Source organism: Myiozetetes cayanensis, unplaced genomic scaffold (genome assembly GCF_022539395.1).
Source record: "Myiozetetes cayanensis isolate MyiCay16 unplaced genomic scaffold, myiCay2020 scf4, whole genome shotgun sequence".
Lineage (NCBI taxonomy): Eukaryota > Metazoa > Chordata > Aves > Passeriformes > Tyrannidae > Myiozetetes > Myiozetetes cayanensis.
In genome coordinates, this window is record NW_026087631.1 from 14,418,839 (window position 1) to 14,490,927 (window position 72,089).

Consider the following 72,089-nt stretch of genomic DNA (forward strand, 5'->3'; position numbering starts at 1 on the left):
CTCCTCTTCGTCCCAAACTGCAGCTAAACGAATACAAACCTGGTGCTTTAAAGTTTTGGCACTTACAGCAGTATATTACTCAAACATTAAGATGGGCTAATATGGATATTTTACAACTTGCATAGTATTCAATAACATATAAAAAAAATAGATTTTGTTACTTGAATTTGCTCTGACAAGCAGTAGCATGGAATAAACAACATAAATATTTGAGTGTGTGTCATGGCATTTTTTTAAGTTTCCCTTGGAGATTTGGACTTGTAGTGAACAAAAGACATAGACAGCAGATGGTAGCCTGGTTGGCAATGAATCCATACATCCTCTCAAAGAAACTATGTACTTTACAATTTTTTCTCCTGCTTTCTAGTTCTCATTTGTAATGAGGGTGTGAAATAAAGAACTAGGGAAAGATATCTCAGTCTGTCAAATTATTGTTAGCAAAATAAACACACCATGGGTATACTGATTACTGAACACTAATTATTAAAATGCTTTAGTCACAGCAAAAGTACTTTAGGCTGTGGATTTTCTTCAGAGTTTTTGGATTATGTGTACAATACAAACATGTGGACCATTTCTGGCTTTTATACTTGGAAAAGAGATGGTTTGTGGAATAGATTTTTTCATATGAGTCCTTTTGCTCCTGGTTCTGTGAATTGTGGCAAATATCAGAGATCTGAAACAAGATTCTTCTGTCATAGCCTAGGAATGGCACAGCTAAGAAATATTTTATTTTGCTTTCTTTCGAGACTCTTTTCAGTGTCTTCCTGCTTATTCAGCCATCCATTATTTTAAATATTAATTTGGAGTTTTGTTCATATGGTGGTTTATTCTGGTTCTTTGTCTTGGAGGCTTCTGGCACATTCACTTGGTGGGGCACACACTTTTATCAGATAACAACAGTAAGTCAGTTTGTGACTGCAGAGCAGTAGTAGGGACACAACAAGGCTGGCAGATTACAGAATTATGCAGATTCACAGTCGATGAGTGCAGTGTGAAGCAGAGGTCCTACTCTCCTCTGAATTTAGTGCACACTACACTTTGCTGATTTTTAAATGCATGTTTGCCAAACTAACATGTTTGTCCTACTACTAGGTTGTTGTGGTTCACTTCAGGAAACCCAATAAGCTTAGAGAGTTACTTGAAGGGGACAAATCTTAAATAAAAAAAATTTGTAATCTCCTCTTTATATTGAGTAGTGCTTGAAACTCAGCCTTAAACATTTATATGCAGTGCTGTGGAGCTGAATGAAGGAAACTGTTCTGTTGAAGATTTGTGTTCTCATATCGCATGTTAGCATGCATGTATACCACAAAATTGTGTGCAACAATCTAAAAATAGATCAAGCTTATTGTTGTCTCTTATTATACAATGCTTTAGGAACTATTGCAAAATAAGTTGTTTGGCAAATTACTGGGGCTGTTTGGAACTTCATGCCAGATTTCTGATCTTCCTTCCTTGGTTGATGATTGATAAGAGTTAAAGGATTTAATTTTGGGAGAGTGAGCAGGGAAAGTGAAGGAAAAGTGTCAAAGTTTGAGACAATTTGGAATGGGTGGAGACCTTGGACAGAAGTCTCTTCCCTCGGGTTCCATACTCATGGTTTCTAATGCAGAGAGAGAGACCAAACGCATCCAGATGTAAGTGAAAAAATAACTCTTTAAGAAAGGAAATGCTAATAAAAATAGCAATAAAACTGGGTTAAACCAACCGATAAGTAGAAGCTTCCCAAGCCCTACCAGTTGGACCAAATCCAGGCGGTAGCCGACCTCCCCAACCTGGAGAAAACACGTGTCCACAGGACAAAGACCATATGGCTGCCCTTCCACATAGTTTGCCTCATACATGCCTGGGAAACCTAGCAGGAGTGTGGAGATTCAGCAGTGGCAGAAAATGGCAGATGGCTGAGGTTGGATACCACAGATACATGTGTGGCACTGGAGTGAGGCTGCAGTGCTGATACAGGCAGTCAGAGCAGGGCTGTGGACACCCCAGGAGACCAGAAGGACCCACAAGACATCTTGTGGATCCAGCAATGAGACTCGATTGTTGCAGTTTTGATGTTCATTGGTCAAGGTGGTGCTGGAAGCCTGAGTGGTGAGGGAAGCCCTGAAACTCGAGTTCAGCTGGTAATGCCTCTGGTACCTCTCCTGGGGCAGGGAGGCAGGGAGCTTTTCACTGGGTGATGTAATACTGTGAGTCATCTGATATTTTTGGAGTCTTGGACACCTTCTAAGATGTTGTATCTGTCTCCTATGTCTGTGCAGCTGAGTCCATTATGGACCATTATGGCTCATCAACAAGAGAGGAATACCTGCAGGCCAGATGTGAATGTTCTGGGGAGTTTTCACAGTGAGTGTGTGAGGAAAAAGAGACACTAGCCCAACTCACAAGGTTTGCTTCTTTCCTTATTTTGTCTAACACCCCGTTGTAGCCTGAGGTGCTGGATGTGCACAGTCTTCAGAACCTGGCCTGGGTGGCCACTCTGCACATTGTTTGCAAAGCACAGGACTGACTGAGGCATTAGCACCAATAGCCCAGTCTCTCATAGCACCTGGGTGGTCACTGCAGGTGGTTGAATGTTTCAGTCATTAACCACTAGCATTTCAGTCTCTTTAAAAGTGGCAAAAAGACAAACATGCATATTTGGAGAAAAGACAGATACCAGAATTTTTGTTTTACCCAGGACACCAAGGCAAAAAAAAGACAAAGGTGATCCAGTTGCACAGTTGGTAGCTTCTAATACTCAGCAGATTTATTCTGTAACCCCAGAGATTTCTTAGTAAAACTCATTTTCATAAGGAACCTTTATCTGCTGCGTGCTTTTCTGACATCCCCATGGCCTACAGGATTAATGGCAACTGCTAGCATTTCATATTGTTTTGCCAATAGCAGTCCAGAGGTAATATCTTTTCTAAAAATAATATCTTTTCTAAAATAATTAATAATAAATAAATAAATAATAAATAAATAAATATATAAATAAATAATAATATATAAATATATAAATATATATAAATATATATATAAATATATATATAAATATATATAAATATATATAAATATATAAATAAATATATAAATATATAAATAAATAATAATAAATAAATAATAATCTTTTCTAAAAATAATTAATAAAACTAAATAAAATACTGCAGTAAGTTTAATCAAAATGCTAATGCCAAAAGTGCGAGGAAGATCTACCTGCTGAGGGTACCTGCGTCTAATGGGATTGTGAATAGTGCATTGCTTAATCTGCAAAAAGACCAATGCAGGTGGCCTGGCAAAACTGACCAGATTATCTTTCTTTTTACCATAATGCCTAGACTTCAGAACCACTTTATCAAAGTCAGGAAAAGCTCCTTGCAGTCATGTTTATGAATTAGTCAAGAGAACTAGCTCTTTTTTCCTCAATTAAAAGAACTGGTTGACAAGATAAAAGACTTTAAGAGTTGATCTCTCTGAAAAAGGGACTTTGATAAGTTTTGACAAAGTTTGTGTTGCTTGATATCAAAATACTCTGTCATGCTGTGATTCTTATTCTTTTGTTATGTACTAAGTCATGCAAAATTTGGCATGTAAAAAACCTTATGTGCTGAGGTTTCTGTAGGTGAAACCATACGCTGTCAATGAGACTGTCTGTCCTAATTAGTCTGTCAAAAATCAGCACCGACCTGCCCCTGTGAATGTTCATTTTATTTGTTTGTTTGTTTGTTTTGTTTAGTTTTTTTAAATTTTTATTATTTTATTTTTGTTTTATTTTTAATAAAAAATAGTATTCAGGGTTTTTCTCTTTTTAAGTGTACTGTGTTCTGCTTTAAAATAAATCACTTAAGTGTAAACTTGTTCCTGTCTTTATCAGTTCTTAAATGTTACTCCTATGTGGAAACAGGTGCACATCCTGTGTCTGTAGTTGTAGCACAGAGATTGCCCAAGTATAACATACTCAGAAACACCAATCCCATCCTTGTCAGGGAATTGGTAGAAGTTCAATAAGGAGACACAATTTAGGAAGAGTCCTGGTGTCCTTGGATTAGCAGGTAGTGGCTATAAATTGAAGGTGATGAGCTTGGCCAAGAAGAAAGAGAGCAGATAACTTCTTGGAGGAGAGCCCAGACAGAACTTACCCATCTGGTTTATACATAGGATATCAGCAGGGACAAAGCAGTAGGACTTCATTATTTCATTATTACGTGAAAATATTACTGATATCAAAATAATTTTTAGTAAGCAGTTACACCAAAAGAATGACAGAGGATTTTGATCATGAAAAATTATGTAAGAATAAGTAAATAAACTGTATTTTTGTGAAGGATACATTTCTGTTAAAAAACAATCATAGGCTAGCTGTACTTAAAATGACAGAAAATGCTGAAGATCTCTATCCACCCGTGAAGAAAGTCAAACAACGAAGAAGAATGTAAAATAGCTATTTCTCTATGGAATTTTCAAGTTTTAAATACAGGCAGGTATATTTTTATATTGTTCTCTGTTCCTTCCAGAACCAAAGTTGGGTGCATTTCTGAGAAAATGCTGTAGTGGGGTTCAGGCTACTGCGTTTACTCAGGAGTTATTTTTTAAAATCTGGAGATGGTGATGTCAGATAACCTCACAACTCCATTGGGCCCAAAGCAAATTTTGGTGGCCTCTGTGCAAACTTTTGTTGACTGACAATAATCATAACTAGTAATGGAAAATTCATAATCAGAAATGCAAGAAAGAGCAAAGATTTGCCATAATCAGCATCTGGCCTTCTAAGATTTTTGTATCCTCCACAGGAGAAGGGCCACCTTGTGCAGCATGTAGAGCAGAGGTAATATGACTACAGCTCTTCTGGCTTGAAGGCAAGGGATCAGTGGAAGGAATTACAACATGGTATATTTTGTAACTACATTCACTATAGTGAATTTGCACTTGCAATTCCTAGATCTTGATGCTTAAATGCCAAATTATAATTGAATATACTCTATGTTGAAAAACCATAATTTAAAAGAAACAGAGAAAATATATAACTGGAGATCCTGAGGACACCCTTCCCAGCTACCCTAATTGCATAAACTTCTTCTATCATGTGTTTTTTAAAACAAAAGGACAGTTACTTTTCAGATCAGCAGATTAAAACATATTGACGAATGCTTAGGCTTGCCTCCAGAGCCTACATACTACCAGGGCTGAGTGGTTAATCACTTGCCTGATCAAGCATCTCATCACAGCCTGGTTACAGCCAAGCCTTTTGTGGGTTTTGATCTGAGAAGACTTCCTGGAGTGACAGTTTGCAGAACACACCATCAACAGCCAAAAGTGGGTTACCAGAGACAATGGTTCTTCCTTTCTGTAGTGTCTAACAGCCGACCAGTTGCGTTCTCAACAATGGGGAGGGCACAACCCTGTCCAAGGTATTTTTTGGGATCAGAACTCTTTTCTCCTATTCTAGGTGTGATTTATAGGTATTAGGCTACAGAGAATTTTTTCTTATCCTTCTTTTGCCCAGTCTTTTCCACAAGGCACATTTTTAAGAGCAAAAGTGAAGGGGGCAACCTCTGTGCTTCTGGTCGGGCAGCAGGTACTTGTAAACATGAAAAATGAAAATCTGTCTCTCTTAAATGTGGTACTTAGCACTGTGTGTCAAATGATGCAAATACCCACTATAGCAAGAATTTAGAAAAGTAAGACTTTTGCTAGACAGATTAAAGTACAGAAACATAAGTTAAAACAGCTGGATATTGCAATGATGTGGCTGGTGATTTACTATAACAAAGGAGACATCAGCTCTTATTTCATATACATTGATTTTTTTTACTGAGATGATTGACTTGCAAAAACAGGAGATTTATGTTTATTTCCTGATTCAGTTATCTGGATGGCACTAAGTATGTCCATTCATTCATTCATTCATTCATGCATTCATTCATTCAAAGAGACACTGTCAACATATTCCATGGGCACCAGGTCGTATAGTAGTGAATGTCAAATACAAATTTCTATCTACACACTCAGTTCCACTCATCTATATGTACATAACTAAGCTTGAACTTTCACTATGCACAGAGATGTGCACTATGCTTGTGATCAAGTGAGAGTAGCTCCTTGGATATACCCCAGGTACAAGAGTGAGCATTCTGTAGCATCCTTAGTGCTTCTGTAAGAGAGACTGCTCTCACAAGAAAACAAAATATCTTCTCAGGACCTGAATTTTAGAACTAATTCTTGATTAATTAATTAATTCTCAAAAATTTGAATGTAACTATAGGTCTGTGTGTTATACAAAGTGTTTCAATGTGAGTTGCTGTTTGATGGTATGAAGACAAACATAAAAAGAAGGGGTAGGGGCACTGGAAATGTTTACTAATGAGAATCCATTGCATACAACAATAGAAAATCTCCAAATCTAGAAACTTGATTACACTGGACATCATTGATTACTACACACACATTTTTTTCATGTTGTCAGTGGTGATGAGACTATTGTGTTTCGTGATGTTAACACTACGATACCTGTGCATTAGTCCTCATTACACAGACACTATTCACATATTTTGTAAGGCAATGAGGTCAATCTAGTTTCAGGTCACCTCCCTCCTTGTTTTGTAACAAAGCTTTTCATATCAACGGTGGTTTTGTTTCAACAGACAAAATCCTGTGTATCAGCTAAAAGATTCTCCACAGTTGCAATTCTCATCAACATGTGAGTTTTAGAGCTCAGGTGGGCAATGATAAGTGTATGTCAGACCGAGCAATGGCACAGAAACTATGTAAGCTTAAAAAGGACTAGTGGCAAGTGTTATGGTGGATTCCAGCAAGTGTTATGGTGTGGCATCTGACCCTTTTGTATGAGAGGTACCACACTGGTCTTCAGATATTCAAGGGGTAGCAAACAAGTTGAAATGACTCAACGGTTCATTAAATTCTTGTTGTTAAAAGAAGTGTGCTCTCTGTTATCCACTCCTACCAGAAGACAGGCTCATCCTTTGTTGTGGTTTACAAAGGGAAGACTTCATATTTAGGGTGGTTTGGTACACAACAGTTCACATTCTTATTAGCGGTAGGGTTTGCTTCACTACCAAGTAGCTTTTCATAATTATATGAGTTCAGTAAATAATTTTAGATGATAATTTGTTCCTTTTTGCTGATTATTCTGAAACTCCTGTCCTAGATCCTTGTCTGGAGAAGGATATATGTATTTTAACCATGCACAAGAGAGTGGTGAAACTGCTGGAAACTGATCTGCCACTGTGCTGAAACCAAGCTAAGAAATAAACCTGGAGTTGTATTCTCTCCTCAGACTTCCTTGAGGAAATGATCCAATGACTCATCCTGAAAGTGGGGGGAGGAGGGATTGGGGGGAATGGGAGGAATGGGGGTGTTGGGGTGTCAATGGGTGTGGAACTACAAACCATCTTGTCTTTCAGTTCTCATACCATTGTGCTTAGTTAAGTTCTCAGTGACTCATAGATGAGAAAATGATTCACCAGGTCTTTCACCAAAAGTAGCATGTACATCACAATAAAGTCTGAGTAACTACGAGATATTCTGACAACTGTGCAGAAGCTGACAACTACTTTTATTTGATCAATAAATTATAATTTTTGCATGCATTGCAAAAAACTTGAAAATTCTCATAAATGCTTTTTTGTTTAATATTTGGCAGCTCTTAATTCTATACTAATAGTTCAAAAACCTAATTCCAATTGTCATTGAATAGCTTACTGGTGTTTCTCCATTCCAGTACTGTGTAGAACTGCCTTTGTGAGCAAAATAGTTTTACATGATTATATTCAAAATTTGAAATAACTAGAAATTACTGAGTCAAAATCTCAATGTTGTTATTTTGGCTATTTTCTTTCTAAACAGACTTTCAGTGTGGTAAAATAATTGCTTCATTGGTTAGATCATAGGCAATAGACCAATATTTCATACAATTAGGTCCTGTCTCACCATAATTAAACTACTCAGTATTTCAAGTCCTTGTAAAGACTGTAGAAAAATATTGCTTATCCTGGAAAGGGCTCATCAACTTAAGCAATTTTGGAAACTATATAAAATTCTTTGCACAAAGTTTTCCTGCTCTTTGCTCTGAAATTGCCCACTATTTACACTGAAATTGGATTCAGAGAGGAGGTTGTTGCATTATCATACAAATTCTGAGATTCATACGTGTCACTGAACAGCTTTCAAGAAATTGACAGAAGGTCATCACCTTAAGTTATTTAATTAAATTGAGAAAATTACAGGAAAAATTGGGTAGATTTATGCTCAAAGTATATTATGAGTATTGTATTTTTAATTTTTTTTTCTCCTCCTATGATGCATTTGTTGCTTTTGAGAACGTTTGAAAAACAATATTTTGTCAACAAAGGACTTTTTCGCATTCTCTTGGAGAAGAGGTTTCCATTATGAAGATTTGGTAAGTATTACTTTAGATATTTTTAAAATAAAATTTTTCAGTAAAAGAACAAAGCACCATAGAGTCATGGCAGCAAAATATCTGCAGCAAAAAAAAATGGGAGCAAGCCTAGTTCCACCAGGACAAGTCTGGCTTTACCAGACAGAGTGGCCTTAACAACATGTTCACGATATCTGGCTGTATAAAATCACTGGAAGTAAATGCCAGAAAAATGGAATTTACTTGTGTCTAGTGTTACCTCTATACAGGTTAACTTATTGGGATATAAATCAAACAGGTCAGTTTATTTATTTTTTTTTTTTTAAATTTACTGCTACAGAATTGGCTCTAGCCTAGTATGATTTATACCAGATGCTTAATCGTGTGGGAGTATAAGCTGCTATTAAAATCATAGCATTAGCAAGTGTTGGTTGTTGCCTTTTCTATGAAATGCATTGCCTTCTGTATTTTACCTGCTGGTCCCATGCCACAATCCTGCAGAATTTCTAGTGGGTTTGCTGTAAGTCTACTCCATTTCCTTGAAGCAAAGTATCACTCTTGTGACTCTAGAATTTGTCCTAGATTTTTAAATATAAACATACTTAAAGTGAGGAGTTTGGAATTTTTTTTGTTATTCATGTTTTTTGTCATTTATATTTCCTAAAATGATAGTACCTTGAAATCCTGTGGGTGACAGCTGAACAGCTAAAATAGGCTGATGCATTTCTTGGTTTATTTTGCAATTCATCCACTGCATTGAATGGTAGTAAGTATCTGCTGTAAGTATCTGCTCAATTAGTGATAGGGATGCTGAAGTGGTACCGGTGCATTAATGACTGAACTTGCTTGAAGCACTAACATTAGTTATTTATTCTTATAACTTAGCTATGGAAAACTTACCTATAAAAAACAAATAAATTAATTTTTTAACGACACTACAACAAAACATTTGATCCTAAAATTTTCAACCTTTATGCAGTCCATTTTGGAGGACCCATGCCTTATCAGTGACCAAAAACAAAATTTCTTTTTCAGAAGGACCATTCATGTTGACATAACAGGTTTTAGTGTTTACCAGGGGGAATGAGCATCTTCTTGAAGAGCAATGAAGCAGGAAGCTGAGAAGATAGAAGCTGAGAAAAAGGCTGAAAACAATTTTATTTCCTGTGACTGAAAATACTGTACTGATTCTCTAGACAAATGAGCTGTGCTCATGACACAGCTCAGCAGATAATATCTATGGCAGTCCAGAAAACTGATGTCAGTAACCAGAACAAAAAGAATTTGATGAAAGGATAGGGTTCATAGTGCTGCATGCCCGAGACACTGTCAGGCATCTTCTCCAGGCACCAGGTCTCATTGCAGCAATATCAACTGGAATAGATTGACTTTACTTGGCTCATGGTGGAAGGAAGCTGTTCCCCTTCTCTAAAGGTAAAATTAAGTCAGATTAATTACCTTAAGTAAGGCAGCTTATGTTCAAAAAGTTCTTTGGAGATGTGGCCCAGATTTAGTGCAGATGCTCTAATGCAACTAATACTTTGTCAACTTCTTTTCTAGAAATAAGGAATATTGGATCAAGACCGCAGAAACGCATTTAAGTGCTTTTGGCAAGATCTTTGCCTGAGCGCGAGGGAGAGGGAGTGAGGTAAATGTATGACCTGTTTCTTCAGAAGTGATGGCTGAAGCCACTGAACAGGAAACCATTACTACTGGGCAGCTGATACCCATCTATCATGGGGCTGAGCATTATGAGTTGATTCATCATGTTAGCTGCTATACTAACAGCAGAGTTGTTCCTCAGTCTGGCCGACAATGGGAAATTCCAGAGGCAAAGGGTGAATACAGTAATAAATACAATGACGTTAATTTGACATCTCTAGTAAGAAATGATTATGACTATGCTAAATTAAAAAAGGGATAACCCCACTTGCCTACAAAATACCACCAAAGGAGGGATATATCTCTCTTCAGCATCCAAATTTTTGAGTGGAAATCATTGCACTTAGATTTTCCTGGTTTAGGATTGTTGACATAATCGTTCAGGAATAGATGAAGCTTTGCAGGAAATCTAATATGAAAGAGATCAAACCAATAAAATTCTCTCAAATAAACAAAGACTTTTGAGCACTTTGGAAAAGAATTGATGATCATAATATTTGCAACAATTGCACCTTATAAATCCAGTTATGGATTTTATACAGCATCATCAAATATTCCAAAGACTCTTTCAGTTTCTTGTGCAAAGGTATGTGAAAGATGGTAAGAGTGTAACCCAAGAAAATATCAGGGATGGTATTCAAAATACTAAGTTACACCTGCCACAACAGAAGGAAAGGAATCCATCCTGAGGGACCTGGACAAACTTGAGAAATGGGCCCATGGGAGCCTCATGAAATTCAACAAGTCCAAGTACAAGGTTCCGTACCTGGGTCAGGACAGTCCTAGACATAAGTGTAGACTGAGAGAAGTTGCTGAAAACAGCCCCGTGGAGAAAGTTCTAGTGGTTCTGGTGTATGACGAGTGGTCATGAGCCAACCGTGTGCATTGACAGCTCAAACTGCCAACCACATCCTGGGCTGCATCAAAAGGAGTGTGTCCAGGAGGTCCAGGAAGGTGATTCTGCCCCTATACTCCGCTCTGCAGGGACCCCACTTGGAGTACTACATTCACTGGGGTCCCCAATCTAAGAAGCATGTGAGCCTGTTAGAATGGGTCGAGGAGGCCACAAAGATGATCAGAAGGCTGGAAAACTGCTCCTATGACAGGCTAAGAGAGACAAAGTTGTTCAACCCGCAGAAGAGAAGGCTCCAGGGAGACTGTACAGCAGCCCTCCAGTACATAAACAAAGGAGATATAAAAAATAGGGAGATTTTTACATAAGTATATAGTGATAGGACAAGTTAGGAGGGTTTTAAACTAAAAGAGAAGTGATTTAGATTAAATGTCGGGAGGAAATTCTGTACCCAAGGGCAATAAGGTACTGGAGCAGGTTGCCCAGAGAAGCTGTGGATGCCTCATGCCTGGTAGTATTCCAGGCCAGGTTGGATGGGACTCTGAGTAACCTGGTCTAGTGGGTGGCATCCATGCCTATTGAGGGAGTATTGGAACTAGATGATCTTTAAGGTCCCTTCCAACCCAAACCATCCTTCTATGATTCCATGTTCAGGTGATGTTCCTTGTTTTCAAAAAAGATGCACAAAACCAACTTGAATGTGTTCTTTTGGAAGGTTTTTTAAATGACTGGTTGATTTAGTTATTGGGTGAACCTTAGTCAAGTGCAAAATATCTTCTGAATCTGAACTGTGCTGTTGACAGTAACTGCCAGAATTCATAAAGTTTTATTTGAACTTTTCTAAACTGTAACAAATTCATCACTGTGACCAGTGAGACAGCATAGAAAGCACTAAGACAATAATCACTTTTAGACAATTTCTTTCTTTACAAAGCATATCTGCTTATAAGTTACATAAGTGCCAGTGAGTAAATGCTCAAGAAAACATCTATGCCTCATTAACACCTACTCCCAAAATAAGCATGATCTCAGAGCACTAAAGGAGTCTGTACCATTATTTGGTCTGTTTTTGAAAGAGGTTGAGCAAGAAAGTGAGTGTGATATGTTAGAATTATATCTCTCTTACTCTGGGGAATAAAATGTGTCTGGGAGTTGTTTCTTCCATTTGATGGAAAGAAAATATTAATGACTAAGACAGAACCTCTGACAAATTGATTCCATTTAGCTGGCCTAACACAGATAGCACTTTAGCAGAGTGTTACATTAATAATCTATCCCTTTAGCCTTCCTGTTTTCTTGTGAAGGCAGGTGCCACTTGTTTTCCTATTACTTTAAACAAATGTAATTAAGCAACGGTTCAGTGTTTTGACTTCATGAGCCAGATTTGGATGTTTTTTTCCAAAACTGAACCTGCTAAATTGTTAAGCTTATCTTGCCTCTTTAAACAAGGTCAGGATCTTGGTTCATGTGTCTCAACCTTGATAAAACTGCTCAGCGATGAAAGCACAGAATTATTTGTTTCTAGACCACTCTTCACTAAAAAGCTGCCTGATAATTTGACACTTCTGGCTGTATAGGCATCTATATGAATAAATGAACATCACTGCAAGTCACAGGTTTGACTTGACGGAAAATATATGAAGACTTGTGACTTATGGCACTATTTGTGGATCCACAGTATTATTACAAATCACTCTACTGCCTCATTTATATTTTACTGCCTTTGTCTGCCCCACATATTTAAATAAGTACCCAGAAAAGCACAGCTATTTTGGCAGAAGAGAGTTCATTGAATCAGTCTTCACTGTGACCATTCCAGCTGCAACAAGAACAATATTAGGCAGCACAACTGAACTGCATTGTAATCCCAGTGGGTCAGTCCTGTGCAGGCACATTGACTTTGCCTGTCTCCTGAGAGAAGAGATTTTATTATGTTTCACCAGCTTCAGGGAGATGGTTTGTTCTGCATCCAGTTTATAGTATAAGCAAAACCCCAAAGATTCAGAACTAGATTGGGAACCTCCTTTGAAATTTCTTCTTAATCAGAAAGCAACACTTTTACTGGCCTTTGGGGACCACTAGAGTTGGTGTGAGGGGCAGGGTGTCAGAAGGAAGTATAAGGAAGTAATACAAAATTTCATAGCAGTCAGGATAGGCATAAGAAGGCTTGAGCTATGGAGAGGAACAGAATAGAGGGGCTTGCTAATGCTTGGTACAGAGCTTCAACACAGGGAAAAGTGTTGCTGCAGCTGACAGAGATGGCCTGTTGCTGTTATGCACTTGACTCTAGGGTTTTTATCTATTCTGGTGTTAGAAACAATTTCAAAACTCAGTGGTAGTCCTATCTGTCCCTCTTTTGCTAGTTGATTTAGCACTGAAAAAATCTCCCACTGCAGCCAGTTACGTCATTAGTTCAGGTATTGTCTGCTCATCTGGTGGAATTAACAGTTCGAGCATCCTGAAGCTCAGTGTGGGTTTACCTATTGAAAATTTGCTTTCAAATTTAGAAGAAAGGAAAGAGATTAGAAATGTTATTAGGGATGAAAAGGCAAATTCTTCAAAGCTAGGAATTACCAGTATTCGAGGCAATAGCAAGTAATCATGTAGGTAGGTAGTCATGAAGATTTTATCATAATACATGTGCACAGGGGAGTCAATTAAGGTTGCTTAAGCAACTTTGCACACTTTTTTTTTTTTTTAAGAGCAGATCACTGGGTTATGAAACCTTAAGGATCATTAAATGCAGGCAATCATAACTAATATTACACTAATACCTAATCTTGGCAACCTGCTACGATGTTAAATTCCTAGTGATATGTTATACTAGTGAGTTCTATAGGTGGAGTTTTATAAAAGGAGTGTTTCCTTTTATTAGTTTAAAATTTTCTGCCTCTCACCGTCTTCTCATACCTCTTTAGTCTTATGAAGAATGCCATGCAGGAGCAGCTTGATGGATGTTTCTCTGTTTCAAATATGCTTTTACACGCATCTATCTCATTTTGAATCTAAACAACTACAACTTTCTCAGTTTCTCACGGGGTTTTATGAGCTGACATCCCTAGCAGATAAGTAGTGTTTTCATACAGCCTCTGCACCCTTCAAGAAAACTCAAAATTATGTCCAAGACTGGAAATTGATGAACTGGTCAGGATGCCACAGGAAAAAACAAATTCATGATAGATCTAAGAAAGGGAAAAAGACAGATGGAAGAATAAACAGGACAATTTTTTCTGTTTCTGCAACAGGGTAAAAAAGGCATGGTTTACAATGGAAAAAAAATAACAGAACAGTAACAGTAAATATTAAATATTTAGTTACATAAATGCATCAGAGTTCTCAATACATGTTCACATGCTTCTGTTCTTCCACCTACCTTTCTCACTAGATCATATAGATAATTTATAACTAGACTGCAGTCATCCTTATGCAGAAGTCCATGCTGGCACAATCTTGAATGACTTTCAGACTCGTAAGTCCTGAATGACTTCAGCAATTGTGGGTTTTGGTGTGCACAAGAAGTATTAGCAAAAATGCAGCCAGCAGGTTGAGATGATTATCCCCCTAGGTTCAGTCCTTGTGAAACTAAATTTGGAGCGCTGTGTCCTTTTTGGCTTCTTACTATAAGAAAGATGTTGTCATGGTGGAAGGAGTCTAGTGGAAGTCCTCCAGAATGGCCAAGGACTGGAGCATGTGGTGTGTAGGGAAAGGCTGAGAGAACTAGGGTTTGGTCAGGCTCAGGTGAAGAGATTCAGGTAAGACCTTGTTGCAGCTTACACTTATCAAAAGGGAGGAAATAGGGAAGATGTAATCAGACCTGTCCTGAAGTTAGGGTTGTACTTGAAGGTGCAGAGTGGTAGGAAAAAGAGTCAGAACCTGGAAAGCAGGAAATTCTGACTATGTCAGAGGAGAGTATTCACCATGAGGATAATTAAATACTGGAACAGATTGGCACGGAATATCCCTTTGGTTAGTTTGGGTTAGCTGGCCTGGTTATGTCCCTTACCAGGATCTTGCCCTCAGTGGGGAGAGGAAGAAATATTGAGAGACAGTGCTGAAGCTGTGCCAGCACTGCTTAGCAGTAGTCAAAACACCAGTGTGTCATCGACACCTTTCTAGCTACCAACACAAAGCACAGCACCATGAGGGCTGCTAAAGGGACATGAACTCCATCTCAGCCAGACCCAATACAGTCTTAGTGTATTAGGTTTGTGTGGCCAGGTCTTCGTAGTGGGGGGGCTATAGGTGTGGCTCCTGTGAGAAGCTGCCAGAAGCTTTCCTCATGTCCAGTAGAGCCAATGCCAGCCAACTCCAGGGTAGATCTGCCACTGGCCGAGGCTGAGCCAGTCAGGAATGATACTAACTCCTCTGGGATAACATATTTAAGAAGGGAAAAAAGTCATTGGACAGATGAAAATTTCAGCTAGAGAAGAGCGAAATGAGAAAATGTATACAACTCTGCAGACACCAAAGTCAGTGGAGAAGAAGCAGCAGGAGGTATTCCAAGCACTGGAGCTGAGGTTCCCCTGTAGCCCGTGGTGCAGATCGTGGTGGGGCAGCTGTGCCCCTGCTGCTCATGGAGGACCATTGGGGTGCAGAGACCCCCTGCAGCCTGTTGAGAAGCCCACACCAGAGCAGGTGGATGCATGAAGGAGGCTGGGACCCTGTGGGAGGTCCAGATCAGAGAAGGGTCCTGACAGGCCACAAACATCTACAGGTTCATGAAGGACTGTCTTCCATGGGATGGACCCCATAGGGTGCAAGGGAAGGACTCCTCTACCTGACAGTGGTAGAAACAACAATTGACCATAACCGCCTTTCTCCATCTCCCCACATCGCTGGAGGAGAGGAGATAGAGCTGGGAAGGAGGGAGGAGTGGGGAGAATGTGTTTCAAAGATTTATTTTACTTCTCATTCTCCTGCTCTGATTCTGTTGGTAATAAATTAAATTAATATTCCCATTTTGAGTCTGTTTTACCTGTGACAGTGATCAGTAAGTGACCTCTTCCAGTTCTTATCTCAGCTCATGAATCCTTCCTTGTTTTCTCTCTCCTCTGTCCAGTTGCAGAGGGGAGTGAGAGACCAGCTTTGGTGGGTACCTGGTGTCCAGCCAGGGTCAACCCACTACACTGACTTAATTGACAGTACTTTAAGCAGGGCTTGAATTACCCATGTCCTTTTGAGATTCAACTATTTCACAGTTTTGTGTGGGGCCAAATAGATAGAATCCAGTGCTCAAGAAAAAAAGATTTTGGTTTCATAAAATTTACACTAAATCTAAACTGTTCACCCTCTAAGTTATTAATATGCACTTAAAATAGAATTGAATGGAAAATGTCCAAGCAAGTAGAGTAGAAAAGAATTTCTTTTGTCACATATAGCATCAAGACCTTCTTCACGAACAACCAACTCTTGCTTGTAGCATATTTTAACATTCTTTTTTCAGCATGCATTCCTACTATGAAATCTTTTAATATCATCTAAAGATGTAATTTCCACTATTTAGGGGTTGTTCTGGTCCATTTTGAGGGCATATTAATTGTCTACTAATACCAGACATAACAAATAAATAATTTTGATAATATTCTGGCAGAGGGATTTTGTATGTGCAGTCTTGTATGTCTCTGGTGATTTGTTTCTTTGAATCACACAGTATGTTGCCTAAGTACACCATAAAAATAACATAATCATGATGTTATCTGTTCTGTTACAAAGTATATGACAACATTGTGTTTATGGTTAAATACAGCCTCAAGGACCTCATACCAATGCCAAACAAGTAAGTTGTTTTCAATTAAGGACATCGTCTCAGTGCTCAGTAAACACAGAAGATTATTTATGTATGAGTTTGATGCTGCTGGAAAATGTGTGTTAGGAGCATGCAGTTCAGCTTGTCTTTGGATGTAACTAAAGAAAACAAAGAGCAAGCACAATAATAAAAAAATTATGCCTATAGTAAACCTATGTCATAGATGTTTTTGTTAGTTCATCTTGTGTTTTAGATAACGTATGGGTACTCCTAATGATTCCATTAGAGTTCAAATAACAGAATTCAGCACAAATGTATTTCTACTGAGCAGCAGAAACATAATTTCTCTGGAACTGCAGCTGCTGTAGCTGAAGATTACTCTCTTAATATCCCTTAGGGAGATGACTGTCTCTGCCAGCTGACTTAGTTTTTATACAGCCAGCGATTTATTAGATTGCTTTGCTCTTAAGTGTGATAATAGGCCTTATGCTTAGCAAGGGTTAGAGACTTCCAGTGCATTAATATTTTATGGCACTGACAGTCAAGACACATTTTGTTTACCTAACAAGACAAGCCAAGCTACAGCTGATGTGTTGCTGGAGATTAGATTTAACTAGTAGGAACTCTGCCAGTTATGTCTTTAATCCTTTGCAATGACTTCTATAATTGTAATATAATAATTTACATATTTGATGCATCAACGTTTTGTTGCACTACCACTTTGTGAGACTCAAGTATCTACAGACAACCCCTCTTCTGTGGCCATATTACTCATTTCTTCAGTATTGATATATTTCCTTTGGGTAGTCTACTAGATCAGATATAGCAATAATTGGAGGCTGAAAAACTCCTACCTAGGATCCCATATAAACCTGCTCGGGGGATTGAGTTTACAATGAAACTGATTGAATGTTTCAATCTTATGAACATAAACCTTAGTTCCTGTGCTTATCCCATACACCGGCCAAGGTACTTCCCTGGTTTACTGTCACTCAGTTGCAGTGACAGTGATAACTTCTTTTGCCCAAATAAATATTTCGCACGGAGAAGTCCTGTACTGATTGCTTTTCACTTCTTCTCAACAAAGCAGATTTGTCAGCTATTAGTGATGTAAGACAGAGAGTGAAGATCACTGACTCAGGTGTCTGGCACTAATTTGCTGTTATCTGCAAAAAGCTCCAGGGATGGGATTGAGCATATTTACCAAGTGATTGCATATTGAAGGGTTTGATGCTTCAATTACTTAGGCTCAAGTATATCAGATGTTAGATGTAGGTTCTGCAAATGTTGATATCAGTAGTTGTATGGTTTCAGCTGTGAAGATGGTGCTTTTGGAAGGGGTAAGAAGTCAGGCAGGCAAAATTCAGCTTTCCATCACATTTTTAAATGGGCTTTGTAAGATTGACTTCATACAGTTCTCTGAAACCATTTAAAAAAAATTCTCTGTAGAAGCTTAAAGAAACCTACAGGTTAATAACTCACACTTACTTGTTCTTAACATTTCCAGAAATATTATGTAATAGAGTAAGAAGTTGCTCCATCTCATTTCCAGAGTTAATTTTTAATTGACTATTGTTGTTTGTTGGGTTTTGGTTTGGTTTTTAGTTTTGTTTGGTTGGTTGGTTGTTTTTTTGTTCTACCTAGATTGAATATAATGACTTTTTATTTTAGTGGTCCAGAGACTGAGACCTGATCCTGGAATATATATCCATGATAATGCAGAGGGCAAATGAGATTTGCAGTCTGCGGCACAGTGATGACTGGTAAGCTGAGCACTGCATTTTCTCTATGTAATGATTTGCAGAATATGCAAGGTGCTACTGCCTGTTCCCAGACACTCTTGTAGGTGAAACTGTAGTAAGCTGTGATCCTGGCCCCAGAGAGTCCCAGTGGAGTTGCCTGCGTGCTGGTCAAGAGGGAATTATCACATATGTGATACATATAAAAAGGCACATGTCTTAACACAGTAATAAAAGGGATGGGTAGATGTGCATATATGCACAAGATAAATTTCAGGTAAAGTAAATTTTATAATAATAATAATTTTCTCTACTAAAAATCATTATTTTACCTCAGTGAAATTTGGCTTGAGCACTTGGCTTTGGCATTCCTCTTGAGATGCACTGACAGAGTAAGAGATATGATCAGTCACAGAAGAAATAATGAAGTCTACCAGTCATGCATCAAGCCCAACAACACAAATAGGAAGAACCATCTAATTTATGACTAGCAGGGAGCTAGGTAGGATTTTCATTTTCATTGCAGGTTAAAAAAAAAAAAGAGTAAACCCAGGAAGCCTCAGTAAGCTGCCAACATTATGGTTACAGGGTCAAAGTTTTATCAATAGTGTGTTTCAACAGTGGTTTGTGGGGTTGAGGAATCTGATTTTTTACCATTTGGCACCAATTCGTATGCATGGTTTGCTAAGGATTGTTAGATGTCTTGTCCCATTAATTTCTGATGCTGTAGATGTTTGTGGCTTGCAGGATGCTCAGATACTGTCCATGGTGGTGCAGTGCAGCAGTGAGGTGGAGGCAAAGCACTGGTTTTCAGAGAATTCAAACAGTCAGACACATCTTGTCAGTGATACCAGCCTAAGCAAACGTCATGGCTGTGTGTGTGCTTCTATTTTCCAGGGATGACAATGTATGTAGATGTGAATGTCAATTAAGCATGGCCCTCAGGCTCTTGGCAAGAGGCCAGTGTGACTACTGATGGTGAAAAATATAAATGTTTCTCCTGTGGGGGCTATGAAAATGATTCTGTCTTGAGAGGCTTTAGGGAGCTCACTGGGTGCAGCACTTAGCCAGATTCAGCAAAAGGATAATGAAAAGAGAAGGATTTAAATGATAGATAAAAGACCTTTTGGGTCAGATGCTCCAGCCTCTGCTTTTTTTCTTTAAGGAGTATCTGTAATCACACTATTTGACCTTCTCTGAACTGGTGGTCTTGCAATGTGCTCTTCAGAAATTTCCTAATGAGACTTATTTTACAATAGGTTTATTTTAAAAGGAAAATATAGACTGTGCATACTTTAGGCAAATATGTGTTAATGCTTATTTGAAATCTGTACAGATTTATTTCATTTTACATTTATGCACTTACTGCAAACATTCAGATGGGCAAATTTTTGTTTACACAGTGTGAGTGGAAATAATGTGTCATAAGTACTGGTGAGCCAAGCTCATACAAATTGTTCATACTGAAAACCCTTTGTAAAAATTGCCCTGAAAAATTTTCTGTGTGGTCTGCCAACTTGGTATAGGGAAGAATACCATATTGTTTAGGTAATCATCTATTCGTTTAGACAAATATACGCCTAATCACAGCAAATCGTATGTTAGGGGTAGCATTTGAAAACATTTGAACAACATAATCTACAGACATAATTCTGAAAATTAACATCACGTTGTACACAATCTGAAAAGAAATATATTAAATGAAGAATTTTCTTTCAGTAGTTTCTGAAATCTAGTATTGCAAGAATATTGTGAAAACTGGCAATTGAATTTATTTAATATTAAAGAAGATTGAATATCTTTTCAAGCTATTTTCACTTGGACCAATATGTAATTAAAAGCAATGGTTTCCTTCCATTCTAATTAGTTTCTTTTCCTGATTACTTGTAAAAATGAAATGAAAGTAGTTGAAGAATTAAATAATTCTTATATTTTATATCATTATTTAGATTTATGTTCCTTGATATTTAACCTCTGCTGTGCATATACTTGTCAAAACACGAGAGATAATTAGTCCAAACATGCATGACCTTTACTTGGAAACATTTGCAAACTGCATCATTTTAATGCATGTATAATGTGAATTGAAAGAGGGGAAAATAAAATCAATTAATGTGTTTTACAGAAAAGAAAATTCCCCAAGAGATCTGAAAAATAAAACCATTCATTATAGAAGGGAACTTTTAAAAACTTATAACTTTTTATGAAAGGTACTTTTAAAATCTATTACATGACTAGAAAAACAAAAAAGTCATGTCAGAAAAACTTTAAAAAGTTGTAGCACCTATTTATTTTTCAGGAAAATGTCCAAAGTATACAGGAAATAGAAATCTTGCTCAGAATCTTTTAGTTTATTGAGTTCTCTTGGCCTTGAAAATCATTGTTGAAATCTCTGGGGACTCCTATAAAGATGTATTACATCATAAAACAAACTAAGGATAGTAACCCATGTTATTAAACTGTCAACATACATTATACTGCAATCTATCCATGATCCAACTCAACTTAAAGCCTGACTGTTGGCAGAGAGTTTAAAACATAAGACTACTCTCTAATCATCTAAAGCCTATGGTACTTCGGAAAAAATGTTGTAATAATCACTTCACTACTCTGTTGTAGCATGTGTGAATTTCATTGGTTTAGTACTACAAATGTTCTACCATTACAAGGAAGGATTCTGAAGGATTACCACTTAAAAGGTTTTATTAGTGATGCTGTAGATTTCTTTTTTCACGGAATATTAATACAGGTTTATTAAAACAGACATAACGAAAAATAAACCTTAAAACCCACTGCTTAAACCTTTCTTAATTTCCACATTAATTTTTAACAACAAACTTAATAAAATTACATTGCTTATAAAGTCTGTCGTCTCAGCTAAAGAAAATAGGGTTATGGCTTTGAATGCTGGAAAAATGGAGATTGGTGCTATTTGGCAAGAATTACGATAACTAAAAATTTCAAATCTGCTGATAACATATGTTGAGAGAAGAAATTCCAGTTAATTATATTAATCTAAATCATCATTGTTAGTTTCCATTACAGCATTACCAAGGAATCTTGAGGTTTATTATAGATATTCTTCACCCCAAAGTTATTGTGTGAGGTGTGGCATATAAGGGGCGTAAAGTTTTCTTTTTCTTTTTTTTTTCTATTTTTTTTTTTTTTTTTTTTTTTCTTTTTTTCCCCCAGTGGTTTAGGAGAGAAGACATGGAAAAAGAAAAAAAAGCTGATGGGTTTGGGGAGTGGGGGTGTGAGAGGAGGGTGTAAGGGGCATTCATTTGACAAACCAGTAGGTCTTCAGTTGATGGTCATAGACATTCCCGTAGAAGATCATAGCAGTAAGACTATGCTAATGTATTAATAATGACTATCTTTATCTCTGCGTAACAAATAAATTGGGAAGCCTGTTGCAGATAAGATGTCATATAACATGATACTGTGATCAAGAAAAAATGAGAAAGTCAACCCTATTGAAGTAATTCCTCAGAGGTCTTTTATTTAGCTTAAATATGTGTTTCTAAGCTGAAATATGAGAGACTAAAGTAATTAAACCAGTAGGTTGTTAGAGATTAGAAGTGGTCAAAAGCGTGAGTTAGGATAGGAATGTGGAAAATTAAAGGAATTTAAACTTATTGACTTCCAGTCTGCCCATAATCACAAGTGACTAAATACTTCTGGTAAAAATTCAACAACTAAATAAATAAGTAACAGAATTGACATTAATGGTCACCAGCTTTATTTGTCAGTATTAGTGTAGTAAAAAATGGAGTATTTGTAAAACCTTTTCAAAAGTCTAAACTTTCAGCCTCATTGCACTGTCTCACTCACAAGAGCAAATTATCATTCAAATATATGGCATAATATTATTTTTAAATCATCATTGTTCATTATAGCTACAGTTACATATAGTACTTCTTTTTGTATGGAAAATAATTCAAGATCACCTTCTCTTTTCTTGGACATATTCCTGTCCAACAGTTTCCACAGCAGGAAGCTTTATTAGGAAGATGTGAATAATTGAGGAACAAAATGCCTAATGTAAAATGTATTTACAGTTTTCCTGAGCTAGACTGCAGTTGTTGCTAATGAGAAATAACAGTATGCAACACAATGCTGCCAAAGAAAGCATCCATACAGACCCTGTAGTATGCATCTGAAGAGTAACATTTCCTGAATATATAAATATTTGGACTGAGTTGCAGTTTGGCACATTCTTTTCTGGGATCCTTCAGACTTATGCCCAGAAAGTGATGACTACTTTTTCCTCTACAACTTGTGGGGTAATGAAAGTAACATCTAGAGAACCCATAAGAGAAGCAGTAAAAATAAGTAACACCCTCCTTACTATCCTACATTCCGGGGGCACTTCATACTTTGAAAGTCTGATGAGCATCCTTACAAAACACCTTTGTTGTGTTTTAACACCATATTAGTGTTTTAATGCTTGACATTTATAATTTAATCAAAATAGGATAGCAATTTTGCTACTTCTCTGTGCTACTTCTTAACCTGAGAGAGTACTTCATCTCCTCATGTTGTGCCTTTTGGAAGATCTCACTTTGTGTCGAAATGTGGGTGTGTAGTTTCTGTTTGGAAGTAAGAATGTAAAAGCTAGCTAACAAACAGGAACTCCATAGCCTTGGATGGGGGCTATGCAACCCCAGGCACCTGCATTGCTGGCTGGCTCATCTATAGGACAGCTGACAACATCACTGTTAATACCTTGCTGTGAAGTGTCACAGTTTTTTAAGAAAAGTTCCTCAGATCTGGTATTTAGACCAGTACTTTTTATTCCATACAATGATTCTGCAATGAGCAGCGGGATATATGGTGTCCAGGAGTCCTACATTGAGTGGTTGCACAGAAATAGGTTTTCCTCTTCAGGATGAAGTTGAATGTGAAGGAATGAGTCTCCCCAGAAAAGAATGCAATCCTAGAAAAGTGCAAAGCAAAAAGTAAAGCAAAAGAAACCATAAAATAAAATACATTATTTTATAATTTGACATTAACTTCTATGTCTGCTCACGTTAATGAATTATGTCTTCCAGCCCTGAGAGTGGTTAGTGATTGTCTCTGACTGAAGTGACAACCCTAACACATTTGTGCACTTATCTGCTTTTCTGCTTTGATTGGAAGAGAGATTTTCAGAGAAACTCCTTCTCCACAGGGAAGAAGACTTCACTGCATGTAGATGCCCTTGTTGCTGTGAGTGTCATCTAGGCTGGAGCTAAGGAAAACTCATCTAATTATCTGCAGGTGTGCAGAAGTTCACCAAAGAGTGGTGTTGATTCATGAAGACCCTCCTGTTCTACAGGCATTTGTCCAAAAGTGAAAGCTTGCTGATCACCTGAGGAAAAGGTTATCAGCCTCAAAAAAGGTGAAACTGCTGAATTTGAGAGAATGAAATGGAAGAAGGATTAAATCAAGTATTAAAACAGTCAGGACATTGACTTCTGTTTGCTACTGCAGTATTTGGAGTTTTGTTTTGTGACTTCTGGACACAGAAAGACTGTCCATGGTGTTCTTACCCTGTCCCTAGGTTGTTGTGTCATCACAGACGAAGAAATACTAAACCATGCCTGGCATTCTTTGACCATGCTTGAATAAAAATTATTACAGTAAACAGCCAAGTGTTTTTTAAACGTTAAAGAAAAGGAGAGTTTCAGATTTCAGGTTAGTTTTCACAGTAGTCAGGCTACTTTCATTTAGATTCCTGTATTCCCTGTTATAGAAAATGAGGTGTATGTAATTTTTATCATAATTTTATTTTTCCTATTCCAATGTGACAGCAAAATTTTACTTTGCAAAAATATGAAAGTCTGTTCCTAATACATTGATTTCATTTCCTCTGTACTGTAGGGATCATTTATATCACAGACACTTCTGGAGATGTTTCTGTAACTAGCTATACACCAACAGTGCTGAAAATAAGAACATTTATGTGATGGAATTATTTCTAACCATTGGGCTACAAATACATGTTTCTGCTGAAATGAGTGGTGGTCAAAAGATCCTGAAATGCTCCTTTTTAAAATGTATTCCAAGATGTTTGTTGAGTTACTCCTTGAAAAATTATTAGCCGTGGTGAAACTAGCAATACAATGGTGATGAGCTGCTAAATGTTTTGTGCTTAATTTAGCACACAATTTAACAAGAGACACTGTCTCCCAACTCCCCCATTCCTATGCTCCATTCACAGAGGGAAGACAGGTCATTCCAATACATTTGTCCAGCACTTAGTAATGGGAATCAAATCCTAGCGGTAGCACTTTAGTGTATTAAATAGTGATGTCAATAGCATTAGTGTGAGCAATAATGAATACAGTAGCAGAGAGGTAAACAGTGAACATTTACAGACTCTGTAGGAGCCAGGATTACATAGCAAGCACATGGGTAATATTTTCATTTTATTTTCTGAGTAAATGTAATACTTTGCAAAATGAACTTTTCATCTTTAGGCATTTAATCAGTTGTCAGAAACCAATTTGAGCAAAATTTTGTGCCCATCATGAACACATAATCCCACAGAATTTGTACTGTTCTTTGCCAACTAATTAAACCAAAAGCCATCTGGGATACTTGGTATTGTTCAGTTCTGTGGGAGACTAGTACTCAGACATCAAATTAGTGTGGGAGGTATTTCCCACGCTTATCTACTCAGCTCATGAAGGACGAAAACAACCTTGAATCTGTGGATGCGCCATTTTATGCGTCTAAGATAATTTTTCCAAGACCTGGATTAACTGTGGCATGTTTATTTACCCGCAGAAATCAGACGGGAATGACTAGCTGTGTGGACATTTCCCTTTAGAACTCCTCTGCTCAGTTCTCTTCCACACACAATTGCTCAGGTGCTCAACCATATCCATTTGCTGGTATAGCATTATGGCTGTTCACAAGTTGTTCATAACTTTTAATCAGGCATGGATGCCAAACAAGCAAGGGTTAAATGTCAAGCCCCAGCTAAGACAAAAGTGTTGACTTTCTTGCAGGAAGGTCTTGCCTCAATCATAATTTTATCATTATTTGTCATCTCTGCTCTATCTACTTACTCGTATCTCATGTGTTCCCCTTCCTGTCCTGTTAATTTGAGTTAAGCTATGCAGCCATCCAAGTCTGCTATTAAAACAGCTGTTTGGCAGTTGTGGGAGAACTGCTAGATCTGCCTTTTGTTTTTTAACTCCAGGCATTTTGGAAAAGACAGAGCTCAATGATGTCTTATTTACTGGGGAATAGTTCCCTGTTCTACACTGCAAGACCTGAGAGAATTTCACAAGTCTAAGGTGGCTTTCAGAAATGCCAAGCAGGGAGGAAGAAGCAATGCTGTCAGCATCCACATCAGATATATCCCTTGATGTCTCCATATGGCACAAGCCTCTCTTTTTTGTCAGGCTCTTTCCTCCCTTCACCATGGCTTCTCATTGACTTCATGGCCTCATTACAACTATAAGCAAGTATGAAGTTCAAAACAAACGCTTACTTAATACAATAAGCCAAAGGTAGTTTTTGCTATTGAAAGTTTTGAAAATTAACCAAGAAAAAAATTAATAAAATCAGCAACTGTTCACGTACAATTTGTGACTGGAAAAAAGATCAAGAACAAGCAGTTAATTCACTGAGGCTGGGTACAGATATACTTAGCTCAGTAGACTTTGCTTAAGCTGAAAATTTTCAAATATGTTTCCACTATTCTGTAGTGTAGGTATAAGTGGTGCAGGTAGCCCTTGCAGAGACCAAACAATTCCCTTTTTGCTCCAGCTCTGGTGTAAATTGTTCCTTTCCAGTAGTTTGAGTAGGTCACTTTCTGTCAGTGCTTGTTGTAGGCATTGCTACAGAGTTGTGTAACAATCTGGGACACTTCTGCACTCCTGGCACTGCTTTTAAGCCCAGCAAAGTCTGCATTCTGAAGCTGAAGTCTTTGAGTCAAAGCTAAGTGAACTGTAGGTTAATAATAAAAATATTATGAATAAGGGGTAATCTGATCCTTGAGAATGGAATAGCACTGGATGTAAAAACTTCTGCTGCTTAAGGCACACTGTATTTTTTCTCTGGGTTCCACTTCTCTGGGTACTAACACACTAAGAATTCAGTCACATGGAGACTGATTACTTGATGATGATGCAGCTGACTGTGGGTTCAAGTGAATTTAAAAAGTCCATCAGTGAAAGAGACTATCTCAGCCTCAAAATGGAAAAAAAGAAACACAATATGACATTGGCAGCAAACAAATGAGGAGAGACTGCCTGTTTTACAAGGAAAGCCGTGTTAGTTGAAGAGAAAGTGGATTGAATATCTTAGGCATCTTTGTTTTAAATCTAAATAGCACATGAGCTTAAAGAGGAAAATGAAGCAGAGAAAGTCTCTATATTTTTTTTGGTGCATGTTTCCTGTGCCATCAGAAGAGTATTTGTTTCTAAAATATTATATAATCTGTGTTTTGCTTGCTCTTGGTACTACACATCTTGTACATCAGAATTCCCTGTAATATAGAACTTTGAAAAGCCCAGTTTGTCACTGCTAGTAGTCATCCTCAGTTTGTTCCATCTTTACCCTGCTTTGTTGCATCTGTGTCCTCTATTCTGTTTAGTTTTCATTCTGCACACTTTAAACCTGACTTCTTCCACTTCAGTTTTTTTCTGTGTGGCATTATATTCAACATGTGTTTCAGACTTTCTATCTGGACATATGCTCAAAAGTGTTAGTGAGTTTCTGCTTCTGTAGGGATCAATATTAAAATTCCCATATGTTTCAGTGGTGCTGGACCAAACCTGATGTTACTAACATCAAAGATAATGAAGGTGTTATAATGAGCATTTGTATTTGGAGAAGTGCAACACATGTTACATACAGTATGGACATTTCTGTAGCAGTCAATTTACATCTAAGAGGCCATCTTTCAATCTGTGGCTAGATGCTAATCACCAAAAATATAATTTTATAAGTCACTAACTGAGCTGAAAAAAGCTGTAAAGCACCTTACAATAATCAGGGTTTTTGTTTTGGTTCCCCATCCCCCCCATCTTCAATGCATGTGCCAAATACTTTATAAGCAGAAAAACCTCAAAATTTTAGGGCCTTAAATCATTGACATTGATTCCAACTTGTCAGAGACTATTTTAAGGGTTTACTGTATCTTTTCCATTAATGAACTGCCATTTTCCTGTTGAGGATAAAAAAAACAAACAAACAAACAAAAAAAGGACAAATAAATCAGGTTTCTTATAATGAAAAAATTGTTCAAGAGCAAGTATTCTTTTCAGTTTCCAGCTTGTTCATCAGTAGCTAACTACCCAACGTTACTCCTCACACTGTTCATATTGTAGCTGAAAAAATCAAGGGTGCTGGCCCAGGAACAACAATAGACTGTTAGTTTTTATAACATTTAAACAAAAGATAAAATCACTGTCAAATGGGTAGGGACAAGAGGATTAAGGAAAGATATTTTGTATCAGACTGAAACATGATATGACAAGCAATACTGCAGCACCTATACTGAAATGATTAGATGACATCCCCAAAAATTTGAAACAATTTAAAAAAAATGTGAACATAGAATAAAACATAATAGTAAACAGCTATAAGGGCACTCTACTGTAATTCAGAGAATAACTCCAGTACAACAAAGTATAAACTCCAGAATAACAAAGATTACTCCAATAATCATTATAGTGAAATGTTAATACATAGGATATTAATATTTCTTCCTTTATTTTATCCTTTTTTAATCTTTGTTTACTGGGTGATCTGAATGTTAACTATTAAGTTATTCAAAGGCAACTGAAATTAAAATTTCGTCTCAGAGTTATATATTTCAAGACTGGCACCTGACAGTATTTTAAACAAAGATTAGTATCTAGTAGCTCATGTTTTTTGGGGGGTGGAGATTAGATGTTAAGCACTGTCACAGTTCAAAAAGAACGTATAAGTCTTTATGGCTTGGGTTTGGTTTTTTTAAAGGGTATTTCTGACTAGCTAAGAAAAATGTTTAGATTGAGGACTTTTTGACATTGCTAAACCTGAAATTATTTTTGAACTGTGTCTACTAATTTATATGCATGCCAAACAGTGACAAATATTGTTACAGCCTATATGTAAGTTTTGCTTTATGAAATAGCACAGATGAGCCACAGAGAAAATATAAGGTATTAATATCATCCTAGATAATTGTCACTTATGTGCATACAACTCTGGAAAAGCTGGTACTTAACAACTATACCACTACTGAGAGTAAGGACAGCTGTCAGGTCTGAGGCTTCCCTACTGTGGAAAGGTGTGTGGTGTAGCAGAGGGTGAAAATTGTGTCGTCTTAGTCTCAGGATGCAGCTTCAAGATGTCCAAACTGTTTCCTGAATGTTACACAAAGTTGTTAGCAACATGAATTGTACAATTGCCCAAAATATTTCTTTTAGAAAAAAGGGAAAAAAGCTCTGCACTAATGGCAGCCATCAACTAAAAAACAAATGGTGCAGCCTGTGTGTGCGGAAGAAGGTGGAAGGTTTCCATGAGGGAGGAGAAATGGTATAGTTCTTTCCTATAAATCATAGCCTAAATAATTTCATATAAAACAAAATTAGAAAGTAGTTTACAATTCTATGACACTGCAGTAATAATAAAATATATGCTAATGAAAAACCTTTGAGGAAAATACTGTTTTCTGTGGCTGTGGGTAGTGCTGTAGTTCCTTGTTTGGTATTATTGGTTTTGTTTCCTCCTCTTCCTTCACCATACCCCATCACAGTTTGCCAAGAACTGCAATAATGGTGACCTTATTTGAAGTGGGTTTTATCCAGGCATACTGTGAGACAGGTTTTATCACAGACGGAAACTGTGCCTTTTGTTGGCAGCCAGTATTTTCTTGAACTACACTTCTCACATGTACTTGGACTTAAACAGCACAGAGTCCTCTCATCAGAAATAGTTTTACACCCAGGTGAGCTGTTGTTTCTGCCAGCAGCCAGAAAGCCAATACAAACAAGGTGGGGGTGGGGAGGGCAGGCAGTGTTTGCTCATTGCGAGGGAGGAAGGGTAAGTGAACTGTTGCTAGGCAATATGTTTCTGGATGACAGATCCTCTGCTTTGCTAAGTGACCAGAGTAATTATTTTTGGCAAATCTATGCAGAGCTCTGTGGGTTGTCATTGGCCTTCAAAGAAAGAAATGGGTCTATAAATATACAAAATGTATTTGATTTATAAAACTGGAGGTGTTGCAAGAATGAGTTACCTGACACATGTACACTTTCCTTTGCCTGTCTGGGTTTTTTTTCTGGCTTTCTGAATTGGTTGCCTTGGTGTGAATGAGCTTTGTTCAGGTCCTCCTCTAAGGTCTTCTCCAGCTGCTGTCTAGGCACAGCATCCATGCCACATTTGTTGGCACTTCCAGTCAGAACTCTAGAAAACTAGTGAGCCAGTGCTGCTCTTGGATAAGCTGCAGTGGCAGCAGGTGCTAACAGTGTGGATTAGTAATAGCCACTTAAAAACCCAGCACCCTTGCCAGCTTTCTCCCAAACAGAATTGTGCTGTGCTTGCTCTTGGCTGCAAAGAATTCTTCCAATCAGCACTAAAATGAGAGATGGAGATAAATAGCTCCAACCTTTACTGACAGTGTCTGAGCTGCATGAAGAAGCATGAAAATACACTCCCACACTTTTTTGGGAGTGTTTTCTGCAGCCATTAAAACCTGATTTGGATACTGAAGATGACAACTTTGCTTGCTTGGTAATCCTGTTGAAGGATCTGCATGGCATGTCCTTTTAACCCATGCCAAAGACATATGTTTTTGTTCTCAGTCTCCAGAAAGTAGGTTAGTGAGAATTCTGAAAAAAAAACAAAAAACCAAACCAAAACAAACAAACAAACAAAACAAAACCAAAACCAAAACCCAAACTATAATCTTTCTCATAATGATACAGGTTTTTTTCATCAGAAGGACTACAAGGCATAATGTAAATGTAATGTGCGTACTCAGTGTTAGATGGAGCCCCTGGTGGTCTAGCGGTAAAGGCGCGGCGCTATCACTGCCGAGACCCGGGTTCGATTCCCGGTCAGGGCCACTCCCGGGCAGGTGGGGCTCGTTAACCCTTAAAGGCAACCCACCTACGTCCTAAGGACCTCGCTGCCACTGTCCAAGCTCGCTTGGCCCCGGCAGATGAACCTTAGGATTAAAGGGTGGGCTCAGTTCCGCGCACACTGTGTCTCACCTAAAAAATCCAATGCGCAGGCTGGAAGGTGTAAAAACCTTCCCCGGATCTTCGCTCGCGAAGACTGGCCATTATTATAAAAACTCAGTGTTAGGGCTGAATCTAAACCTGTGACTTCCACTTATTATGAAACCTTAAAACCAACCCTAAATATTGCCTAGTTTTGCATTTTATCACAGGTTTGAAACTCATCCCAGGTTCAGGAAAAGGGTGGTGGGTGATGAATTTTTTTTCCACACACACCTTTCTCTTATTCATAAAGCTTTTTGAGAAACCTGGGGGTGATTTTGAGGTTTAATATTCAGAAACTCAGCCATTCTGCTTTCCTTTGTGGGGATATTTTTTAATGCTTCATTTGAAATTGAAAATCAAACCAAACCTCAGGCAACAATTTCCCAAATATTAAAAGTGAAGAGAGGGTTTGTGTAAACATCTGTCAAGCAAAACGGATAATTTCGTTCAGCCTCGGTCTTACATTGCTTCGTGAGGTGCTATTGTCGCATGCAGTGCTGAATTCCATTCCCCCTTTTGTCCATTAAAGCAGCACATTGGCACTGCTGATCCCAAGTCCTGCAGCAAAAAATCCCAATGCAACCTGGGACGTCTTGCAAGTTAACCGGTCAGGGGACTGAGATGAAAGAGTGAGGCCAGGAAGGGCCAGGTCACTAGAGTGACTGAGAGACGCACTGTTATAGGACATCAGCCTTGTGCCATTTATCACATGGTGTGATCCTTGCAGAGAGGATGGTAGAAGGTGGGAGAGAGACTTCTTTTTCTTGATTGGTGTTTGGTTGTTTATGTTGGTGCTGTTTGCAATTCCCCTTGCTAAGGGAAGGAAATTGATCCCAAGTATCTTAAATAAAGACAGAAAGATGCAACACGCTGTAATTACCTTTGAAGCATGTATTTTTTCCTGCTGCATGTTGCTGCTGGTAGAGCTCTGGCTAAAAGAATTGCCTGAAGCATCAGCACTTCTTTTTCATCTGCCGCTTTGTTCTCAGGGGGCTTTCTGTAGTTGGCAGCCTTAGTGGAGGAAGATCAAATAGTTCTGGCAGCTTTCGTAGTAAGGTAGGATGTCATTTAAATAAAATGATGCACGTGTATGGTGTAAGTCAGCCTCCTTGCTGAGAGGGCATAACAAACAATTAAAGAGCAGTTTCCTCTGGGGATGAATGGCTTTTGGGGAACTATTTCACTTATATGTGAATTATATATGTATTACTAGGGACGAGTGATCTTGTAAAGTGAAACAACTGAAAAAAGCCTGTGACAACAACACAGTGTGTAACCACAAGGGAGCTTGTCTGTGTTTGCTGATGAGGGGGGAGAAGGTTTAGTGGATTGCAGTCAATAAAATGTGTTAAAAAAACTAGAATAGCCATAGCTCTCAATTAAACAGCAGAACATGAACTGATAAATGAGAGTAAAATAATTTGTTTATTTTTAGCTTCAAGATCGGAGCTAGATTATATCCAGTTTACTGCTTGGCATGCTCCTGTCCTAATGGAATATGTGCATGTGTATACACTGAAGGCATCAAAGCCAAAATCCAATATTAGATGGAATTAGATAGAAACATCCCAGAGTAAAGCAGTGTATCTCTGATTTACTAAGAAGGGGATTAAAATGAGGGATAGGGGAACAAAATGGAACTGGCAAAATAGACAGCAAACTATTGTAATTGGCACTCATCTTCTCATAGAAAAGAAGCAAATTTTCCACGGGTGACTCCAGGAGCTGCAATGTAGTGTTGGGTCATGGGCTTATACGTATTGCAGAGGAAAGGCAATTGAGGTTTTATGCTTACAACAGCTGATGGCTCCTAATGTGGTGACTGCAAGAACTGCTCAGTGGTATAGCTACTGAATTAACAAACAGCAGGAGGTCTCTAAAGAAATTTTAACATCTTTTGGTAAAGAGCTCTAGTAGTGTTGGTATTAAAGATATGCAGAAAAATTGAAAGAGAGGTCCACAGAAAAAACTTTTAGAAAAATACAAATCCTGCAAAAGCTTTTCTGAAGTACTCTTTGAAGTTGCATCTGTGGGAACAACAGAAGAAAGGGACATTTAGTCCAGACTCAAACTGTAGATGAAAGGAAATTGAAAAGTGGTTTGACATTTTTAAGAGATGAGTAATATTAAGAAGCTTGACCCTGTATAATAGCAAAGCTGCTGTTTCAATGATTGCGGAATTGAAGACTGGAATTTGAAACAGATAAATGGAAACTTTTTTGTACAGAGCTCAGTGCAATATAGAGCATTAACTTGTGTAATTCTTTAGTATATGAAGGGCTCCGTGGGATGCTGTGAGAAACATTATGTGAACAAATATACATCTAGCGGCATGAGTATTTTCATAGGAAGTGATATAATTTCCTGTAATTTGGGGCACAAAACTACTACTTTGTGAAAGCACTAGAGAAAGAAACTTCCATGACAGGCACTTTATTCCACAGTATTGTGCATTATATAATTCTCTGGGTCTTTACTGAATGCTTTAGTTCACAGTCATCTCCAAACCTCTGGGTTAGGTTACGTTGTCAAGCAACTTCTGTTTCTAGAAGCTAAGAAAGATATTTGTGGTTGCATTAAATTCACCTGTCTCAGTTGCACAGCCTTCTCTGAGAAACACAAATTGCCTGACCAATTAGCTTACTCTTTTCTGCTTTTTCATTTTTTGATAACTAAAAGCGATTCTTTAAAAAAATGTCACATGATTATCATATTTGCAGCCTGGTATGCAAACATTGCATGTTAAATCATTGCCTTACATTTTATAAACACTGAATCACCAAGTATTGCCTTAGATAGAGAATTTATTGCTGATATATGATAATTAATTATGATGCTATTTTGGCATTAGTGTTTAATACCATCTGCCTGTCTGAAATCTGGTTGTTCATGGGACCAATCATCCAGTATTTCATTCTTACAGTTTTAATATAGAAAGGAACATAGCTCATGAATTGTAAACACAAATATATGCACTCTCAGATCTGACTTTAATGCTTTCATCTACCAGAGAGCCCTGTAGTCTTGCTACTGTTGCCCTTTCACTGAACTCTTAGAGGTGTTTTATTTTATGGAAAGTTACTTGGCATTACTTGCTTCAATGTGCTCTTATTTGCTTTCTTCTGATCGGTGCACTGTATGACTTGCAGTACTTTGAAGTAACAGCATTTCAGCTCTTTCACAATTAATATTAACTTCTCATTGTTTCCAGTTGTGTTAGCAAGCATAGTCTTCTATTGACCTCTCTGCAGTACATAATTTTTGAAGTTTTCCACTGGCAAAAAACCAACCTGAACTGCCTCCTGCAAAATACCTGAAAGAGTATTTTTTTGTATCCTATATTTTGTATGTTTACATTGTACGCATGCAAAAATGCCTACACAGTGATCTAGTCTGAATTGTTATGAAGCTTTTGTTTTAAGACTGTTTTCTAGATGGGCTCCTTCTGTTATTGATAGAAGAGGCTGAGAAATGCTATCCTAATCAAGTACAAAAGTACATTTTTTGACTGAATAACTAGAAGTTTTTAAAATCTGTAATGGGATTACACTTAATCACCTGTATGAACAACCTGGAAATCCACAACTTTATTCCTACGTTATTCTCTCTTAGTTTTGTATATAAAGGTTGATCTGACAAATTTTTATTCATGAAATTAAGGGGTGTTTAGTGTTTAATATAAATTACTGTGTACATGAGGAAGGCTGATTTTGAATATAGTTGAATGTTCATAGTAGTGGTGCATAAAAATATTCTTTTAAGTATTTTTATTTAGACGTTTTGGTTTGTTTTCATCCTGGGAAAACTTAAAACAGCCTTCTCCAAAAAAAAAATAAATTGTCATTGTGTCACTTTAAAGTCTTTCTTACAGATTTGGAATGAAAAATATTTTTAATTTAAGAAGTAATGTTAGATTTCTGAACATGTCCATGTATAGCAATTCACAATTACTGAAGCAGTTTGATTTAACAGGCTGTATCTTGAAGAAGAATAAGAAGCATTCACATTACGATACGCAAGCTCACAAGTCATAACCCGATTACTTCCAAACTGAAAAGCTTATGTGAAGTATATGAAAAAATGTGAAGTACTCTAATAATTTTAAATTACTCTATATTGCACATTTTCAGGTCTCTGATCACCTCCAAATTCAAGTGCTTATAAAACTGCTCCAATAATTTTAAATTGCTATGTGTGCAGTGATTTAAAATTGTTAAAGTGCTTCAAAGTTTTTTAATAAGCGCTTTAATTTAGAAGTGAGTTGAGCAATACTCCAGTATACCTTCAAGAGATTATTAAACTGATGTAAAAATTTACCATCTGGAAAGAAAATTAAACTGTTTCTTTAAAAAAAGTAAAATTAAGTGGGTGGAGGAAGAGAAAGGGCAGAGGAGAAGGTATAAGAGGTAGTAATATGTTAACAGGGAAGAATACAAGGGTGAGAAGCAGAAAAAATATAAACTGAGTAATAGGTTCCTTTGCTGTGTGAAAGGTAGGTGTTCAAGATTAGGGCAGCTGCCTAAATGAGGCTAGGAGGCTCTCCTCAAAGTTATGACACCACCACTCAGAAGGTTACATCAATATAATAGTGACAGGAGAAAAGGTTCCTTATGGTTTAGGAAGAGCACAACTGACAGACACAACATCTTTTAGGCTATTCAACATCTAGGCATCGCTGGGCTGCTATGTAGATGTAGTTTTTTTCCTTAATGTTCCTTAAGCTGTAAAGTTGCTCAGTGCTCTTAAGTTGTAATTATTTGAGTGAAATAAACAACTGATTTATTAACTGATTTTTGCTCTAAGAAGAGCACTTCTGAGTAAGAAAACACACTTTCCATAATGGTGTTTCTTTTGTTCTATCCCAGCCTATCATTTTACCAGATGTTCCTGCTAGAAATTTGAAAGAAAGATACAAACTCATTTAACACAGCAAATTAAAAATTTGTACTTCAGATATTTCCTCAGTCGATGTAACACCTTTTGGTTTTAATCATTTGACTTAAATGTTGACATATTAATGATATGCATAGCAGGAACAGACCTCTCTATAAAAAGCAAGAGGCAAATATCAGACCATCTACTTATAAACAACAAAACCAATCATACAGCTAACAGTGTCATATGAAATACTCATCAGGTTGGAGCACTGATACGATAACCTTAGCCAAATTACCTTGTATGAATATGTATTTTTCCTGGATATGTCCTTGTAACCGATCCTCAGAGCCTGGTCCAGGCTTTTGACAAGTATAGCCTCTGTTGAGATTTTTGAAGTACAAGGGAAAAAATGTCCAGTTTTCTTCCTGAGAAATGTCCAAGCAGATAGTGGGCTCAGTCAGCTGCAGTGATCCAGGAGGAGCTGGCACAGAGAGGAGAAGGACAGTGTTGGCAGCTGTGGCTTTGAAGGCAGAAAACGATGAGACAAGCTGCTATTTCTCACTCTGTTCTCATTTTCTTTTTGCTACAGGAAGGACAGTGCTTTGTTTGGTGGGAGTGCTCACTGTGTTTTCAGGACTTGCTTTGACCTTTAATCAATATCGATTGATTCTGTGAAGACCTGAAATCTCTGACCTCTGGCTGACTTTGCAAAAGTAAAATTAAATTATGCTAATATTTTTCAGTTGCTGAAAACACCAGAAATACATCAGGGACAAAACCAAACAATGCTTTAAAGCCCGTGTGATAACTTTGGCATTATTTGAGGTGGATGTCTAAATGAAAGCTGTTTGTATTTGAAACTCAGGATACAGAAGTGGAACCAGGTATCACTTTGGAAAACTCCGGGCTCTTTCATAAACAACAAACAACTGCACAGCTCACAAATGTCAGAGACCATCAATCTACCTTCATAGGCTGATTTTAAATTGGTCTAGAGAAAAAATTTGAAATCAGGCTTCATCTCCTTTGTTGTAGTGTGTACCTGTCTTTAGTTCTTGGAAGCACAGAATCATGTTGACTGTCCTTTTTTCTACAGGAAACAATCTTTGAGAACAAAAAAAAATCTTTATGGCTGTGAAATAAAGAGCACTGCAAAAACTATCTCTCTGATTAGTCATACGTTTGGCCTTTAAAGAACTGAACAAAAAGATCAATATCCTGATTTCCTTTTCGTCTTCCTGGGCCATGAAGCATAGACCTCTTGCTTTGTTTGTTGTGTAATGAAGGAGGTAAGACAATGCTAGCAGAAAGAAAAGATTATCTCCCTCTGGTAAATATATTGACGTTACTGACAGAGGGGGAGAATGGTACAGAGAGTAATGAGAAATTTGACTGCTTTTCTTCCCGTCCTTCCTTTCCAGCTTAGCATTGTTACATCCCAGTGAATTAGCTGCTACAAAGAGGAGTAACTGTTTAGAGACTGTCAACAAAGAGCATTTACAATTAGCTGAATTGATTAACCTTTACAAATGCTGTTAGTTTTGGTGTTTTTTCCTCCACACCATTCGAACAATATACCTTATTGATTAAACATATTCCTTTTATGGTAGCGCTGATTTGTCTATGGCTTCCCCAGTCATAAAAGCTGTCTTTGTAATAGCTGCTGCACATTCTTGTGAGGACTTGACACTGGAGATTGATTGGCATTGGGCTGGAAACTGGAGACTGATGCAAGCACTGGAGTAGGCTGCCCAGAGAAGTGGTTGAGTCACCATTCCTGGAGTTATTTAAAATATGGACTGGATAGGGTGCTAAGGCACATGATTTAGTGGCAGTCTTGGAAATGCACGGTTAAGAATTGGACTCGATCTTAGAGGTCTTTTCCAACTCAAATGATCCTATCATTCTATGATTCTATGATTATGTAAATCACTCTCCGTGTCTTGAGTGTCAGGAGTCATACTGCAAAAGCAGGAGAAGCCAATTTGCATTCCAGCTGCTCCTCTAAAGTGAGTGCTGTGCTGAAACAAAGGGAGTTATCCCTTTATTATATGTCACATACTCTGCATGAGACACATTTTCTTGTCTAGCTGGAAAGAGCCAGTAGCTACACATAAACAAATAAGGGATGCTATTTACAATGACATTTATGGTTTGGGTTATGGTATTTTATTTTGCATACATAATGTGCAAATTTGGCAATGGCAAGATTCTGCTTTTCAGTGACATGTTTTTAAATTTCTTTGAAAGATGATTTTGGTGATGGTATGATTGGCAGTGAATTGGCCTTGCTAAGGGAAAGGGTTCTGAGAGATCAACAACTCTTGGAGGATGTGTGATGCTAAGTGTGTTCTTTTCTAACCTAGAAACCTATGAAGTTTCAGGACAATGTGTGCAAAATACCCCTTGGTGCTTCATTCTTACTTTTGGAGAAGGGGTATATGTGATTTTTGTGATTGTGAAAGCTAGTGACAGCACAGGCTGTTTCAATAAAAATTCATCACATTCTGCCTTATGTTAGTGCCCACTATACCTGGGAAAACTCTGCACTTTAAGAAGGGATGAGTAGAAATTTAATTTCTCTGCCAGCTCAAGCTGAGGCTTCTTCTGTACAGTCTTTGATGTATTATGAAACATGCTGAATTACACATGTTGTTCTACTATTTGCTTTTCAGCTCAGTAGGGACTGAACAGAGAACTCCAGACTCATTTTACTCAGGTTTGTAGGTGGTTTCAATGAAATTCCATTCCATATGTAAAAAAGGCACTAGGTTTCATTCATGTACAAGAATCATTAAGATTTAGAGTTTTAACAGCACTCTTCCAGTTTTTCAACAAAAAAAAAAAAGGCTTGCCAGTAAAAACTGAGAACACACAGAACATTGAGAAGCTTAAATGAGGTGTTCTTTTAAATGTAGATAAACTGGTTTGAAGAGATCTATTATCTAGCAAATGTTAACAGAGAAGATGTAAATAGTACACATATACATACTGTTTGTATATTGAGACACATGGTAGCTTGTGCGTGTATTATATTAAACATATATCATCAAGCATTTAATGGTTAATATAAGGGAACTGATGTCATTCTACGAATCAGAGGAACAATGGTGGCACTCAGCCATTTCTTTCCTGAATAGCTGCTGTGTTTTTTAAAAATAAAAAATCAGGGAGCTGCTGTAGCAAAGTCTGTAGCATTCACAGCATGACAAACAAATTAGAAAACAGCAGATGCAGCACAAATTAAGATGTATTTAGCACAGCAGCCCATCAGATGTGTGAAAGTCTTTTGTATATCAGCTTTGCAAGGTTGATGTATTGCACTTTAGACAGCTGATAATGAACCCTTCTAGCAATTAGAGATGGAAATACTGAGGATTTGAAATTGTGCTGTTCCCAGTGGGGGCAGGGAGGAAGTGGGAAAACCCAAAACCCTTAGTGAGAAATTTACTGCTTTGTGTGTGTGCACTGAGCAAAACAAAGCAAATGTTTCAGTTTACGCACATGTACATTTTGAATTTCTCACCTTTTTTTTACATTTAATGCTCTTGTAATTATTATTTCATTTTTTGTGTAATTTAAAAAATATATTTCATTGTTGATGTTATGGGAGTTTTATGGTTGGTACATTGTCTCTCGCTTTATGTGGTGCTTTATTTAGTTATCTGATGGGAGGACAGTAATTTCAGTAGTCTAGTCTTCAAACAGTAATAACCATTTTAATGATTTAAGTAGTTTACAACTTTACAGTTTTATTGCATTTTACCATTTCCCTAATGTTCCTGTTACATATCTTCTTCCTAATTCCCTTTCCATGGCCCAAAGCATAGTTTAAAAACCTTGATGGACGCTTTGCATAAGGTTGTGGGTTTGAAGCCCAGACTCAGTTCTGTGCTTGATCCTCCGAGATGCTGAGTGCTCTCAGCTCCAAGGAGTCGCAATGGAAGTGGAGAGTACTTAACAGCTCACATGCCTGAGCCCCCTGAGGAGAACAGCAAATTACAGTGGAACTGAGATCTGTCTGCTATATGGATAATAACAGTTTCCACTTATATAGGGTCTTTCATCTGAGAATCTCAAAATGCACTACAGATTATGGATGTGCTACAGCAGTGACTTTGTTATGGCTGCAGAGAGATTTGAAACTGAAGCAGACGTTAATGCTCTTTGTTACTTGTGAACAAAAGAATGTATCTTAGTACATCCTCACCAGACTTACTATCATGAGGCTTTATAAAAAATAGCTAATGCTTTTTCTGTGAACTAAGGTTCCTATTTAGTGTGAATTGTGGTTGCTTAAAAATGGTCTTGTGTCGGCGTGTATGCCTATTATTTTATTATTATTAGACACAGGGTTTGTACTCCCTGCTCTCAGCTGCTGTGCTGCTTGAAGGTGAGTGCCCTTTGAGAAAACAAACCACGGGCATCAGACTGGGCAACTGGGAGGTCCAGGCTGAAAGCACAGCCTCCTTACAGCTGTCTGCATAGCAGTGCTGATGACAATCACCGTTACCCACAGAAAGAGCACCAGTTGGTCTCACAAATGATGTGAGCAGAAAACTGATATTGTGAAAGTGCTGTTAGGGTCTCAGTAGCTATATTACTATTATACCATCAGAATAATGTAAGAACAAGAACTATCCAGACCTCTGCAGAATGAGCATGGGAGGAACATTGTGAAAAGTGTGTCCTTGCACAATGTAGAGAATAGAGCTACCAGGATACTGCACTTGGAGATTGTGGGGAAGACATGAGAGATATTGGGCATGAATGACAGGACCCATTTCCTGTGATTTAGCATTGCACCTACTTTCATAACTAATGATGATGAAAAAATGAAAAAAAAAAAAAAAGTGGTGTCTGATTATTTTTATTGATTGTAGGAAAAAAATTTCTCCATTACTTTGCATCATGAAAGAAAAAAGGGTGAGAGCTGATGACAAATGAGTGGTGTGAAACCTACCTGTCTAATCTGATACTAGACTGATCCATTGCCAACGAAACTACGTGTGACTGGCAAAGCTAGGGGTGGTACCTACCCTAACACTGTTCTTTTTCATTCTGGGGGCTCATTCTTTGCATTTTCAGTGCAAATGTACTTAAGTGATACTTTTCCCTTGTCCATAATGGTGGGCTTGAGGACAGCCTGATATATACACAATTTTGATGTACTTTTTCACAAATTTTGTATGGAATGAATCATTCTACAGTAAGAAATTCTGTTAACTTCCATAAGCAGTATAATCCAAGGTTCTGCAAATGGAAAGGTTGATAAGACATATCACTCCATTGCATTTTTGCTAATGTTACTAGTGTGAGGGGTGAATAAAATATCTACTATGCATATTTGTCATAGCGATCATTTGGATTAGAGCAAAGGGCTCTTTCCAACAGTAGAGCTATTATCCTGTCTTGGCTTTTAATCTATAGCTTTTGACCTTCATTTCAAAGCAGTATTATGCTGGTAGTTATTAACAGTGATCACTTGGTGTGATAGTTTTTAAATTAGACTAGATTGCCAGCAAAAGTACTCTGATTGCATTTAATCAGGAAATGAAGATGATTCTCTCTGGGCAAATGAGTTACCTTTGCATTACTCAAAAAAATAAAAAGCAATCAGGCAAGTTTCTTTCATTGCCAGCCTCTTGTTTACTGAGATCCAGAATAACAGTAATGCCCAATACATAAAATATTGCCTAATTCTTTTGATTTTGTAAAACCACGGTACAGAATTACTCCCTGATGCAGACTCACTGTGACAGAGACCAACAAGATTATTTTCTGGGTCACAGATAGTTCATTTTTTATACTTACTGGTTTTTTTTCTGCTGACTGTGCTCTGAATGATCATCTTAAATTTCATCTTTTATTGCATAGATGTAAATAAGCCATGGCAGTTGATTACATACTAGCAAATTAAATGCTGGGAGTTTTACTAATGGTATAATGCATAATGTAGTAATAATTATTATTGAGTTTTAACAAGTATGTACATATGTAAAAATGGATTAGGCTTGTGACAGGCAAGTTTTCTATACGTCATTTTAAAAAAAATTGTGATTTGGGTTCTTTTTCCATCATTCTTCTCTACTGTATCTTGAGATTACTTGCAAGAATGCAAGGCTTATTGCTGGTAAAAAAAACCAACACAGAGTTTTCAATAAAGAGGTGTAAAATACATGGAGTTAGATGCATGATAGCTACAACACTGTGGATCAGTTTACCAGAGTAAGCAATAAGTGTTTTGCTTTTCTGATTTTGTCCTTGTTCTGAGATAAGACTGGAGAATAACTTAGGAACACATGAAATTACTAAGAGCCTTGAGGAAGTATCAAGTACAGGTAGATTTATAAGTCAAATCTTTTTCATCATTTTGCTTTCCTCTCTCAACTGAGAGAGACATATAAGAACAATTTTTTGCAACTTTCCCTCTTTCACATCTATTCTGTCAATATAAGAACATTTTTCTTTTTTTTTACCACTAGTCTCAGCTGTCAAAACATGTGAATAATTTCAATTTAGGTATGGAAAGTTTTAATTTGAGCGGTTTGCATATTTATATTGTGCCTGTAATAGAGGAACTAGAGAAGGGCAGGGGGGGTGTACAGTGTGCTCAACATCATACTTTCTGATACAAATTCTCAAAAGAAGGCCTACCTTGTAACATTTCTAATGTTCAGCCTCTTTCCTACTTAGTCAATGATAAGCCTTTGAAAGGGCCAGTGCTTCCTGTGAAGAAAACAGTCCATCCTGATGAAAATGAAGACACTTAACACACTTTATCCTCCACAATTACAAATAGCTAATCATAATTAGGAACACTGCTGTTGGGAAAACTGCTCACCATGGTACTAAAAAAAACCCTATTGAACTTTCCCTTCTTAGGAAGAGTCTTGGCATGAGACTAGTACATGCCTTTACTGGCATTTTTCCAGTTTTCTTACAAATTGCCTTGATCGGTTGCTCTTACCTGAAAATTACATATCTGTAAGGAGAATCTTCTAGTTAAAAGTATGCCAGTATTGAAGAAATAATAATTGAGGCATTTAGGAAGGATTCAAGATTGTTGGAAAAATAATAATGATTTGAAGCATAGCCAGGGATAATTCACCCCGTCAGGTATTATGAAATGCCCCATACCTGTTCCAAAATAGTTAAAAATGTACAAATATAAAACATTTTCCTTCAATATTTGTCTCATTTCCCATGTTTTTAGTTAAAAGCTATGGAAATCTGTTTTGGTCTGTTCTGCTGTATTTCATACTAAAGACCTGCGGCCCGCACATTGGTCTGTCAAATTATGTACCTTCAATCAGCCTGCAGTTGTGTGAACTCTAAGACAGACATGCACTTAAGTCTTAAGTAGTTGCTTCTCTTTGAACCAGTGCAGTACGATTTGTAACAAACCCCTCTTTTGTATTGTGGGGATATAAGTTGGATGCAAGTACCAGCTTGCCTTGTTTTCATGTTCCCAGAAAAAGATGCTCCTTCTCTAGTGGGGGAGGGAACACAATACACTGAATGATGCAAATTTTTTTTCCTGCCATCTGCATTTTTGTGACAATCTACTGAATTTGATTGGCATGCCATTAGCTTTACATTATTTAAAAAATTCCTGCAGTATTTCCTGTGCAACCAAATAATTGAAAGACATGTCATGCAACATCTTGTTTTAATGACATGCATCGACATTCAGTACCATTGTAATGACATCGCTGCCACTTAAGATGTCTAAACCAATATCCAAGGGATTTTAAGTTCATTTTTTGGTTTTTTTTTTTTTTTTTTTTGTAAGGAAATTTAATATAATCTTTCAGAAATGGGCCAGGTTATAGAAAAGGTCAGTGTTTATTGTATTTAAAGTACATCATATATATATATATTTATTATGTCATCACCACAAAGTTAAGATGAAAACAGGAAATTAATTTAGTTCTGTTGATTCACCACGTGAGATCCCAGTATCAAGATGTAGTACAGGGAGAAAAACATGATAGGTGCCTCCTCAGACACTGAACAATTTGAAGAAATCCATTTTAAAATGGGGAATAACAAAAAAACCCAACTGTTCAGCAGAGAAAGCTGTATTTCCATATAAGGTTGTCTGACTGCTAATAAGTATTTGTGATTGCTGTTTTCCAAATTTTTACTACTGACTTCAAATGTCTGGTTTTGGCTCCCAAAGCTTCTTGTGGAAAGAACAACATAGATATATAATGTGCTATATAGTGTGTATATATGCACACAATCTCACACATATGAGAGAGAGAGAGAGAGAGACAGAGAGATACCCACTGTACTTTTCACAAAAAAAAGACTAAAAGAGAGACTGGATGTAAATTCCCAGGAGAGGTCTTCATTTACAAATATTCCTGATACTTTAGCAGATAAAAAGATAGTAGATATTTATCTTAAAACCTGTAGTGTAAGAAAAATTCTTGCTTCAAGAACAGAATTTTTTTAGTGACATTTGTCTTAGAGATTTATTTGTGCTCTAGGTTAGAATTTCTATGGTAAAAAGAAAAAAAGGGGAACTTTTAGAACGGCATCATCATTTACATTTATTTTTTTAAGGATATTTTTTATTGATTTTAGACCCTGCCATGTTTTTGATACTTTGTAAAAGTAATTTTGCAAAATATGTCTGATTCTTATGAAAAAAGCATCATGGAATTTAGGCAGCTGAAGAGTGTCTTCTTCAAAGTGCGTACTGAAAAATTTGAATATATCTACATTTAGCTTTTTTGAGGTTTTGTTTTATTGTTAGGGTTTTCCATTTGCAGTCTGGCAAACAGAGCATTCCTTTAGAAATTCTATTTCTTAAAAGACTTTACCCTGGGAAAAATGTGATCAGAAATAAAGTAAATTGGAAGAACCACTAATAAAATCCTTAACTGTTGATTGTAATGTATGTCTTGTTCGGTGTTGTACCTTTCTGGGCAGAGTAAAGGAATTAGTTCTTGATCAGGCGTTGCTTAGGAGTATTGAGGCCATGCTGCTGAGAACACAGCTGCGCTGGGCAGGGCACGTCTCCAGGATGCAGGACTACCGCCTCCCTAAGATCGTGCTCTATGGGGAACTTGCCACTGGCTGCCGCAAGAGAGGAGCCCCGAAGAGGAGATCCAAGGACTGCCTGAAACAATCCCTCAGCCTTGGCCATATTGATCACCACCATTGGTCTACCCTGGCCTCCAATCGGGAGGCCTGGAGACACACCATCTATAACGCTGCTGCTGCTTTTGAGAACACACGCGGGATCACTCTCGAGGAGAAAAGACAACGCAGAAAGAATCGCATCTTGTCAATATCACCTGGGGAGTCTTTCTGCTGTGCCTTCTGCAACCGGACTTGTCTATCTCGCATTGGCCTTTTTAGCCATCAGCGTGCTTGTAGCAAGTGTGGGTAGAGCCCTTCTCAAATCTTTGTTCACGAAGCCTAGCCATGATGATGAAACTAATGAGTAAAATCCTCTGCTAAAATATCCCGACACATGACAGGATGCCGCTTGCATCATGTCATGATATTTTCTTATCCCTCCCCCATTTTGTATTACAATTAACATCCAATTATGTTTTCTATTAAAGCAGAGGAAACTGAAAAAAATTCTATTTCTGATAACAACTCTGCAACATCGTGACACACCGTTTAGCCTCATCTCGTATGTAGAGAGAAGTGCTACTTATTTGTTATGGGTCTGAGTTCTCTTGTGAATGGTACTGGCGCATAGCCTTTAGTATGAGCTTTTGCAATAGCATCTCAAATTTAGCTAGAACAAGCACAAACATAAATGGAGCCAGAGAGTTCACTACTGATTGCACTTATGAGGACACAAGAGTGTACTTTATTTCTTTTGTTGTTCATTGTAGTTTATGCACATTGGGTTCCTAACATTCTGTTATATTTACGTAAGCATTTTTAGGCAAAATGCTAATTTTGGAGAGTTCTGATATTTTTTGAGACAAGACACCTTCAATCTCATGGAATGAGATTTTTAGGAGACCAAATACTAGTATACTCAAAGCAAAGAACAAAAGTCAGCAGGTATTCTGTGAGTTCCTGTTTTATTTTTTAATTCATTTTAAGTGGTCCACAATCTGGAGGCTAGAGTTGCATTGTTCTCTTGTAAATACATAAACACATATTTACCATTTTTTCCTAATTTTCTAAGGAAATTGATTAAAGTGTAAGGTCTAAGGACTGATTTAAACTATCTGACACTAACAACTGTAACTGATATCATCAACAAGGCCAATCTCATTAAAGTTATTCTGAAATTTTACTGTTTTCAAGGGGTTTAAGTATTTTTAAATTCTAGAAAACTGTATTCAGCCCTACCCTATGGAGTGAAGCGTCTTCCTGTATTTTTTCTCCCTCTCTGATTTTATGAATCTTGCATTCTTTTCTGCATAAACCAGCATATTTTGGTTATTAGGACAGTCAGCTGGGCATATGAGTGCTATGCGTTTAAATTGCTCATGCTGAAGTGGCAATTACATTTTGGGCTCCTGTCTCTTGGGTGGGATTTTGATAGTTACAACAATAACAGTAAGCCTTAGTGTGGAAGGAAACATTAGTTGGATTTTTACAAAAATCTGGCAGTGACAGCTGTGCTTTGGGCTGAACCTGGCTGTCACTGGGGATTTGGGGCAACCCCCAGTGTCAATACAGATGGGGTGATGAACAGATCAGGAGGAGCCCTGCCAAGAAGGACTAGGAGTTGCTGGTGGGTGAGAGGGTGGACATGACTCAGTCAAGTTCACTTGGGCCCAGAAAACCAATCATTTCCTGGGCTGCATCAAAAGCAGTGTGGCCAGCAGGGTGAGGGAGGTGATTCTGCCCCCCTACTCTGCTCTGGTGAGACCCCACCCAGAGTGCTGCATCCAGCTCTGAGGTCCTCAGTACAAGAAAGACTTGAACACGTTGCAGCAAGAACAGAGAAGGACCACCAAGATGATTAGAGGCACGGAGCACCTCTCCTTTGAGGAAAGGCTGAGACAACTGGGTTTGTTCAGCCTAGAAAAGAGATGGCTTGGGTGTGACCTAATTCTGACCTTCTACTACCTGAAGAGGCAGCCCCTGGTGGTCTAGTGGTAAAGGCACGGCGCTATCACCGCGGAGACCCGGGTTCGATTCCCGGTCAGGGCCACTCCCGGGCAGGTGGGGCTCGTTAGCCCTTAAAGGCAACCCACCTACTTCCTAAGGACCTCGCTGCCACCGTCCAAGCTCGCTTGGCCCCGGCAGATGAACCTTAGGATTAAAGGGTGGGCTCAGTTCCGCGCACACTGTGTCTCACCTAAAAAATCCAATGCGCAGGCTGGAAGGTGGAAAGACCTTCCCCAGATCTTCGTTCGTGAAGACTGGCCATTATTATTATTACTACCTGAAGAGAACCTTCAAGAAGGACAGAGAGGGACTTTTTAAAGAGCCTGTAGTGACAGGACAAGGGGTAATGGCTTCAAACTGAAAGATATTGGGCTTAGATCAGATGTTAGGAAGGAATTCTTTACTGTGACAGTGGTAAGGTCCTGGAACAGGTTACCCAGGGAAGCTATGAGTATTCCATCCCTGGAAATTAAGAAGGCCAGGTTGGATAGAGCTCTGAGCAACCTGATCTAGTGAAAGGTGCCGCTGTCCATGGCAAGGGAGTTGGAACTGATGGTCTTTAAGGTTCCTTACAACCCAAACCATTCTATAACTCTATGAAAACAAAACACTTGCCAGGGACACATCAAGCGCTGTCAAATGACTACAGGACAGCACATACTGGTGAGACTCTGCTTGGTCAGGACATGCAATAAATGTAGGCTTGAAGCCTGGAAGTATAATTTAGGAAGAGCTCGTGCTCCTGGCTACTTCTGCTTCTTTAGTTGGTGGAAATGAGTAGAAGCAGGAGTGATATTGATTGTCCTTGCTCTTGCTATAATGAGCCCAGCGAGTAACAACCACACTGAGCTGCTCTCTCACTTCCCACATGGTGGAATGGAGGAGAGAATCAGAAGAGTAAAAGTGAAAAAACTCATGGCTTAAGAAAAAGACACTTTAACAGGTAAAGCAAAAGCCACGCACACAACTGAAGAAAAACAAGAAATTAATTCACCTCTTCCCCTCTTCCCATGGGCAGGTAGGTGTTCAGCCATTTCCAGGAAAGATGGGCTCTATCACTCGTGATAGCAACAGGTAGACAAAAGCCGTAACGCTGAGCATCCCCCATCTTTCTTTCCTCTCCTCCCAGCTTTATATGCTAAGATTGACCTACCTTTATGGTATGAAATATCCCTGTTGGTCAGTTGGAATCAGCTGTCCCAGCTGTGTCCCCTCCCAACTCCTAGTGCACCTCCAACCCCATCACTGGAGAGGTGGAGTGAGGAGTAGAAAAGGCCTTGGCTCTATGTAAGCACTGCTCAGCAGTAATGAAAACATCCCAGTGTTATCAACACTGTTTCAGCACAAATACAAACCATATATGTTATTATGATGAAAATTAACTATGCCAGCCAAAATGAGCACATCATTTTATGGTACACTTAATGATATTTATGCTGGTCAACTCCTAGATAGGAGAGATGCTTCCAAGGTCAAAGTTTACCTGAGTACAAAGCAGGGACTGTATTGCTGAGAAGGGAGTAACAAGATCATAGAGTCATAGTCATACACTGCTTAGGGTTGGAAGGAACCTTAAAAGCCATGCTGTTGGCAAGGAGGCCTCCCACTTGATGAGGCTGATTGAAGGCCCATTTAACCTGGCCTTGGACACCTGCAGGAATGGGGCATTCACAACTTCTCTGGACAACTGGTTCCAGTCCCACTACCCTCTGTGTTGGATACCACATACATTTGTCTTTCTGATGGTGAAATGGAGAATGATCAGCTATTTTTAATGTATTTTATTAACATGTGTTTCTGCATGCATGCAAGTGTTTAATGAAGGAAACAGAAGCATACCAGATGAACAAGCTCTGAGATAATCATCTTCCATTTGTTGCCCTTAAAAGAGAAAAAAAACTCCTTTGGCCTTTTTGATACTGAAACTGCTTGGCAAATAACAGTTTATACTGAGCTAGCTGGAAAAGTTGAACTAATACAGTCCAAATTTTAACTACTTTAGCCTTGAAAGGGGAAATGAATCAACTTAGTCCCATCTACAGTAAATCAAATTACTGTACAATTTTTAAATGACTAGCACAGTGCAAGCAACTCTAATCCTAAATATATTCAAGATGTAAAACTGAAAAAAATTATAATTTCTGCATGAAGAAATATGAAATAATACTTAAGACAGAGGAATGCTTACATTTCATTAACTCTGGGACAAAATATTGTATCAACTCTGGGGAAAAAATGAATCAGAATGTTTTTATCTGTTATGTAGTACCTGATACTTATGACGAGATGCAGCATTATTCAATATCATCAGTTCAGATTTTCTAAGATTTCTACCAGTAGAATTGTCAAACATTACTTCAATAATGTCAACTGTGATTTGAAACAAAACCCACCTGGAGGATGTAGTTAATACCCTACACAAAAGGTGGCTGCACATTGGTAGTTCACATCAGAGAGCCAGAGTTACAAACCTAAATAAATCTGAAGTGGTTCATAGAATCACAGGATGGTTTGGGTTGGAAGGGACCTTTAAAGGTTTTGTAATCCTAACCCCCTACTCTTGGTAGGAACATCTTTCACTAGATTAGATTTCTGAATGTTTTTTATGGGACCTCCACAGCTTCACTGGGAAACCTGTTCCAGAGCCTCATCACCCTCTTTGTAAAAACTTTCTTCCTTATTTCCAGTCTAAACCTATCTTCTTTCAGTTTAAAATTTGCCCTTTGTCTTGTCATTGTAGGCCTTGGTAAAAAGTCACTCCATCTTTCTTATAGAACCTGCTCATATATTGAAAGACTGCAGTAAGGTCTCCCTGGACCCTTCTCTTTTCCAGTCCTCTTGGACTTTTGTTATAGGAGAGGTGTTCTAGCCTTTCCACCATTTTTGTGAGCCTCCTCTGGACTCACTCAAAGAGGTCCATGTCCTTGTTCTGGGGATCTCAGAGATGAATGCAGCACCAAATGTGCGGTCTCACCAGAGCAGAGTAGAGGGGCAGAATCACCTCCCTCAACCTCCTGGCCATGCTGCTCTCTACACAGCCCAGATTTGGGCTGGCTTTCTGGGCTGTACCGATGACTCACATCCAGCTTTTCATCCACCAGTGTGTTGAGTCTGGCTGAGATGGACTTAATTTATCAACAATAATGCTGTGGGTGACCATTATCAAAGGTCATATAAAAGCATAGGTAGATGACATCTGTAGTTCTTCCCTTGAAAAGAGTCCCAGGATGCAGCCGTTCCCTCATAGAAGGTCACTAGGTTAGTCAATTTATGTATTTGTCTCTGATGTAGCCTATGTTACATTGCATAGAATGAAATACAAACACAAAACTGGTAAATCAAAAGGACAGAAAAATTGCAAGGAAGTACTTAAAATTTCAAGCTTTTGAAACTTAGAAAAAAATGCAGGGAACTTCACAATATTTTTAGGTCATACAGAGACATACAAAATAAAATTATTTTTCTGCCTTCTCTTTTCAGTTTGTAGACATTTAGTAAATTTGTGAACCACTTCAGAATTTCTTCTCTAAAGAAAACAGGGTGTGGTAGTGGTTTCCAGAGTGTTTTCAGAGTTGTGTTCCACTTGGCAGAAAAATCTTCACCCTTTAATCTTGCCTCCACCAGAATCTCTCAGTATCTATAAAATTTCAGACTTATTGAATGTACTTCATGCTTCATATTGCTTAATTAGAGATGAGAAACATTAGCCTAGTTGCAGATATACATTGATGTCTTTAGGTATTGTCCGTTTTCCCTGTCTCTTATCTCCTCGTATGTTTCATTTCCCATTGAAGGTGAAATACTATAAATAACTTTTTAAATATGTTTCCTGAATGAAAAAAAAAAAATCACAGACATGTAAATTTTTCTAAAAATACAAACTCTGGCTTAAGATTTGACATTATGGTCATAAATCATATACTATAATACTGTAATGAGATAAATCTAATATTATATTCTCTGGGCAAGGTTAATAGACTCAGTACAACTCTAGCAAGATATTGTAGATGACATTTCCCTATTTCTTTCAGAAAAGCTTTTATAAATACTCAGCTTGCAAATTGGACCAGATTAAGTCCCAGTAGAGAAAATCCTAGATTTAGTGTTTTTAATTTCCTAAGTTATGGAGTAGGAACCAACTTTATAACTATCGTCAAATATGACTAGGGTGTTCTATCATGTTTCTTTGTTATTCGCAACCAAAACCTTTCCTAATGAAACAAACCAACTAATATTGCTCACAAACATTAACTCACCATGTGCATCAAACTGTGTGTAAAGGTGGCTTGATTTTTTTTTTTTATTTGATGATTCCTGTCAATACCTTACTATGGAACTGTCTGTCTTTATCTCTCAGTGACTCTTAGAGGAGGGAATTATTTATGTAATAGAATATACATTTTTGTCGATTTCCCCAGCTTCTTGCTTTTCAGTGCAAATGTCTCAAACTGTACTAATGCCCTTGAAAATCTCCTGTTGACTTGGTTTTTGATTAAAGTACTGAGACACTATACTCTCTGTAGTGCTTTGAAAAGCACTAAAAGCACTTTCTTCTAAAAGAAAGACAGTGTCTAGAAATAAAATATTCAGGTAGATTTCAATAGTGATCTCATAGGTTACTGCAAAAATGCAAAAAAACCCCTACCAGGAATCTACTAGCATGATTTAAGAAATCCCTTTCGGTGGTGCAACCACACGTACAGAGAATTTTTTCCTTTCTAGTACACACAAGTCTAGTCTATTCTATTAGTGTTTCATAGCTGTATGTTATTCTTGTGTTCTGCATTCATTGCTTTATACAGGTTTATGTTACTTCATTCCTATAGATTTATGTTACTTATGAGAGTGGAACAGAGACATTTCTAGACCAAAAAAAAAACCCACAAAGTCAAGATACTTAATTATTTAAAATGTTGTATAGAGTTTTATACGTTGCTAATATTAATTAATTTTTTAACTTCCGATTACCTTTCAGTTCTGGGGCGCCTACTAGACAATTCAGGAGACCTAATTTTTCTGACTACACTTGTTGTTTTATAAGCAGTCTACTTCTTCACAGGGAAATAATTAAAACTAACTACATTTTTAACACAAAGGTAATCTGTCCTTTTGAAATATTTCACATACAAAGATTAATAAATTACATAAGTTGCTATGGCAACTGTGAATCAAAGTATAATAAGTCTAGACTGGGGTATTCATGCCCTTTAAAATAAAAATCAAATGTACATATCAAGTTTTTGATTCAAGCTGCCTAGAACAACTTACCAAAAATTAAAACAATAGTGATTTATTTTACCCTGGATTGTCTGCTTGTAGAATTAATTTTAAAGCCTTATGTTTAAATACCCACATTTTTTTCCTGTGTGTATTAACACGTTATGCTCTCAGAATTTTTATCATAGGTGTCGCTTGTGGGACGATTTAAAGTAATTCTGATCCAACGGTGATATGGAAAAATGTATTAGTATAATGATAAACTCTTTCTTAACCAATAGAAGGCACAAGTGGTTTTCATTTACCTGTGGGGCAGGTGGATGCAAAATGTCCTTGGGAATAAATTGGCTCCTTTCATCACTTTATTAATTTTATAGAAAAAAAGACTAGAATGAACTCTATGCCTTCAGTGAGCTCTGTAGCCTCAAGTGATGGTGATGGCTCAGTCTAAGAAAAGGTTTCACCAGCTAACAACCTGATGGGCTATGTACCACTTCTCTCTTACAGTTAACTAGGTACTCTAGTTGCATTTACAAAATGAAAAGGTGTCTTAAAATGTGTTTTTAATTAATTTATACTATTTGTGAAGAACATGACAGGTTGTGGTGGTTCTAGTGAAATAGGTCAAAATAAGTGGAAATGTCATGGATTTTGAGTGCTACTTGGTAATAATTTTTTGTATGATCAAATGTATGAAATAGTTTCCACACGAAAACTGCAACTCTTGAGCTTAGAAAAACCACTGCCTGGGGAGTGAGTGGCGGTGCAGGACATTACAACATAATATCAACTGATGAGTGGTATGGAAAATATGAATGAGGAATAACTATTTCTTCTCACAGTATGAAAACAAGGGAGCATCAAATGAAATAGCAGACAGTAATTCAAAATAAAGAGGCAATAGCTTTGCAGTAAATGTGTGAAGTTCTTTCTGCAGGGCACATGAATGCCTGAAGATTACAAAGATTGCCTGAAGACGTTCAAAGCAATTGAACAATGAATTGGGAAAAATCTAGTGTGCTTGGTTAAACACAGAGATGTGACATTTGGCTCAGGAGATCCTGCAGTTAAAATAGTGGAGACAGGGAGGAATTTTGGAGAAGTCTTGTTTTGTAATAACTCTGTTTCTAATACTTCTCCTCAGGTGTTCCCTGCTGGCCACTCTCAGAGAAGGCTTTCTGGGCATTATATATTATAGACGTGGCCTTCTAAGGCATTTTTTAATCTGTTTATTATGTCAAGCAGTGATAACAAAATTGAGAGAAGAGAATACAAGACAAAAGGGGTTTAAAGGCATTTTAAAAAGAAGATTTTAAGTTCTGGTAGCACCTTATCATTTCAATTTAATAAAATTTTTAATGTACTTTTCTGCAGGAGCTTGTATCTGGTGTTTTTGATCTCCATAAAGCCCACAATAGAATCAATACTACTCTAAAATTAGTGGGAGGCTGAGGACTTCTTCCCTCAGAATTTAGAAATATTGGATGCAATTTTCTATGTCCTGAAGATTTAGTCAGCAGAACGTTTGAGAAAATGAAACTTTTGTAAAATATATTCAACACATGCTCTTTATCTGTTTTTTCTGGAAAAGGAGAGAAGTTGATGATGTAGGCAACTGGACCCACATATATCTGTTATATGAGGAATTTCACAAGCTGGAAAAGGTGAGAGCTCTGGGGAGCACAGAACCTTTATGGAGATAAGATGAGAAAACCCATATTTTAGTACTTTGCCTTGACTTCTCCTTACATTAGTCATTTGTTCTGCCTTGAGAAAAGTATGATTGAAATGGTGAGGATGAAAAATGAAACTCCAATAAAAAAAACTATGTTCTTACAGGATTTGGATTCTTTAAGTCAAAGTTACTTGAATATGGAATGAGCAGTGAATATCTTTTAGAAAGTGTTGCCTCCCTGTCCACACTTTTGAACAATCTGTAAAATGTAAATACAGTAATATCAGTAAATTATTCACAAAGAATTCAATTTAACTAGAATTAATTTGTTCTTGTAAATATTTGACTAGTCCCGTTGGTAGAAGTGCATTATGGAATAAGAGAATATATAGATATATATATATGTCGGTGTGTTTACAAATGAATATACAAATCAAATAGTACGTGGGCTAGAAAAAATAAGGAGATAAATGAAAAGCCCTAGGCTGCCCATATAGCTGAAAACATGTAAGTTCTTTCTGTCAGATGACATAACATTTTTTAAGAGTAGCTAAGTAAAAAGTCTTTCCACTGCATTTTCCAAAGCTTTGTGGGCCGGCACTTTGAAAAGACAGATACAGGAATTTCCTTGTAAATTTATCTCAAATAATTACAAGATGAGGTAAGCAATTTTTGGCTAGGCAGAAGGGGTTGAGGGTGGGGATGGTGTTTCTCTGTTCAGGTGGAGCCTATTGATGGAGCTAACACAAGTGTCAAACTCTGAATGCCCTCAGCTATCAGGCAGTGCACCGACTTCCAGCTGTTGGTTAAGTGGATGAATTTTAGATATTTTCTGGAAATGTGGGTCTTTCATGATTTACTGTTTCTACTGGGAAATTCGTGTATTTGCTGAATCCTTTTGTTTCACTGGTAGAAAGAAACAGGGCTCTGGCACTAGTGACAGTTCTGTAACTTCTATGTCCCTATCAGGATTTGTCACAGCACAACTGCACTGAAGCTTGTTTCAATAGAACAAAATGTCCTGGTAGTAACCTTGTAGATGTTTCAAGGTCATTTTAAGATTGTTTGCATGTGTTGGACAACAGTCATACAAGAGAAATTCTTGATATCAAATTCCTACTTGTGAATTAAAACCTCAAACACTTTGTTCTTCATTGGTCAGGAGGCTCAGCTATATCTGACTTCTGCAAGAGCTCTGCTGTCAAAAAAGTTGGACTCTTATTTACCAGATCCTTGTTAGATCTGTCAGGTGCAGTTGCTGTTTGAGGCTCAAAATGAAAATTCCTTGAGGTGAGAACTGTAGCCTGAAGATGTGGCAATACTCTTTGGATTCTGGAAACAATTTACCATCTAAACATATTTTTGAGGAGTTAGACAAAAGAACTGGGGGGGAGCATTATTTTTCATTCACTTTATTCAAATCTGCATTTTAGATTCAACAGATATTATTGTTTTCTGCAGCACTGCATCTTTAGAAACGCAAGGCACCCATATATTTCATATTACTGTACCATATTCACTGTAGTATACCTGATGGGAAGGTTCCTTTGTCCACTGGGAAACGAATGGACAAGAGACCATGTTATACTGTACCAATTAAATGGCAAAAATAGCTCCACAGGATAAGAAGAATCCTCTGACATACTTTAGATATTTTGCCTTGTAATACTTGTTTGTGAACTCAGGCAAACTAGTGAATCACCTCCCTGTCCATGTGCCTTAGCAGAGCTTCCATTATCTTCCCAGATACAGAGGTGAGGCTGGCAGGTCAGTAGTTATCTTTCTACCTGTTTTTAAAATGGGTACAATGTTTCCCTTTTTCCAGTAACCTGGGCCTTTACCTGACTGACATGACTTTTTGAATATTATGTTGACTGTCCTGGCAGTTGCTTAGGGTCATGTCCAGACGAGTTAGAATACCTCTACATCTTCTCCAAGTACCCTGTTTTGGTGCTTATCCTATGTCATGGGGAAAAATAAAACCCCAGGATGTTTTTTCTAGATGGATTGATAATTATGCTTGCTGCTGTGAATTGACATCACTCACTCTGATTGTTTTTCTGTTCATGCCTGAGAAGAGTCTGGCCCCATCTTTTGTAGATTCCCCTTGTGGTAGTAGGAGACTGTGACCATACTTCTCCAAGGTAAGCAAACCCAGCTCCCTCTGTCTCTCCTTCTATGAAATTTGCTGGAGTGACAAGAAGTGTGTTTGCTACCAAGAGGAGTGTGGCTATAAATAAAATCTCTTCAGTTTTCAGTCTGGGCAAGAGATAACTGGGTGCCTTTGATAACTGTCCTCTATGACCTTGTCTTTTAACACCTTTCTTTGAATGCTTAAACAAGGGAAAGGAACAGTGTTCAGTTGTGTGGTATCTAGAATGAAAAGTAATTTTTAAAAGTCCCCCAGGCAGAAACGTAGAACAATTAAAAGCTCTGTCAGAGCTCATACTCTCTGGAAACACAAAAGACAACTGAAAGAAGACTCCCAAAGGGAATTTCATATAGTGCTTGTCCTATATCTGCTAGCAACATGAGTCAGTAACATGAAAGATAATGTGAAGGTTGCCACCTTTAGCATTTACCTTATTTAGTTCTGTGTAGAATGTGATATATTCAGCAGTTTTGATTTAAACAGAGGAGACTGAATGCAGCACAATAATTCAGAGAACTGGGAGGCTTACTGAGCACTATGTAATAGTAACACATAGTTTTAGGGACTACAAAGCATTGCTAATGAGAGGCAGGAGAGCCCAGTACTACAGAGGGTGAGGAGTTGAGTTGCTAATTAAAAAAAAGAAAACAAAACCCACAAACAAACCAACCAACCAAACAAAAGAAAACAAAACAAAAACAAAACAAGAAAACAAAAACAACAAAAAAACCAACCAAACAAACAAACAAAAAAAACAACCAAAAAAGAAAAAGCTTAGTGGCTACAGTGTGTGACAGGAAAAATAGAGACTCAGAGAACTACCATGAACAAAGCAAGCTGGATTTGCTGTGCAAAGAATGCCTTAGTTCCAAGTGTTCAGACTAACCTTTGGAGAATCCAGAAGAGCACAAATACAATAGAAAACAGAGCTGTAAAAACAAAAATGTTCGCTACTGAGTAAGTGAACTAGAAAGCAGGCTTCTTACTGAGGACTTTAAATTAAGGGTTTTAACCCCTGATTTTGTCATAATGCCTCTTCCTTTTCTAAAAAGGAGGGGAATTACAGAAGATGGAATCATCCAGCAAGAAGTTTGAGGATGCTTTCCAGGAGCAAGAAAACTCTCAGAAGAGTCCATATGGCAGCAATAAGGGCTCAATTGTCTCATGATTTGTCATCTGAAACATTGGACATGAAGATGACCCAAAGCTATCAAGTTAAGAGGTGCTGGCCAGGTATTTTTCATCATAGAACAGACTGATGAATCCTGAAACTTGACTATTTTTGTGCTGTTGAAAACCACAAAGTTTTGTTGCAGTGTCATAAAATGATTAAGTCCAAATGTCAGGATTAAAAAAAAATTATCAGTCAAAAGATTTTGAGGCCTATGGATGCTTGTTTCTCTTTCCACTGGCAAACTCTCACATATGACATCAAAATGGAACATAGTCAATGCCAGCCAAATCATGCTGAAGGGTTTTATTTTGTTAGCTGCGATACTCTCACCATGTTGGTACTCCTTGCATTCTAAGCTTAAATGTGCCATTCTCACTTAGTCTGGTTACTCTGGACATGGCCAGATTCTGGTAGAATTAATGCAAAACTTCTTCCAGTCTCTTCTCACCAGAATATGTCAGCAGTTCTCTAACACAGTACTAGAATCATCTCTGACTGATCCCTCTATATAGGATAAATAGGATAAATTTTACCTGCAATTTATTACTTCCATATCCTAAAATTTTCTTCATTCTCTTCAATCTTTATTAGCTGTAAAGTGGATGCAGGTTTTCCATTCATCTCTTCCAGGGCTGCCTTCGTCTTTTGGTGGTTATATAACCTCAACCTTAATTAGTTTTGTTTGTTTGATAAAGCTTATTTGTGATTGCTGAGGACCTGAACCCCATAAGTAGTCTTTGTAAGTTCCTCCAGAAATCACCTCCGTTTCTTTATTTGCTTATAAGCTCAGTAAACATCTTTCCACAAGGTTACACATCCATCAGAGGGTTGCCATTAAAGCAGCCTGATCCTATTTTTGATGCAGTTTTTGAAAAGACTGCATTATTAAGTGTATCCTTGCACTATATATTACTTTATTTAATGCTTTAGTTTGCTTTGATGTGTGCTTAGATAGAAGTTGCTTAATAGAGATGTATCTCTTGTACCTCCTTCTCCTCTTTCTCTCTCCTTTTCACAGCACCCCATGCACTGTTCCCTATACTGTCTAGTGTATCTTCAGGTTTTGGGTTGTTGTTTGTTTGGGTTTTGGTGGTTTTGGTGGGTTTTTATCTTTCACATTATGTATGCGTGCTCTGTAATAGATTCTCTGCTCAGTTGCATATTCTGAGGCTTATCCCACCCGCAGTGATTCATTGTTGCATTCAAGATTGTAATTTAGACCACTGTGTACACAGAGACCTGAGAGAGCCTCATCTGTCCTTCAGGAAATATTTCACTGGGGCAAAATGTTAGCCGTGGGGTACACTGTTGTCTCCTCACTAAAGTCTGCTCTGATTAGATTCAGTAGATGAAGACAGCCTTGGAAGCATACATTAGCATTAGAACAGTCCTTTTGTGAGCCTGCAGAGAGGTCAATAAGTACATGAATATAAATTAGCTTAGTGGACTAGTGTGGCCATTAGCTGGGTTGAGTATTCCTTTTCCATATAATTGTTTGGTGCACCTGAATAAATTTGAGTGTCTAAATCCTGCATATTAATTCTGTGCTGCAGGATGTAAAGCTTTAGGCTAATCCCTTTAATACTCTTCAGTATAAACACCTTAATCAAGCAACAGCTTTATAATTAGTTCTAGTTTCAGACTGAATATTATTTACTCTTTTTATTGCTCATAACTTATTCCAACTTTTAATTGCAATGAGTGGACAGACTTTAAAATGTAAGCTTAAATGGTCTTTTGCAGAAAACAGAATAGATACAAGAAACGAGATTTTAAAAATTCAAAGTTTACAGAAAAAAATTCTAACCCATTTTTATTTTCCAAGATGTCACCAAAAGTATGTCTTGATTTTGCATTAAGACTAAAATCATAATGTTAAAATTGTAAGTGCAAGAGAGGAAAATCTCTCTCTCTCTCTCTCTCTCATCTATCTATCTATCTAATCTTTTTATTATTGTTTTATGAGCATGATTCAACTAAAATTGTGTTTATTTGTTCTGCTGTGTCCAGAAAAAGTTCTGACATTACTATATCCCCTATATACAGTAAAATTCCTTGTATGTAAACAGTGATTTAGCTTCTCAAGTTCTGATCTATTCTTCTCTTTATTTCTTTTCCCAAAGAACATTTGGAAGAAGAAATCACCTTCACAATGAGAAGATCTTGACAGTGAGGTTATATTGTTTGGAAGGTAGCATTTTAAAATGAGGCTCTATTTGACATTTAAATTAAATATATTAAGACAGTTATTGTGTTAATTACATACTAATTGGATTAGTAAAACCACAGTTCTTCAGCTTGGATAAAGCTGTAACAGAGGAACCTTACAAAGTATTTTTAAATATTAATGAATACACTTTTAACAATCAATTGAACAATATTCTTTATATATGAAGTATCTAATAAATCTAAATGTAATGCAGGTTGAAACCTTGGATACACAGGGACTATTTTGAGTTAGCCCAGTGGTTAGAAATGGTTAGAAAAATAGTTAGTTGTTTGTCTTCTAGTTTTTTTTTCTCAAGCTTGTTAGTAAATTATTTTGTGCTCCATATTTGCTTCCTAACACGTCACAAACTTCTTTTCTATCAGTCACTGTGGGTGAAAGCACATCGTATAGTCTATGAATATTGTTTCTTCAACCTAATATGTTGATGAGTCTGTAGAAAAATTAAAAAGGTGAAATACTTTTTTTAACACTTTCAAAAAACTAACCAACATACTTTTAATTACACACATATATCTCATTTAGGTGATAACAAAGAATTATGGTATTTAAGGAAAACAGTCCCTAAAAAATTAACATTAAAATAAATATATGTAATGGGACTTTTTTTCTAAGGAAACTGTGTTGCATTTCAGTTGCTTGTCCAGCAGTTGATTCGGTTTGTCCATATGTCCATTTTCCATATGGTCATGTCCATATGGATGCTGATTCAGTTTGTCCATACAGACTTATTCCTCTGGAGACAGTGGCAAGGTCTTGTACACTACAAAAACCTTTTCATCTATATATTGTTTTGTTGTGGTAGAGGTGCAGTGGGAGAGCAGTGACATCTGTGAAGAAATGTTCAAATGCAGATAGACAGGGAGGATGGTGGGACATGTGGTGAATCCTTATTGCACTGGTAGTGGGCTGAGCCCCAGTTCTGCCCATGGACATGGGTGGCAGACCCACCTGGCATGGTTCTTGCTCTGCTTCATACTGCTGAAAGCACCTATGTATAGTGACTTGTGCAGTCTCTCAGATCAAATATTAACTCCAAAACAAAACCTGATTTTTCGTGTGTGTAACCACCACTATATTCCCACAAATTTCTGTAAATGTTTTGCCATTAATCTGACTATTGGGTTGAAACTTACTCTTACATAAAAGGGTGTAGCTATTCCCTACACACATGGAGTAATTCCGCTTCTCAGTAACAGAAGCTTCCAAAGAGAAAGAAGGCTGAAGAGCTCAATCAGTACCTGAGATGAAGGGTAGAGGGTACCAGTACTGGTGGGGTAACAAGATCTGTTCTCTCTCCTGTTTGGAAACAAAGAATATACTTTGTTCCACATCCTTTAGATATTTTTGCTTAGAGTCCCTAAGAGCAACACTTGTGTGAATGTTTTCTGTTACTCCTGATTCGCTGATTTGCTGATTCCTGATTAGCTGGGGTGTATACCTGTGCATGGGGCATGCTTGTCCTCACACATTTATATTCTGAATAGGAACATCTCTGCCTGCCAGTAATGCCTGGCAGACATTAGAGAAAACAGTGTGCTATGGCACAGGGCTGTTAGTGCTGAACTAGGTGTTTAAACCAGAGCTTCTTCCATGCAGTGGAAACCTGAATTTACATCTTGCCTTTGAAACTTTTTCTTCTCTTTATGACCCCTCATCAGTTATAAGGCATTTGAATAAGACTGAGTTCACCACTAATGTGGAATAAGAGACTCGAGATTAAATTTAAATTGTATTATCCATGAAAGGTATTGGAACTAAAATAGCAGAGGCCGAGGTTCAGAATATGTGATTAGGAGATTCAACATGTCTTTTCCATTTACCAACTTAGACTTTTCACAAAACCCTTCATTTTTATAAATATTGGCAAAAATACATAGTAATTTCTTTCCTCTATTTTATCTTTTCAAACACGATTGAATACAAAATGAGGTTAAAAGGGGAATATTTCCTAATATTCTGCTTTTACCTTGTTTGATTTTCTCATTGGTGTGGTATTATCTAGTCAAAGAGACTTCCTCCAGCAGCCTTTTGGGAAGTGTTCTTTGTTAAAGGAAACCTTTTATTTCATTCTACCGAGGAAACGAACCAATTTGATATGATCCTTTTATCCAGAGAAAGGGCACAGCTTCTTTATTTTCAAGGTTGTGCATTTTTTGCAACTGTAAAACATACTCCACTATTGAAGCCACAATTATATGCACTTGTCAATCAATCCTAACCTAGAGTATGGTTATAGCACTTTATATGAAAAATGGAGGATTAAAGGCTTTGACCAAAATGAAAGATATACATAGCACACAAAGTACAATAGACATTACTAGATTGTAAGACAGGTAGTTGTAGAAGAAAAGGATATACCAATACTTGATTTTTCACAGACATAAAAAAATTATTTAAGGACTTCTGCAAAATATTTCAGTTGCGACATTTTGCTTTAATTTTTATTCTTATCACAAATACTTGTAGAATACCATTTATAAGGCAGTTTTATAGTGTATACTACATCATGTTAGGAAAATATGGCTAAAATTTTTTTACTGAAGGAAGTAGGGAAAATATTGTCTACACAAGACATATACCTTGTTATTATAAGATAGAAGGCTTTCATGATGTAGAAATGCTTACCGTTTTGACTGTCAGATTCAATATTTTACAATTTGAAATCTGGAACCAAAATCACATCACTAATTGTCATATCACCAACAAGAAACTGCAATATAAGAATTCTCTTCCTTATCTTACTGGGTTGTTTTTTTCCAAAGATATCAGAGAGGTATGCTAGAACAAACATAGTAGTAAGACAAAATCCATTTAACCTATATAATAGGACCTTATTTGTACAATTTATAAGTCTATTACAAATTCGTAGGTCTGGTAAGGTGTTTCTGTCAGTTCCTGTGTAGCTTTCATGGGACTAGGAAGGACCCTGAATCGTGTCCTGTATTGTTAAGAGTAGTAGGGGAGAGAAGGGTTTTGATTAATTCATTAGTTTAAGTAACTCCTCCAGGGATAACAAAGAATGGACTCTTATCTGCCATCTTATATCCTTTTTTCTTTTTTCCCCACTCCCTTCCTTATATATGCATTTGTTTTTAAAATTAGTTAAGCCCTGAAGTAAAGACAGAAATTTTACTGAATTGTGAAAACCTACATTATTTGAATTGTTCTTGCTTGGCTGCTGTGGGGACCACAAGAATCAAAAGTCACAGTGTGTATTTAACCATCCTTTACCCTGGTCAGTTAAGGAGAAGATAAGGTTGCTGGAGGTCTGTGCACTGGCTAGCCTGTTGATGTTCTCTGTGTTTTTCATCTAGGATTTAGAAGTGTCAGAAAATGATGAAATTCTTGTTCATATCTTATTATCAGCACCATGACTTCTGGAACACAATATCTGAAGTAACTGAGGAGCAGAAGTCCACAGCCATAGCCACAGGGCTGACAGGGAGTCTGTGAGATCTGTGGACTGGAGCACTAGGATGTGAGGACATGATGGAGACAGTGGCTTAAGGTGCCTGGTCTGAGGTTACTGTGAACATCCAGAAAACTCTAATATGTATGTCCCAATTTACATTGCATATAAACACATTAAATTTTTTACTGTCTTCAATGAAGAAAATTTCTATTGTTCCTCTAGATAGGAAAGAGAAAGAAAGTATTACCTGCAGATTTTAACTTCCAGTGACAATAAAGCTTGTTTGGAATCTTGGCTTGCAATCACTTGGAAAACAAATCCAAATGAGGTGTTTGAATGTTTAACCTCTAAACCTTCCTTTTTTATCTATTTCCTCAGGCTTTTTGTGTGTTTCAAGAATTATCCCCTGACTTCCTCTTAGTCTACCTTCTCACTGCCAAAGACCAAAGTTTTTTTCCTAAAAGAAGAAAATTTTTCAGTATTTCTAAATTTTCTAATTCAGAAAATTTCCAATTTCCCAGCAAAACTTTTCAGGGTCCTTCTGCCCATCCTACATGCATTCTGCATCAGTAGAGATGACCTGAGTACAGTGGGCTCCTTCAGAAGGAAGAATAAAACTTCTTTACCAAAGTTTGTAATATTTTCCTGAGTAGACCATGTTACTTGACAATTTTATTTCCTCTGTGGGTCTCACAATTTTTTTTCCTCAGTAAAAAAGAGACACAATTAATTGTGTCAACAAAATTATTACAAAAGAGACACAATTTAAGTTTTTTTATACTATTTATGTTAACACTTCAATGCAATCCAGAAGGATTAAAACACATTTTTTTCCCTGTGTACTTATTACTTCTGTGAGAGGAAAAGTTATTTGGATTTTTTTTGCCCACTCTCCTGTCTAAAGCATTAGTGATGGTTCACTGGTACTTCTTTTCCCTGTGTTACATCCCTCACTCCAAAAGGGAAAAGTGTTATTCTAAGTGAAAATTTAAAGAGAGTTAAAATCTTAGAACATAGGTTTTCTATACTTTCTGTTTTGAACTTACAAATATCAAACATGAATGTGTAAAAATGGAAACATGAAAATATAACTGCATTCATAGAAAGACCTGAGTGAAGGAAAGTGGAAAATAGTAATAATAGATCTGATCATAAGCTTAGATTTTGGTGAGGAATCTCTGGAAACATGTTAAAACTTTAACAAATATGTTAAATGTATCTTTTCCTTTTTTTCTCCTTATACTTTTTTTTACAAGTCAGCATTAGAATTAATGGAGGTTATCTATCCTAAGCAGTGGCATAAGATGGCCGGTCACCAGTGGTGTCCTCCAGGGATCAGTGTTGGGCCCCATCATGTTTAATATCTTTATTGATGATCTGGATGAGGGGATTGAGTCCACCATTAGCAAATTTGCAGATGACACTAAGATGGGGGGGAGTTTCAACCTGCCGGAAGGCAGGAGGGCTCTGCAGAGGGACCTGGATAGGCTGGAGAGTTGGGCTGATTCCAAAGGGATGAGGTTCAACACGGCCAAGTGCCGGGTCCTGCACTTTGGCCACAACAACCCCTGCAGCGCTACAGGCTGGGCACAGAGTGGCTGGAGAGAAGGCAGGCAGAAAGGGACCTGGGAGTTTGGATTGACAGGAGGCTGAACATGAGCCACCAGTGTGCCCAGGTGGCCAAGAAGGCCAATGGCATCCTGGCCTGGATCAAGAACAGTGTGGCCAGCAGGAGCAGGGAAGTGATCCTTCCCCTGGACTCAGCGCTGGTGAAGCCACACCTTGATTATTGTGTTCAGCTCTGGGCCCCTCAGTTCAGGAAGGATATTGAGGTGCTGCAGCAGGTCCAGAGAAGAGCAACCAGGCTGGTGAAGGAACTCGAACATACCCTGGAGAAGAGGAGGCTCAGGGGTGACCTCATCACTCTCTACAACTACCTAAAAGGAGGCTGTAGCCAGGTGGGGATTGGTCTCTTTTCCCAAGCAGCTCTCAGTAAAACAAGAGGGCATGGTCTTAAGCTCTGTCAGGGAATGTTTAGGTTAGACATTAGGAAGAAATTCTTTACAGAGAGGGTAATCAGGCACTGGAATGGGCTGCCCAAGGAAGTAATGGATTCTCCGTCCTCGGAGGTTTTTAACACGAGACTGGATGTGGCATCAGTGTCACGGTCTAGTAACCATGGTGGTAGTAGATCAAAGGTTGGACTTCATGATCTCAGAGGTCCTCTCCAACTGGGCTGATTCTATGATTCTATGAATCTTCTTATTAAAGTACCCTCAAAAGCAAATTTATAAAGCTCTTTGGTTTTTAGCTTAGGAAAAAAAAGAATCGTTTTATACCTTAGTCTTTCTCTTAAAAAAATCTGACGATCTTTGTAACACACACATACACTGCTACCTTTAAAAATCATATAATTATATTTGAATGTATAGAAATGATGAATTTAAAGTACAAATAGGGTAATTTTCTGTCTCACAATAAAGTCCTGGTAGTGCTGAAAAGAATGATAAGATACCCATTAACTGTTGGGGGGAAAGTATTCCCTAAATTAAGAAGCAAAGCTTAACTAAACTAACAATAAAAAAAACCCAAAGCACCTTCTTTTTCTTTTCTTTTCTTTTTTTTTTTTTTCTGAAGTGCAATATTAAGTATGTGTGAAAGTTAAAGTGGTATAGATTTAATTACATAAAACTTTTTGTAAGGTTTCTGAAAGGTTCTTAGATCTCTGGCTGTTGGGGGTGTTGAAGCTTAGAGTTAAGGTGAGGAAGAAAGTGAATGCTGTTGGCATACCTTTCTGAAAACTTAGCCATTCCTGAGATTCTAGCCTAAAATGGGCCCTTGCTCTGAATGCCTTCTGGTGAGTGCAAGGGCATGACTTTTCCTTCCTGATCTTTCTGGTGCAGAAGACACAGCAGGAGCTTGAGCTACAGTTTCTTATGTTTCATGCAGACGAACTTTTAGAGATGTTTTCATACCTTCTTGGCTTGAAAGCCTCTGGTCAGCTCAAGCTTCTCAGTGAAAATATTTCAAAGATATTTGGTTTGTTTCAGACAACCACTAAAACATGATGAAAACTCTAAAAATGCAACAAAATGAAGTCAGGATCCTCTAAGCATTGCCTACAATTATACTTTTGATACTTTCAGAGATCTAGGTTAAAAAATCAGAAAATTTCAAATTAGGAAATTAATTAAATATGGTGAATTCTGTTCTCTGTGGCATAGTTACTCTTGACTTTGGCAGGTAGGACATTCCTAACCTTCGTTTTCATCCTAGTTCAGCTACTTAACCTGAAGACTACAATCAAGCAGGTCTAAATCAATTCAGGACCAAAGGTTGCAACTCTCTTAAACTGTGATGACATCTTCTTACAACAAAAGGGGGAAAATTGGCTTGTATTTAAGCTTCTCTTTGTCACAAAAAAACATCGTAAAAGGATGTGTGTTCAATGAAACAGTATTTCAAGAATATTTACAACACCTTGCTGGTGTTCACTGGATTCAGCAGAATAGGATTGCTTTTCCATCTCCTTTACTTTATAGAAAGCCTTGGTTGATCCTTTAGTGCAGCATGGTTTGCTGCTTTTCATCTCCCAGGCAACAATAACCTCTCATCATGATTACAGAGCTTCCTGCAGACAGATGGGCCTAATCCCAGTGCTCCAACAATTTAGTAATCTATTCCAATCAGGACTTGATGGATTTGATAGGCCATCTGTAGCTAAGAGAGACAGATTCGAGACAGGTCACAAACTGGGAGGCTTTCAGAAAAGCTTTCTACTGTTTCACACAGACAATCACGGTAAGAAGGAAAAAAAAACAGAAAAATGTGAAAAAAAGACCTCAAGGAAACTCATTCCCTGCATTTAAGAAAACAATTCTGTTGTAACTATGTTACTAATAAATACGAACGGGAAGACTAAGTGAAAGCCTTCATATGAGACTTTATGAGTCAAAAGGAACAGAGAAAGCTATATGCAAACACTATTAAATTCAGGTGAATACACTTGACTGAAAAAATGTGGAGGGCAGGGACAAAATCTGAAACATTTTTGAGGAGATGTTTAATTTTAAAGTATCACCAGTAGAACGGCTTGCCCTTTAGATCAAATAGGACATTTTTTAAGCACAGAACATTTCATTTTATTGAGGTAGTGATAGAAAAACAGTGTTTGGACTTGCCTGAAAGATGGCTCATGCATTATCCCTATTTTCATTTCAAGCAAAATAATCCATAATAGTTTCTTATCCACACATCACCGTTAATAACAACCAATTGCATGAATGCACATTTGAGTGCAATTATTTTCTAGAATCTGGCTCTTAACTCTGGCCTGGACTTTGTAAAAGGTTATGTTTTAATGCACTATCTGTCTACGTAGTTTTATTGATTTTTTTGGGGAGTTTGAGGTCTACATGTGTGTTTGCAAAATCACCCCTAACTGTATTACAATGACTATCAGCCAAAAGTGACTGTAGTAACCTTTATGTGTAATGAATGCTGAATTAAGGAGGTTTTTCAAAAGCACAGGCCATAATTACTACTTTGGTGTTTATCAGAAGCAGTAGAAGCAAGAAACAACAACAAAGGGTTTTTTTTGCTTTTTGTTTGTTTGTTTGTTTGTTTAAACTTAACTGGAATAGGTATCTGGAGCAAAAGACAAGCACACACTTTTTGTCTTTTTGGGTAGGAGGTATAAGTTTCTTTCAATATTTAAACATTACAGATGTCCTTCTTCATTTTTAGTGCTTCTTTTAGTTCATATTTCTTGATCTTGAGCTTTAGTTACTGTGAAATCAGTTAATAAAACATTATATCTCTTTTTAACACAACGGGAAAGTTAGTGAGAGAAAACAATGTTATGATGTCAATTTAAAGCTGTTACAGTTAAGTTTAACTCTTTGTATACTCTTTACCTTTCAACAGACCACTTTAACTATAAAAATTAAATGAATTTCCTTAATCTTTCCAGCCTCCCTTGCTATTCAGGCTAAATTGAATTTTTTTTCTAGGATTTCAAGGAGCAGGCTGATGAATGCTTTTGAAATCGTATTTAATGATGGACATAGAAACCTGGAGCTTCCTATTCTTCCTCTTCTGTTGTAAATCACTGCATCATTGAATGGTTTGGGTTGGAAGGGACCTTAAAGATCATGTAGTTCCAATCCCCCTACTATAGTCAGAGACACCTTGCATTAGTCCAGGCTGCTCAGAGCCCCATCTAACTTGGTCTTGAACACTTCCAGGGATGGGGCATCCACAGCTCTTCTGGGCAACCTGTTCCAGTGCCTCACTACCCTGACAATAAAGAATTTCTTCCTTATATCTCACCTAAACCTATCCTTTTCCAGTTCAAAGCCATTCCCCTTTATCCTACCACTACCTGTCCTTGTAAACAGTCCCTCTTTGGCCTTCTTGTAAGGACTGGAAGGTGCTAAAAGGTCTGCCAGCAGCCTTCTTTTCTCCAGGCTTAAACAGCCCCAACACTCTCAGCCTGTCTTCACAGGAGAGGTGCTCCAGTATTCTAAACTCAAGAAAATATTTCTGCAATCTGCTTAGTGTGTAATTTATTTATTTTTTTAATAGACAAGGGAATGAACTTTTGTTTCTAATAAACTTTCAGGAATGTAATGAATGTGCTCTGGGGAGTTTTTAGTAAGTACAAGTACTGGAAGCAAACTATTGTACCAGTTTTGAAATGTGATTTGTATTAACATGGTACTTCTCAGCATTTCCTCTCCAATCACTTGTGACACAACCACATCAAACTGCAGTCCTATGTCTTCTTTGTGTCACCTCAGCCTGGACGTTTTAAGAATGTTCTCTGATTCATCTTGGGTTTTGCAATCTAATCATTGGTGTGTATGGCTGAATTCCCTATCAAGATTTAATACTCTGTTAAAACTGTGTGTGAAAAAAGTCAAAGGAAAAGACAATCTTTAATAAATATAAGAGATGTCTCTCCTATCTAATCTTAAATTCAAGGATACGCCCACATGAATAGATTCAAAGACAGAGAAACACACAATAACAGGTCTGGTTATACAGTTTGTTAAACACAAAATAGAGCTGTACAGCACAACCTCTGTTTCTGTCATGATTTAAAAAGTAATAACATTTTCAGCAAAAAGCACTATTTAATGAAGATGTATCTGATTCAGGGAAGGAGAGGAGAGAAATCCTTCTATCTAGGATGTCATAGGAGACTTTATGTACACATCCATGCTCTTTTTATGTAGGCTGTAGAGGTAAAAAACAGTTAAGGTCTAATTAATTTTAAAAGCTTACTGCAAGTGGAAATTTCTCCTCTGTTAGACCCTGACTGTTATATTCACTGAGCTTCACTCCATAAAGATCTCCTCAGAAAATATTCTGTGGGAAATCTGGTTTTTGTTTCTTTATTTAGAATGAGATTTAGGAGAACTTGAATGCAGCTTGTATCCAGTTTACTGGAATAGGAGAAGCTTTCTGAGAATGTGAGAGAGGAAGGGAAAAAAGGATCTTGTTAAAAATCACAGATATATGTAACACAACCAATCATTCCTAATTGTAGTGATGGTGTAGGTAGATAAAATAGGCACCTGGGCTCATAAAGCATCCAATTTTCCATTGTTTTTCAGTAAAATACACAGCAGCAAAAATATTAACATACATTTTAAATGTGTATTGCTTATTGTGTAAAACAACACATCATTATCTATAAATGAGTTTCTGCTTGGTACACTCCTTATGACTTTTTAAACTATTTAGATAGCAGAGACACTAGAGTCTGGAAAATGTCAAGAGCAAGGAAGGTCATAAGAGAAGTGTGATAAGAAAGGACAGCTGATAGCAGTGATGTATCAGAAACTTCAAAGGTTTATTCCTTAGCAAAGACATTTCCTACTGTGTTTTCTTACTTTCCAACACTTCCTTCTGTACCCCCAGTGAGAGTAACTGATTTGAACTTGGTGAGTCGGGTAAGTACTTTGAAGAGTACTTTGAAATCAAAGCAACAAAGGTGATTTAAATTAGAGGATCTGTTCTGTCTTCCTGCCCACTGTAAAGGGCTTGTACAAGGGAGGGGACTGAGTAATTAAATATAAGTGGAGGTTAAGGAAAAAAAAATGTGTTTACTACTTTGTCAACTATGTGTTAAATTTTCCACTGTCATTAATGTAACATCTTTACTGCCTGGGTACAACTATTGCCAGTTGTTTGAAAATATGTATACAAATATAAGCACATTTTGTATTATTAGTTATGGAGCAGTTATTTTAAACTCTATGCTATTTATTACAAGTTTGATTTAGGATAATTTTCATGTTTCAAAATCTTCATGTGGAACTTTTTAAAACTTCATAAAAAAAAAAAAAGGAAAACACCAGAAGTATAATTTTTTACAATTAAGTGTGAAACATGATATTTGAGTTAGAACTACATGTGTCTCAAGTATTGAACCACCTTTTGTCCTCCTATTTGCATTCTGACTGTACAACCTAAGAAAAAACCCAATCCTTTCTTTTTCTGTTGGTGTTCCAGTGAGCTGATAACTTCTCTAGTAAGAAGGAATGAAGTGAAGGTGAACGTAAGGTCATCATATGCACTTGATAAAAGAGAAGGGGAAAAATCCTAGGAGACACTGGGTTAAGAACAGTATTTTCCTTGTCTTTGTGAGATATTCTTGGGCTGTAGATGGTGACTTGTGGCCTGAGAGAAAGTGCTAGGAAGATCAGTGTTTATATGAATCAGGGTTTAACAACCTTTAAGCATGAAAAGCAGTGCTTGGGCCTGATAGAGCCTTCAACAAGGAAGTGTATGGTGTGCAAAACTCCATCAGTGTTCTGAGAGTCAAAATGCAAGGAGACATTAGGATGAGGGAAGAGGAGAGGAAAGGAAAATGTAGCATATTTTGAAAAAGCAAAGGTATTCCCTGTCTTAAAAATTTCTCTTTCCCCACAGCAAAGCTGAAAATCTCTCTTTCTTTGTCTGTGCTTTGTATTTACCTAATAGATCCTAGTGTCTTCTCCCATTAACACAGACACTCTTCACTTAGTAAAAATCCTGTTAAATGAAATCATAACATATTACAGTAAAAATTAAACTTCACTACTAAGAGATATTTTTTATTTACTTAGAAAGCTCAATTGCAAAAGTGTTTGCTGAGAAATAGGTAGGTTGTTCTTTAGAAAAAATCTTTATTAAAGAAACTGGCACTGATTTGAGATAAAATATGTAATATATGAAATAAGATTTCTGAAGATTGCAGGAACATTTTTGGAATGCCATTGTGGAAGGATTGCTTAAACAACTTGTATTAAAAGGCCTGAACAGTTACCTTAAATCTAAAAAAGATGACTATTTTGCTTGAAAATAAATGTTTGCCAAGAGAATTTTTGTATCAAGAGTATCCTTTTCTTCCTATGATGATAAAACTGAACACCTCCCTTCAGTGAGGAAGAGAAAAACGATTACATTTATGAAGTAAAGATGGTTTCAGTGTACCAAGGTGTTAGAGACACTGTTTTACTTCCTTAAGGCACGACTTATGACAGAATGAGACACTGAAAAATATGTTCATCTATAAAATAAATTAAGTGTAATTAAATTGGGTAATGGGGCATATATAATGTGCAATTTTAAAAAAATATTCATGATTTATGCTTAAAATTGTACTTCTATGAAGTATTTCAGCCATGGGATCACAAATGAATGGATCTTCATTCCATTTACAATGGATGTTCATTTTTAGACATCCTCATAGGGAAAACAGGCATGAATAGTGAGTGATCTCTGAATATTTCAAGAGATTTGCTAGGAATTTTCACATTAGAATAATAGATTTTGATTTGAAGATTGGACCACTTTTTATAAGTCACTTTGGATTACTTAACACGTGGTTGAATAGAGCAATTGTAAAAAAATTTAATCCCAGCTCTACATGATCAGGGAACTATTGTAGTTCTGTGCTAGTGACAAGAAATTTTGATGCTGGAATTTAAAATGATGTGTAGCTCCAAAATAATATATGAACAATCAGCATTGTTTCACATTTTTTTCTAAAATAAGTTAGTTAAAACAATTACATTTTTAACTTAAGTGCTTCTAAAAAAAAAATAATTATACTTTTGACAGCTTGGGAGATCTTTTAACGTGTTTGTTTGGAATCAGACTGAGATATGTCAATAAAGTTGCCAGTAAGCAGCAAGAATATCTTTATGAAGAGTTTTTTCTAAGTCCTTAATTCAGGCTGAAGACACTCTCTTAAAAAACATTCAGTTTGTTTTGTATGAAGTTATTTACAGACACTTTTTTCATAATGAAGAAGAAATTTTACAATACAGTCAAATTCTGTATTGTAAAAATATGTACAAAACATGCCACTTTGGTTAAGCCCCTACTGTGTAAGGTTGTTTAAATCTAATTTTATGCTCTCCTTGTGCTTTGTTGTTGCTGGTCTAAGTTGCTTAGTTTCTCTATGTATAAAAATACTACTAATGACTGAACTTCAGCTTAACTGCGGCATGTAAGCATCATCTCCAGTAGGCACTATGCATCCCATGTCTATATTGTAGTTATCTATGAGCTGATTTCACACCAAAAAGTCATATGGCTATGGTAGCACAACTGAGGTTTGGGGCAGGTCATTCTCAAAAGACCTCTGATGGATGATG

General features: G+C 37.3%; 1 long non-coding RNA gene across 1 annotated transcript; it reads right to left on the reverse strand.

The window, feature by feature from the left end:
- Window positions 1–21,032: 21,032 nt before the first annotated feature.
- Window positions 21,033–36,068, reverse strand: LOC126647694 (uncharacterized). The gene is made up of 3 exons (XR_007630645.1): window positions 35,769–36,068; window positions 31,476–32,622; window positions 21,033–23,319 (listed from the first exon to the last, which is right to left on the reverse strand). It is a non-coding gene; the product is annotated as an uncharacterized LOC126647694 (long non-coding RNA).
- Window positions 36,069–72,089: the final 36,021 nt, after the last annotated feature.